The sequence below is a fragment of the Mus caroli genome, unplaced genomic scaffold (assembly GCF_978045245.1).
Source record: "Mus caroli unplaced genomic scaffold, Mus_caroli_1 scaffold_13, whole genome shotgun sequence".
Lineage (NCBI taxonomy): Eukaryota > Metazoa > Chordata > Mammalia > Rodentia > Muridae > Mus > Mus caroli.
The window spans coordinates 26812367-26873314 of NW_028227268.1; the positions used below are offsets into that span (position 1 = coordinate 26812367).

The window sequence follows — 60948 nt, forward strand, 5'->3', positions numbered from 1 at the left end:
AATGGGTCTGGAGATACAGTAAGACTGGAAAAGAACTGCAGCTCAAGGGTTAGGATGGAGATTGAAGATAAACTAGCCTTACTTGGTGGGTGTTACTAAAGGATCCCCTTCTAGCATCTCTTGTCCCCTTCCAAAGAATGATAGGGACAGCTGGAGCTCACCAGGGGAAGGAGAAAGGGGATCCCAGTTCAGAGCCTGCAGTCTGAACAGCGATGCTGTCCCAGAGCCTCCTCCTCTCTGTTCCCAGCCCCTCACCCCAGCTGCAGCAGGCTGGGGCTGCTGGGAACCTGGCATGGAGCCATCTAAGGCAGCCCTGGGGGTGGGGGGACAGGGCCAGAAGATAGGATCATGCTGCAGACTGTTCCTGCTCTGGGCACCCTGCCTGGACCACTCTGTCCATCTTCAGCTGCCTTACCACCTGCCTATCCACAGTGGGTCCCAAGGATCTGAGATTGCTCAGAGAAGTTGATATTTATCCCTGTCTCTTAGGTTCAGTTTTGTTTTTTATGGGTATGAATGTTTTGCTTGCATGTGCACCGTGTGCTTGCCTCGTGCCCTCAGAGGCCACAAAGGGGTGCCAGAGCCTCCTGAAACGGGAGTTACAAATGGTGTGAGCCACCATGTGGGTGTTAGGCACTGAACCCAGCCAGGTCCCCTGTCAGGCTAGCACAAGTGCCCTTAGCCACAGAGCCATGTCTCCAACTCTGTTTTGTTTTTGTTTTATGGTAGAGTCTCACTTTGTAGCCCAGGCTGGCCTAGAACTCACTATGTAGCCCAGGCTAGCCACTAACTCCTAATGATCCTTCTCCCCCAACTCCCAAATTCTGGGATTATAGGCATGACCCATCTTGCCTGGCTAGAAATCCTGCCTTTTAAATACCCATCCCCCCACCCCTTAGTCTCTGCTGGATCCTATCAGGTAGCTCCACAATGTTCCGATTAGATGTCTCCAGGCTTGTCTTCTGGAACATTCCCGGGACTGTTTCTCCTGGTTATTTCCATTCCATCCCATGGGTTATAAGAGGAAAATGAGCTTTAGAGCCACACACTCCTGGACTCAAAGCCAGGCCTTATCACTTACTAGTTCTGGGGTCTTGGGGAAACTGGTCCCCAATCCTATCTGAGCTCTTATTCCCTAAGCTGTAAAATGGGGATAATTAGTTACTAACTGGGCAATTTGCTGTGCTACTTAATGTTAATACTGCATGCATGAAGCTGAATCTAGCACAAGCCTGTTAAATTATATTTATGAATATAATTATATCAAATTATCCTTGAGTCACTGTCTCTCCCATCCTGGTATTAGAGGTCACCCCTCCCCCCTTCCCCCCATCTGGAACCTCACCCTGCCCTTCCAGCTTATCTTCCATCCTGCCCTCCTCATGCCTGTCAGGAAGCACTGACTGGGAGAGTTGTACCCCTCCCACTCCCTCAGCCTACCCACCTCCAGCACCGCCTGCAATGCCCTGCATGGGACCTTAGCTGCAACCTGCTGCCCATGGGGGCTGCTCTCCATTACCTGACACCAGCTGCATCCCTCTCTCCATCTACCCAGGTCTCAATGTCGCATTGCCCCAGAACACCACAGTCCTTTGCATTCAATTTTGGGACCTTGATTTATATATTTGAAAGCATGATAAGGTTGAGGCTGGAGAGATGGCTCAGCAGTTAAGAGCTGGTACTGCTCAGCTAGGGGACCTGAGTTTGAGTCCCAGGACCCATGTCAGGTAGCTTACAACTGCCTATAACTCTAGTTCCAGGCCAGAGCTTCGATGGGCACTGAACATTCATGTGCATGTATTTACACACAATTTAAAATAATAAAAACTACAAACAAACAAAAGCCAGCTGTTAGTGGCCCACACCTTCAGTCCCAGCACTCAGGAAGCAGAGATAGGTGGATCTCTGTGTGTCTGAGGCCAGCCTGGTCTATAGAGTGAGTTCCAAGACAGCCAGGGCTACATAGTGAGACACTGTCTCAAAGTACATAAATTAATTAATTAATCTTTAAAAAATTATAAACCAACTCATCTCTGAGACCCTTTCCACAGTTCACCCTTAGCCCCAGTTCTCTGGGTAAGTGCTCAGAACCCTGGGATTGCTGTGAGCTTCTCTTCCACCAGGAGGGAGCCCAGCCTGTTCCCACCCACCTACGGTCAACTTTTCTACTTACAGCCTGGCAGCCAAAAGGACCACATTGCCTTTCAAGAAGGACCCAGACCCCCAACTGTGCACAGAGACAGATAAAGTAGGAGAGCAGAGAGAAACACTGTATCCCGGCCAGCCTCTTGACTTAATCCAGCCTGACACGGTTTGGCAAAAGCTACTCCTGATTGTCCCTCAGGCTCCAGCAAGGCCAGCATTTTGCTCCTTCCCCCATTCTTGGCTGACAAGGAGAAGGAGAAGCCACCCACAGACATCACTTTCTTAAGCAGATTCAGCCTGGGCCTCTGAGGCAGGAGCTGGCAAGAAGGGTGTGAGGCAGGGGAGGAGAGAGAGAGAGAGAGAAAGAGAGAGAGAGAGCCCCTACTGAGGCTGACCTGGCTGAAGGATAGAAGGCAAACCCACCTGTTTGTCTTTTGGGTGGCTCTCCCCACATGAAACAGCCCTCGACCCCTCCACATCTCACCTGGGCCACAGGCTCCTTGAGAATAGGTGGGCTCTTACTAATTGGCCTGTGCTGATGAACAACAGCCTGTACAGTCACCCCAAATGTACCCAAGGAAACTGAAGCTCAAAGAAGCTTTCCCCAAGATCACTCAATGGCTGCACAAAAGAGGTGGGGCCACCTATGAGACCTTGGGTCTCCCAGTACAGTCAGCTTTGCATATCTGTGGTTTCTGCAGGCACACATTCAACAAACAATGGATTAGAAGCTCACAGCAAAAAGTGCAAGCCAGCAGACGACCTCAGTGAGTGAAAGTTGTGTGGGAACTTAGGTCCAATCCCTGGAACCTCTGTGAACAGACCAGGAACCTGGATTCTGCATGGTTGGAATCTATAACCCTAGCACTCTTACAGCGAGCGTGAGGCAGGGGAATCCTCTGGAAACTCACGTGAGGGCAGTGTAGCAGATTCGGCCTCAAAAACAAAAGGGGAAGAACCAACTTCTGAAGGTGGCCCTGTGACCGCCACACTCCCAAAGTGTGATGGGTGTACACAGAGAGAGAGAGAGAGAGAGAGAGAGAGAGAGAGAGAGAGAGAGAGATACACAGAGACACACAGACAGACAGACAGACACACAGACAGACAGACACAGAGAGAGAGAGATACATACACAGAGACAGACAGACAGACACACAGAGAGACAGACAGACACACACACATACACACAGAGACAGACACACAGACACACAGACACACAGACACACACACACACACTAACTCTTTAAAAATTGCATCTGTAGGGGCTGGAGAGATGGCTCAGTGGGTAAGAGCACCCGACTGCTCTTCCAAAGATCCAGAGTTCAAATCCCAGCAACCACATGGTGGCTCACAACCATCTGTAACAAGATCTGGCTCCCTCTTCTGGAGTGTCTGAAGACAGCTACAGTGTACTTACATATAATAAATAAATAAATCTTAAAAAAAAAATTGCATCTGTATTTAAGGACAGAATTTCTTGTCATTTCCCCCAAGCAATACAGTATAGCAACAATGCACACAATGGTTCTTTGGTGTTTTTAAGTCATCTGGAGGGGGTTTAGAGTATGCAGGGAGGGTATAGGCAAATACTTTATCTTTCCATTGAAAGACCAAGAACACCTGCGGGGGGCCGGGTCGGGGAGTCGTTTCCAAAGGAATCCCAGAATCAATCCCCCTCTGGACACCAAAGGGCCACCACAGTCCTCTGGATTCTTCTCATAATCCCCATAATGGGGTCAGAGGGTCCCAGAGGCAAGACACTGTGAACTCGATTTCCAAAGCTAGGAATGCTCTCAGAAGGAAGCAGGGTCCTCTCTCCCAATTCCTGCACTCTTGTTTGGCAGTCACTCAGTCACCCAGCCTTCCTCTTTTTTGTTTTTTGTTTTTTGTTTTGTTTTGTTTTTGTTTTTGTTTTGTTTTTCGAGACAGGGTTTCTCTGTGCAGTCCTGGCTGTCCTGGAACTCACTCTGTAGACCAGGCTGGCCTCGAACTCAGAAATCTGCCTGCCTCTGCCTCCCAAGTGCTGGGATTAAAGGTGTGCGCCACCACGCCTGAAGCCTTCCTTGTTTTAATGCAGCAGCCTGCTTCTCTCCCTGGTCCTGCAGAAATAAATGCCCAGGCCAGGAGGTGCAAGTGACAGATACACAGCCTGGAAGAGTCCACAACTCCCATGCCAGGTTCTACCTCTTCCTACACTGAGAGACGCCTGCATAGATGTAAAGTCCTGCAGGTTCTTTGTGCCGGCTTTGGGAGCCTCCTATTTACAGCAGATAAAGTTTGCTTGGGGCTACTTTAAAGTCTACCTCCTCGCCAAGTTGATGGAAAAGACATACATTTTGTCTCTGATCAACTTCCAGCCTGGTGGTGGAGAAAGATCACGGCAACGAGAGAAGATTCACAAAAGGTTGTGGGCTTACGTCAGCGCAGGAAAAGGCTGAAGGACAGATGGAAGGAGATGTATTTGGGCCACAGGGTGGAAGGGAGAGGGCCTGGACTGAGGGGTGGGGTGGGGGTTGGGGGGGGTTGTGGAGTTGGGGAAGAGGGTGGAGAGGCCTGAGGGAGAAGGGAGATTTGCGTGGGTGGGGGGATGGAGGCTGTGTGCCAGGCGTAGAGAGAGCCAGGGTCTGGGGTGGGAGTGTAGACCCTGGCGCTGAAACCCCAGATTCTGGACCCAGCTACAGTAAAGAAACCTTAGCCAGTGGGCCCTCCCCACTCCCAATCCCCTGGTGCTAAAAAGCCCACGACATTTACGACTTCAGGAGGGTAAAGAGCCTGAGAAAAGAATCGCAGACCATATGGATTTGTTTCCTAGGTTTTTTTTTTTTTTTAAGTCTAATTAGGCCGGGAAAAGCCATCGGCCTCTGCCTGTCTCAAGGTCCCTGGATTCAATTACAGAGCAGCCTCCCTCAATGGCGCTGCGTTGTGGACCTCCCTGCCCCTTCCACGCTTTGAGGTCAGAGGGCCCAGAGAATGGTGACCTCAAGGAAAAGTTGGGGAATGGGACTCAGGATAGGTAACTAGTGGGAGCCCAGGTCTCTTTATTCGGTTCTGATGAACACGTGGTTAAAACCCTTCAGGTCCCTGGCTTCTGGCTCCAGGCAAGCTGAGGTCTTGGGACCGGGATCTCCTTGCATTCCTCGCCACTCTCTGCCAAGAAAAACTTTTCAGAATGAAACCGAACTGTTTGACCAAGTCAAAAGGTGGAAGTAAGGTGTTTTCAGACCCCTTCCCCATTCTTTCCCAGTCCAGGTCATGTTCTATAATAAATCAAAGCAGCCCTTGGAAAAGTCCTCGCCTCTTCCCTATGAGGACTCCCCCTCCCCCCAGTCTATAAACGCCTTTCTACTTCCCTCACCCTATAAACACCTCTGAGCCTGCCCCTCACAAACTTATGTCCCCTCACCCTTCTGCCTTGACAAACCTCAGATTCAAAAAAAAAGGAGGTGTCCCTCCTTTGCCCCTAGAGCCCAAAACCCATGGTGCCCCATGACCTTCCTCTTTGTACAGCCCAGTTGTGGCTCCTAAGCCCCGACTTCTCAGTCTCCCTGTGACCCCAGTGGGCAAGACGCTGGGGGTGAGGGTGCATCTTGAGCCAGCAGGGCATGAATTCACCCCTCCATCTGCTCCTTTGCCCATACCTAGAAGTCAGGAGCTTGGGGAAAAAAACCTTCATCTCCCTTCCCCAGTAATTATGCCATTTTCTAAGCAACCCTTATGGCCACACCAGTCGGCCAGCTCCCAACCTACTCTCTTTCAGACCTGCTTTCCTTTTGGCCTGTAGACGCTGCCTTATGTGCGCATGCCCAGCTTACCCGGAGAAGCCATGCTCTAAATGAATCGCCCTTCTCAAAAACAAACCAATGAGTTCCTCCTTCTGAGCTCTGTGGTTGGCTTTTGTTTTTAATAATATTTGGGATTTGGCGGGGGTGGGGGGGGTGGGGGGGTGGGGGGCTGGAGAGATGGCTCTGAGGTTAAGAGCACTGGCTGTTCTTCCAGGGGTTCTAAATTCAGTTCCCAGAAACCATATGGTGGCTCACAACCATCTGTAATGGGACCTGATGCCCTCTTCTGGTGTGTCTGAAGAGAGCAACAGTGTACTCACATGCATAACATAAATAAATCTTAAAAGAAATAATAATCTTTGTTTTCATTTTGGAGAAGTTTTAGGGTCTCAGGAAACCTGGACAGGAAGTACAAAGAGTTTCCATGTACTGTCTCTTGAAGATGACTTCCATCATGGTCAGCATTTTTTACATCTTTACCACAGTCCACAGACTTAGAGGATTATGTCCAGAACACTCCGTTGCTTGCCAGATGAGGTACGCCAGAGAAACAATCCCACCATATCTAGCCATACCAATGGGCTTGATGTACATTCTTGCAGGACCATGGGAGACTCTATCACCCAAAACTCACCTGGCTTCATCCCTGGAGTTTCCTGCTCAACTTCCCAGCAGCTCCAAGTTTCTGATCTCTCCGCCATTGCTTCCAACTTATCTAACCCCAGGGAGCAAGGCCTCCTGAGTCCTAACTTTCTGAGCATCCTGAGTCTTATGAGTGAGTTCCCCTTCAGAAGGAAGTGTTTCGATTCCAAGGAAATAGCGACACAACACAGCTAACGTCCACACCGTTCACAGGAGCTCTCTCTGGGCGGTTGTGCGATCTGTGGGTTTTGACAAATGCATAATGGATTGTAGCCACCATAGTAGTAGATAAAAAAGCTCTGTGTTCCATTCACCATCCCTCCCTTCCTTCCTTCCCTTCCCTCCCGAGCAACCTCTGATATGGGTTTTTTCCCCCCACATCCATAGTTTTGTCTTTTTCAGACAAAATCCCACAGTTCCTAGCCTTGCTTGCCACACTAACGTCTGTCTCTTAGTAATAAAGAGTTTTCGTGATCTGACAGGTCATTTCCTTTTTTTTTTTTGCAATGAATATTATGTGCCATTGTCTGGATATGTCATAATTTATCAGCTGAAGGACATCTTGTCCCCGTGAAAGTTGGAAAGACAGAAGGGAAGAGAAAGGAGGGGAGTAGAGAGCTGGAGTGATGGCCCAGTGGTTAAGAGCACTGACTGCTCTTCCAGAGGTCCTGAGTTCAATTTTCAGCACCCACATGGTGGCTCACAACCATCTGTAATAGGATCTAATGGCCTCTTCTGGTGTGTCTGAAGACAGCTACAGTGTACTCATATACATAAAACTAATGAATGATTCTTTTAAAAGAAAGAAGGGAAGGTAGAGGAGGGGAGGAAGGATGGAAAAGCAGAGATGAGATAGGATATTCTTGCTTATTTAATTCTAGTATGAAAATGTCCCAATCTGTTTTGCTTTGCTGCTGTTTTATTTTGTTTTGTCAATGTGGCACAAGTCAGTTATCTGAGAAGAGGAACCTCAACTGAAAAAAAATGTTTCCATAAATTTTTTTTCAAGAATGTGGGACATTTTCTTGATTAATGATTGATGGGGGAGGGCAGGTGGTCCTAAGTTGTAAGAAAACCTTCAGGGCAAGCCAATGAGGAGCACCCCACCATGGGCTCTGATTCAGTTCCTGCCTCCAGGTTCCTGCCCTGCTTGAGTTCCTGGCCTGCCTTCCCAAGTGATGGACGGACTGTACCTGGAAGTGTAAGGTGACACAGACCCTTTCCTCCCCCAGTTGCTTTCGGTTGTGGTGTTTTATCACAGCAAGAAACTTAAGACAGAGGGCTTTGACTTTCTCACTTGTAAGTGTGATATTAGCTGTAGGGTTTTGTAGATATTCCTTATAAAGTTTTTGGAGAGAAATTTTTAAAAATTATGAATTAGTTGTGTGTGTGCGCATGTGTGTGCACCTGTGTGTGGTATATGTATGTGTGTGTGTGTATGTATGTGTGTGTGCATGTGTGTGGGGTGTGTGTGTGTGTATTGAACACAAGCACTTGGGCACGGTACATAAGTATTCTACCATAGAGCTGCATATTCAATTCAAATATTATATTTTGTCAAGTGATTTTTCCACATTTATGGATATAATCATATGATTGATTTTGTTTTTCATTTAGCCTGTTGGAATGATGGGTTACATCAGTTGATTTTCAAATCAGGAACTTTGTGTCCCTGGAATTAATCCACTAGAATGTGGTGTATAGTTCTTCTCATATATTGTTGGATTCAACTTTTTAAATGTATTATTGAGGGGGTTTCGCATATCATTAAAGGTGTTGGTCAGTAATCTTCTTATAATATTTTGGTATGAGGGTAATGCTGGCCTCATGGAACAGGAAAAAAAATCCCCTCTTCTAGCCCAGTGTGGCAGTGCACACCTTTAATCCCAGCACTTGGGATGCAGAGGCAAATGGATCTCTATGAGTGCAAGGCTAAACTGCTCTATAAAATAAGTTCTAAGACAGCCTGAGCTACATAGTGAGTCCCTGTATTATAACAACAACAATAGTAATAATAGGAAGAATCAGAAGATAAAGAAAGAAGGAAGAGGAGAAGAGGAAAGGAGGAAGAAGAGAGGAGGAGAAGAAGAAGGAGAAGGAGAAGGAGAAGGAGAAGGAGAAGGAGAAGGAGAAGGAGAAGGAGAAGGAGAAGGAGAAGGAGAAGAAGAAGAAGAAGAAGAAGAAGAAGAAGAAGAAGAAGAAGAAGAAGAAGAAGAAGAAGAAGAAGAAGAAGAAGAAGAAGAAGAAGAAGAAGAAAAACTCACCTTTCCCTATATCTGGATACATTGTAGAGATCTGATATAATTTCTTCTTTAAATATTTGATAGAACTTCACCAGTAAAACCATTTGGGCCTGGTGCTTTATGCTTTGGAAAGTTATTCTTTATTAATCCAGCTGCTTTAATAGATACAAGCCTGTATATATTTTCTATCAACATTCTCTTCCCAATTGCTAACACGGTCGCTCACTCAGGCTTAAGATTTTGCTTATCATTGACCCACCTCTTTCCAACTGCCAATCAAATGACAACTATCTTAGTTCCAGTATCCCCCCCACCCCCCGCCTCCAAAGTAACCAGGCTTTGGGGAACTGAAAAGGCTTTTGCATCCTTCCCACTCACAAGCTGTGTGTTCTTCAACAGAACTCTGAAGCTTTCTGATCTCAGTTTTCCCCTCCCTGAAATGACAAGGATTTACGTCACAGTTACATTGTAACTAACAGCACACTGCTCAGCTTTGTAGCAAACAATATTCACATGATCAAATGCTGCCATGTATTTATTATTAAAAGTTGTATCTGTTTATTTATGTGTGTACCTAAGTATATGTGGGCGCACATTGGTGCAGTGCCCACAGGGAAAAGAGCTTTGGATTCCTAGAACTGGAGCTGTGAGCTTTCCAGCTTGGGTGCTAGGAACCAAATCTGGATTTCCTGCAAGAACAGTAAGTGTTCTTAATCAGTGAGCCATCTCTCCAGCCTCTCCCCCCACCCCGACTGGATCAACTTTGGAACAAATCACAGAAAGTAAATGTTAGTGACTTGTCAAAAATACAGCTCCCGGTGGCCAGGAGGTCAGAGAGTAGGGAGGTCAGAACAGTGACATTACCTCTGCAGTGAAGGGTTAGGAGCCACCATCAAAACTAAGCCTGGTGACACAGGTCTGTAATTCCACGTTGTGAGGAGGCTGAAGCTGGAGGTTCACAAGAAGTGCAGAATCTGTCTGGGGTACCTAGAAAATTTCAAGGGCAGCCTGGGCAACTTTGTGAGATCTTGTCTCAAAATGAAAAATAAAGAGAGAGATCAGTTTTAGAGTGCTGGCCTAGCCTGCATAAAACAAACCCACAAAACGAGAGCATCCAAGATGGCTAGACAGGAAGTGGAAGCTCTTGTGTGAGACTTGAAATTACAGGTAGAGCTGTGAGCTCTACCTGTAATTCATGTTCAGTCTCTGTGTGGACACGCATGTTTTCTTTTCTTTTGGACAAGCACATAGGAGTGGAATGGTTGAGTCATAGGTTAGCTGTATGTTTAGCTTGTAGGAAACTATCCTTCAGAATATTTACACCATTTTATGACCCTCCCCTCATAATGCAGGAGAGCCCCGGCTTCTCAGACCCTGGCTAATACCTAGAGTCTCTGCTTTAGCCCTTGGTACTGGCGCACATACTGTGGTATCTCAGCCCAGTTTAACGTACCTTTCCCTGTGACTAATGCTGGTAACCATCTTTACCTGTTCCCATTTGCCATCTGCATATCTTCTCTAGCAAATCATTGACTCAGACCCGTTGGCTCATTTATGTTTTCAGCACAAAGGATTAAACCAAGCGTGTTAGGCAACTATTCCAAGCCTGGGCTACATCTCCAGCAGATTTTTGCCTGCTTTTTATTTAGTTGTTTGTTTTCGTCTTTAAAAAATATTGTTTTCTTTTCTGAGCCAGGCATAGTGGTATGTGTCTGTCTGTAATGTCAGCACTTGAAGTTGACACAGGACTTCAAGGTTGTTCCTAGCAGTGTAAGGAATGTCAAGCCAGCCAGGGCTATGTGAGGCCTTATCTCAAAAGAAAAGGAAAAAAAGAAAAAAGAAAAGAGGAAAGGAAAGAGAGAAGCCTTATTTTTGTGTCTGAATTTTTACTTCCCCCTTTATCTTTGTTAGAATATGATTGACAAAATTGTATGCGCTTACAAAGTATAACAATAATATGTAAAAAAAAATTATAGCTGGGTGGTAGCAATACACATCTTTAATTCCAGTACTTGGGAGTCAGAGGCAGGTAGATTTCTGTGAGTTCAAGGCCAACTTAGTCTATAGAGCAAGTTCTAGGACAGCCAGGGCTGTTAACAGAGAAACACTGTCTAGAAAAACAAGCAAGCAAGCAAACAAACAATTATAAAATACTAAATTGAGTAACCAACACATAGAATCTTTCTTATTAGTGGTTGAACCTTCAGTTTTTTATATATTTATGGATATAAGTCCTACATGTGTGCAGTATTGCTGTCTATAGCTTCTTTGTTGTTTTTAATTTCATTTTAAAAAATTCTTAATTTCTTTGTTTTTGAAAAAGTCTCTTTAAAGTGTTTTTTAATTTTTCAAATTTTTTTTATTTAAATGTATTGGTGCTTTTCCTGCATATATGTCTGTGTGAAGGTGTCAGATCCCCTGGAACTGGAGTTACAGATAGTTGTGAGCTGCCATGTGGGTGCTGGGAATTGAACCTGGGTCCTTTAGATGAACAGCCAGTACTCTTAACCGCTGAGCCATCTCTTCAGCCCCCTATTTGTTTTATTTTATGTGTCTTTTTTTAGTGTTTTGCCTGGATGTCTGTTTTCGGTTTTTTGGGGTTGTCTTTTTTTTTTTTTTTTTTTTTTTTTTTTTGGTTTTCTTCGAGACAGGGTTTCTCTGTGTAGCCCTGGCTGTCCTGGAACTCACTCTGTAGACCAGGCTGGCCTCCAACTTAGAAATCCACTTGCCTCTGCCTCCCAAGTGCTGGGATTAAAGGTGTGCACCACCACTGCCCAGCTGAATGTCTGTTTTCACATGCCCTCAGAGGCAAGAAGAAAAGAGAGTGTCAGGTCTCCTAGGACTGGGCTTACAGACATCTAGGAGGGAGCCACCAGGTAGGTGCTGGGAAGTGAACCTGGGCCCTCAGAGTTCTTAACTATCAAGTTACCTCCTAAACCCTAGACATGCTTTCCCCACCCCCAGATGTGGTTAGTGGACTCTCCAGATGTGGACTCCTAGGCACAAACAGCCGACTATACAGACTGCGTTTGGAAGTTTACACTACATATGTCTTCTCTCCATTTATTTTTTGTTTCATTTTATTTGAGTGTTCTTAAGACTCTCTAGGTGAGACAGGCTGACGTGAAGCTCCCGATGTAAGCTAGGCTAGCCATAACATTGTAATCCTCTGGCATCTACCTCCGGAATGCTGGGATCACAGTTGAGCACGGCCACGCCTGGTCGATCTTTTGTTTATATCACTGTGGATTCATAGATGTTTGATTTTACACTATGGGATATAAGTTCTCATAATACTGCTTAAATTTTTTGAGATGGCCTCATGCACCTCAGGCCATCCTTTGACCATGCTATGTAACCAAGGATGACCTTGAACTCCTGGTCCTCCTACCTCCATCTCCAGAGTTCTGGCAGTGCCTTCATGTGCGAGTTATACAGTGCTGGGGAGCTCGGAGGGCCCATACAGGCGAGCATCTATCAGATGAGCAGCACCCTGCCCACACATTACTTAATTTTGTCGCTCAGACTTTCCATGATTGGACCAGGGTGTGGTGGTGGTGCATGCCTGTAATCCCAAACCCTGAGAGCAAGAGGTTGGAAGATCACAGCTGTGAAGCTGGCCTGGGCTACAGAGTGAGATCCTGCCTCAAACAATTGAGAGGAACAAAAGCGAGCATCCGTGTTTATGCATGAGAGGCATCTTGAGAAGCCACTTCAGTTAGCTCCTGTGCCCTCTCAGCTTCACTGTGGGGCTCGGGTTTGTTGATTCAAGCATGTGCTTACCTCTGGCACTTACAGAAACGCCAGGAGCATCTTGAGTTACCTGCTGAAGTCCTAAGTCAGCCGTTTCTCCAAGAGCTCCGGGTTCCTTCGGCTGAATTTATTATTAGAAACCAGGACATAGGCATGAAGTATGCTCACCTCCAACAGGACGTGAGGGCTCCTGGGCCTTAGCTGACAGAGCAAGAAAGTGTGAGAGTATGCTAGTGCATGCACAATGTAGAGAGGTATGTGATAAATCTGCATCTAATCTGTCAATCATCCCATCCCTCCTCCCTCCCACTACACAGGAAGAAACCTGGCTCCTACCGCCTGCCAATCCCTTGCTTAACTATTTAGCTCCAGTATGTGTCTGGGGCGTATCAGAATATTAGCCAACCGCCAACGACTTCATCAGCTAAAGCGCAGCACTTATGAACCAGCTCCTGCCTTTATCTCAGAGACACACTCATTTCCCAAGGCACACGGGAAATGTCTTTCCTCTCGCCCTCTCCAGGGAGGGCAGCCCATATTTGTGATAGTGTGACTACATCGTCACATTCCGCTTCTCCCTCATGGTCTCCAGACTTCTTTTTTTTTTTTTTTTTTTTTTAAAGATTTATTTATTTATTATATGTAAGTACACTGTAGCTGTCTTCAGACATTCCAGAAGAGGGCGCCAGATCTTGTTGCGGATGGTTGTGAGCCACCATGTGGTTGCTGGGATTTGAACTCTGGACCTTCGGAAGAGCAGTTGGGTGCTCTTACCCACTGAGCCATCTCACCAGCCCATCCAGACTTCTTTCACTTAGAAATTCCCATTCTGATTTCCCCTGTGTCTTTTTATCGCTGAATAAGATTTACTGGATGGATGTACCTGGTTTGTTTATTCATTCGCCAACAGAAACATCTCGGTTGCTTCCAGTTCTTGACAGCTTGCTCTAAAGTTGCTAAAAACACGTGCATTGAGGACATACGTTTGCAAATCAGATGAGTACATATTTAGTATGGTTTTAAGGTCCTTATGTTAACTTTTCCTGGAGACACATCTACCCATCCCATGCTGGGCACCAACAACAAACCGTAGAAACCGTTCCACCCAAGGCTAGGTTGGTGAACCAGCGAGTTTATTGGCCTTACTTTCTGTGGTGGGTTGAAGAGTTGTGGTGCCCGTAGACTCCTGTGTTTGCATGCTTGGCCCACGGGGCTTTATTAGGAGGCGTGGCCTTATTGGAGGAGGTGTGATCTTTGTTGAAAGTGTGTCACTGTGAAGGCGGGGCTTTCAGATCTCATACATGCTCATGCTACACCTAATACAGCAGTCTATGTCTGCGGCCTTCGGATCAAGATGTAGAACTCTGACTCCCTTCTCCAACACTATGTCTCCAACATGCCATGTTTCCTGCCATGGTAATAATGAACTAAACCTCTGACACTGTAAGCCAGCTCCAATCGAGTGTTTTCCTTTATAAGAATTGACATGTCATGGTGTCTCTTCACAGCAAAGCAAAACAAAACAAAACAAAACAAAACAACAACAAACCAAAAACAAAACAAATCAAAAAACCCTCAAAAAACAAAACAAACAAACAAAAAAAACCCAAACAAATCCTAAGACACTTTCAGAAGCACAATTATGGGAGCTTATGGAAGCATGAGTGATCAAAACACCCAAGTCACCAGATGTTCCACATCTGCAGAGATGGAGTCCCTCCTCAGTCTTACACTTTAGCATCTTCCAAGACCACGTGAAGGCAGAGTTACACACAGCTGGCAGGGGTGGGGGTGGGAGGAGAGGTAGGGGGCGGTGGGGCTGCCCTGGGCTGAAAGGGAGTGGGACCTCTGGTGAGGGTCTAATGACCCTCAATAGCCCCCTCTGTGAGGGAGCATCCACAGGCCTGACCTTGCTCAGGTGTTCCTCAGTAATCACAACTGCCTGAATTAACATAGTAATTGTGATGGTCTGGAGAAATGGCTCAGCGGTTAAGAGCACAGGCTGCTCTTCCAGAGGACCCAGGTTCAATTCCCAGTAACACCATGACAGCTCACAGCTGTAACTCCAGATCCAGAGGATCTGGCACCCTCACACAGACATTCATGCAGGTAAAACACCAACGCACAGAAAAATAAACCTTTAAAAACAAATCATGGCTGTTGAGCTCAGAAGGCAACGCCTCCAACAGTCCCATGTGTGTTACATTTGTGTATCTGTATCACTACTTTAACCACTCTACATTCCTGCGAATGAGTGTTCTCTTGCTCTGTGTGCTGAATGACACTTGATTTGGTCACTGCTCTCAGGGTTAGCCATTCGGATAGGTACGAGGTGAGTGGTACCTTGTTTGTTTAAATGTCCAGATCTCTGGCACACACCATGTAGTGCTTCTTGTGGTTATTTACCGTCTCTGCCTCTTCTTTTGGGTGTCCTACTCAGGTATTTTACTTTTTTTTTCCTGCCTTTGTACATGTGTATATACACGTGTGCTTGTGTATGCAAGTGGCTGGGTATACCACCCTGGGATGAAGCTACAAACCTAAGATGGCCCACTTCCCTCCTGTTTTAGATCTCATAGTTGATTGACACCTTTGTCGAACCTCTTGGCTCACCAGGAGTCTTCCTTTGGACTCCAGAGAAAGGAAGGCAGCAGAAGGCACTCTGAAGAGGGAAGGGCCTGCACAAGCTGTAGAGATGGAACTGGGGAAGGGAGAGGGTGAGTGGAAAATGAAAGAGAAGTTACCTCAAGGGAGGGACCATGACCAGAAGAGGAGGAAAGGAGCTGATAGCTCAGCCGAGAGCTGAGGAGTGGAAACCGAGGAGGCCCAAGAGTTAGCCCAGAACACAAGCTGGGTTGTGGTAAACTGGGGCTGAGCTGGGATTCCAACTGGGAACTGCTGGCAAATCTGCCTGGTCTGCAAGCCTCGAACAAAAAATAAAGGAGACTGAGCTACGCATGGTTACAGCCCAAGCCTATAACCCAAGCTTGGGAGGCTGAGGCAGGAGGTTTAAGAATTTCAGGCCAGCCTGAGCTACAAGGCAAGTCCCTATCTCAAAACTAACAGCAGCAAAACTCTAACAAGCAAAGAAACAAGCATGAAGGAAGTGAAGCAAAGGGGATTTCGGAGTGGGGGTGAGGGGTTGGGGGGTGGGGAAGGGTCAGGGCAGGGGGAAGGGGCCTGCACTGTACTTGGTCCAAGGGACCATCAGACCCTACCCTCACCCTAACAGGATCAGAAAGGGAATGGGTTTCTCTTGGGCACACCTCTCAGTAGACTAGGGAGCAGCTACAAGGTAGGATCCTTGCCAATGGGTCTGTCAGACACCCAGAGCCCCACCTGGTCCCTGCAGGGTGCCATTTCCTGGTGGGTATATGGTTGTGCTCTTTAAGATTCTGGGTGGAGGGTATGTGGGTGTGGTAGCACATTCCTTTAATACCAGTGCTCAGGAGCTCAGGAGGCAGATGCAGGAGGATCTCGGAGTTTGAAGCTAATTTGGTTTACAGACGGAGCTCCGAGATAGCCAGAGCTACATAGAGAAACCCAAAAGAAACTAAACTAAACTAAACAAACAAACAAACAAAAAACAAGACAAAAGATTCTGGGAATAAGGAAAATGCTGATGTGGAACCCATTGGCAGCTTGCTGAGTTGAGGGGTCAGAAGCCTGGCATCTTCTGAGCCACCAGGTTACTATGTTGCAATGTGGTCCAGGCCTACTCAGCACGCACCTTTCCCATCTGGCAACTGGGAAAGTGGAGAGCAGATCCACAGAGCCCCAGATCTGAGAACTTTCCAGTGACAATCTGGGAGGAACGCCAGGGATGGTGGAGGAGGGGAGAGCTCAGGTAGGCAGTCAGGAGTGAGCTTGGTGAAGTGTGTGTGTGTCGGCACTTTAAAGTCACTCTCATCTGAGGCTCCTTCCCATCCCAGATTTTATCTCTGGGTGCCTGTCCCTGGATGGAGCCTCGCCCTTGTAGCACCCAGTACCCTGGGGAAAGAAGAAGGGCAGATCAAAGAGCAGGTGCCCCTGACCAGGAAACCTGAGATGCTCTCTTTGTGTGTATCCAGGAGAGCCCCTGGCCTAGACAGGATGGACGGAGCCCCTGAGTCAGGGGCTGGGAGGGGAGGGGAGGGGTCCACATAGAAACCAAAGCTGGTACATTCACTGTGGACAAAGAACAGTGCTGGAGAGGGGTCAGTCTCTTCTTGTCAGCTGCTCTAGCTGGAGGCTTCCGGCCAGGTAGTGGGCCAGCTGGATCAGGAAACACCCAGAGGAAGGGATGGTTAGCGCCTCTATTCATTGAAAACCTAGGGCCACTCATTAAAGCCTACCTTTTAGCTGATTCTCAATTACTGATGCTCAGGAGGAGCTGAGGGATAAGAATGGAGAACGAAGCACAAGCACACACCATTCCGTTCCCAGACACTGTGGCCATCCCTGTCTTCTTGGAGAAGCTGGCAGGCCATTTGAGTGTAACACTATCCTGTCTTCTGGGCTCTCCCACATCTGGGCTCCCCCCAGCTGCTGAGCTACCACGGTGGCTGTGAACTCTTCCTCCTCAGCCAGCCTAGGGGGTGAGAAGCAGGGAAGAGCTGAAGGGGGCAGCTGCTGTCTGCCTGGGCTGTCTGAGCCTCAGGTGGCGCCAGCCCTGTGGGAGGGGGAGTGGTGAGGACGGGGAGAGGGCCGGGGTGTCATTTGGGGCCTTGCAGTTGGTCCTGGGTTTGGTGTGTGTGTGCCTGGGACAGGTTTAGCATTGTCCTCATGTTGCCCCAGAGTCTGGGAATCCCAAACCTTGTGCTCCCCAAATAACCACTTAGGCCAGCTGCATTCTCTATGGGTTAATTGAGTTAGAACCTCAGGCACCAGGCTGGGCCTAGGAGTGGAGATACTGGGGAAGGGGTGTGTAAAACTGGGAGGAATGGACATAGGCATACCCCTGCTCATCCTCCTGTTCTCTGCGACCCTGAAGTCCCCATGGTTGGTTCTCTGGGACTGCTGTTATTTTTAGGTTGCCTGGTGCTAAGTAACAAACCTACAATCCCACAGCTCAGAATGACACCCGTGTGACATGACAGTCCCTTGGGTTATCAGCCTGAGGTCTCTCTGTTCAGGGGACAGTTATGGAGTTTAGGGTCGCCTTCCAAGGTCATGTGGTCATTGGTACACTTGGTTCTTGTGGTTTGCTCGGTGAGCACCAGTCTGGAGCCGCCTTTAGCTCCTGGAGGCCAAGGCCATCATTGTTCCTGGCCCTGAGGTATCTCAGGCCCAGAAGAAGCATCTCTGACCTCAGGAATGGCCTCTTCTGTACCTGATGAAGTCAGGCCCACCCAGAGTCACCTCTCTCTGCTGACTGTAAGTCCACTGACCTTGAACCCCACCTTACCATCACAACCATCACCTGGGACATATTTCCTTCACATCAAAGGGGAGAGGGTTACATGAACATGTGACCTAGTGGAAGGTCACCTTTTATGCCACGCCACTCCACCAACGCCACTGTCACCTCCCTCCACAGACTTCTGCCCTGTCAGTCTGTGAGACTGGCAGATGGCACCAGCCTCCTGGAGGAGTCCTGGGCTGCATTTGACTCAGTAAATAGTACTAAAGCGTGCCAGGTAATGTGGGGTTGCACAAGCAGCTGAGGTCTGACCCCTTCTCAAGCCAGCTCCATGCACCTAAGTTACTTTTTGCTCCAGGTGTATGTAGTTCAATTGGAGATTGCTTGCCTGATGTGTAGAGGCCATGGGTTCAACACACATAGACATACAGACATAGAGCTCTTTGAGTTTGGGGGGGTGGGGGAGAGACCCATTCTAGCACAAAGAAATCTTAGACATCATCTGTGTTTCAGTTAGGGTTTCTATTGCTACGATAAAACGCCATGACCAAAAAGCAAGTTGAGAAGGAAAGGGTTTATTCAGCTTGCATTTCCACATCACCTTTCATCACCAAAGGAAGTCAGGACAGGAATTCAAGCAGGGCAGGAATCTGGAAGCAGGAGCTGATGCAGACACCATGGAGGGGTGCTACTTACTGGCTTGCTTCCCCTGACTTGCTCAGCTTGCTTTCTTACAGAACTCAGGACCATCAGCCCACGGATGGCACCACCCACTATGGGCTGGGCCCTCTCTTATTGATCACTAATTGAGAAAATGCCCTACAGCTGGATCTCATGGAGGCATTTCCTCAACTGAGGCTCCTTCCTCTCTGGTGACTCCAGCTGTGTCAAGTAGACACAAACCCAGCCAGTACAATCTGGGACACAGTGTCTATATTCAGACTGGGAAGAAAGTAGGGATATTGGGGAGGTGTGAACACTTGTGACCAGGAATGACGTGATGACAGCATCTCATCTTGGACATTTGTCAAGAATCCTACCTCCATGTTTCTCCTTCTACCACTGCCTAGACACCTCAGGGATCTTAGAGACCAGCCAGTGGTGGAGATTATCAGAGACAGACAGGCTGCACACTAGAAGGGAAGATGGGTCTTGTAAACATGAAGAACTGGGGGGGGGGGGTTAAACTCAGGCTAGCATGTGCCAGAAGCCTGCAGAGAGGAGGCAGCCTGGAGGAGGCCCTGTGGGTGGCACCCAAGGAGATCTTTCCCAGCTCTGCCACACATGGGGTCATCCTGGAAGCCACTTCTTTGTCCTTTGTTCTTATTTTCTTTCTCTGGCTCAGGACCCCAGCATCTTCCCACAATCCATCCTTAAGTAAAATAAGCAAGAGCTGGCCCTCCTGCCCATGCAGTTAGCAAGACAACCAACCACGTGTCTCCAGACTGTGGGAGTTCCTGGGTCGTTTACCTCGCAGTGTGCAACTCAGAAACCCAGGGGCCCTGTCTCACTGCCTCAATACCCAGATGTCCTCACACCCCTCAGCCCCAGACAGCCCCAGACAGCCTCACAGCTGGGCTGGCTAGAGGAAGAAGGGCAAAGAGGGGACATCTCAGACAAACAAGCAGACTGGCTGGGGGTGGCTTAACTCTCTCTCTCTCCCAGCATGGACCCAAGGAGTCCTCTGTAATATCTCTACCCTTCCCCTGCCTCCGCCCGCGAACAACCCCAGCAAACTGTCTATACAGACTGCCCTCTTGGCTCCGTTCGTTCATTCTTACAGAATTGTTAAGATACACACCTCATTCCCAGAGATCCGGCATTCGGAAGTTGTCTGGTCAGTGGTGTCCCCCTCTGATTTCCAATTCCCCTCAACTCTCAAACAGACAAACCGGAAATGGGTGTGGCTGGAAGTAGAACAGGATAAATAGCTACAGCAGGGTGTGGAGGACGCTCCAGAGGGAGCCCAGTTCGGTCACAGCTTCCAGCTCCCACTCGTGTCCCTGGTCAAGGTTCGAGGTGTCTGCTTTTTTGTAAAATGACAATGAGCACACAGCACGGGGTCCTGGGAACACAAGGGGAGGTGACACCTGCAGACTCCCGGAGACTACCCTTGAGCGCAGCCAGCTGTGGTTATGACAACGGGGCTCGCCCTAGGTTGTAAGCAGCCTGGCCATCTGGAGCTCATGTTGAACACACAAGCAAATCACAAACAAGTCTGTCCTCATGTGTCTAGTGATAGAGGGGTAGCCAACGGGAGAGGGCTGAGGAGGAGGCAGGGCAGGGAGGGCTGGGGTATGGGGTCTGTCCCAGTGCAGAGCTTAAGGCTCAGAACCACGGGATCCCGACAAATGCTGAGAGATACACAGGGTAACAGGACCCGCAGAGCAGGGGCCTTGCATGGCCCAGCCAGGCCAGGGAGAAGAGGCATGCATGGGATTACTAAAGAGGGCTGAGTCTGGGGGTGAGGTACGAATGTGCATGGGACCGGTAGAGAAATAGCTAGGAATGCCAAGCACAAAGCTGGGGTGTCCTCAAGAGCAGTAGGGAGCCATGGAAGGGGTGAGGTCAAGAAGGAACTGTTGGGATATGAGTTCGGAGAGGTGGGGGGCCCTGGTAAGGCAAATGTGTGTTCAAGAGATACACGGGGTGATCCTTATGACCTCCGGGTGAAGACAAGGGAACTGGATTCTCTCTGGAGCTGGACTGTGGTTTTCAAAGCGCACCATTCAAACCCAGTGTTTTGTGAACATCTGCCACGGGTCAGGCTTCACACAGGCTAAGAACAGGAGGCAGCCTAGACCTCAGCAGGTGAGAGAGGCTCAGGGATCCCAGCCCACAGGAGACAGACCAACAATGACCAGCTGCAAGGGAAGGAATGGCTTATGGATTGCGGAAGAGAGGGCAGGGCTGGCCACCTTGGGCTCCCTGAGAACAGGGGCCATAGCTTCCTTTCACAGTGGTGTTGTGTGAGGCCAAAGCTGGGCACACTCAATGAAGCTGAGCTCTTGAGAACGAGATAGTTTCCCACTGGGGCTGCTAAGGATGAGGTTGAGGCCTTCAACAGGCCCTGCTTCTCACCAGATCCCAAAACGGCCAGGACAGAAGCAAGCAGCCCCGTGATCCACACACACTAGCCTGTGCTGTGTCCTTCGGGAGCCTGTTGCTCTAGGGAGTTGCCAGGGGCTTCATTCATGTCAGAAGTCTCTCTGGGAGTGGCCTACCCAACGGAGGGTCCCTGAGGTTTTTACAAGCCTGCCCCAATTCCAGCTGTAACTGGCTATTCCCCCCACCCCACCCCCCGCCGCCCCTAAGCTCACCCAGTGACTGCAGAGTGGGACTTGCAAGGGTAGTGAGCTGAGGCCAGAGGTTCACCCTCATCTTGGGGAGGGGACCTGTGAACAGGAACAGGCTGGAGACGAAACACCTAGAAGCAGGCCTAAGCTGGGAGATGGGGGCTCGGCCTCTGCTCTTAGTTCCCGTGGGCCACTGGCAAGCTGTGTCCATTCTGCCAGCCTCGGTTTCCCTATGCTGTTATGGGAATGGGACATCATTACATCCCCTTCTGGCCTCGTGTTTTCTCATGAATGCCAACAGGGCCTTGAGTTAGGCTCGAGGCAAATCCGGATGTCTGTCTACCATCCCAGACCAAGGGACAGTACTGAACCCTGCCTTTAAGAGGCTGCTAGGTGACTGTGGGACAGTCACTACTCTCAAGTTCTCTAGTCTAATGAAGTACACAAATCCCGCTTCCAGGGACCTCAAGTAAAGAAAAGAGTTGCAGCCCCCGCCTTGGGGAAGAGAAATGTCACAAGAAGAAACGGATCCCCAACTTTAGAGGCAGCTGGACCCCCAGCTGCGTGTGAATCGGAAACTGAATCTACAGAGTGGGGAGCCAAGTGTGTGGGGCCTGGAAACCACGTACCCCCCTGCTGGGCCCTGCTGTAGACACCAGCGTGGGAATGTGAGAGGAGGACCCTGCTGAGACTGGAGTGCATTTGTGGGCAGCTGCCGCACCGGGTCTAGAGGCTGGGTACCAAGGCCAGGGACCCAGAGCTGGTGAAGCGGCTCCACACATGGTGTAGACAGCGAGTGAAGGCTGGCGTGTGCACTGCCCGTGCAGCCCGCGTGCTGGAGTCAGGCAGCATCCTTCTTGGCACATGGACAAACACGCCAGGGGGACAGTCTTGGCCCGATGGTGCTGTGCTGAGCCAAATCAGGTCCTCTGTAGACATGGAGGCGGGGTGTGGGGTAGGGACTCCTCCACCATAACGATCTGTGCTCTGAAAGCCAACGAAAGCTCGGAAGAGCCCTGCAAGCCTATCTCGGAGGCCCTGTCTACCCTTGATCCCTCACCCTGGCGCCCCAACAACTGGGCCTAACCGGTGAATGCATACTAGGCCAGCTGTCACTGTGACATCCATTTTCCCCGGTAGAGCCTGGGAGCTCCTTTCCCCTCTCTCTACCCTCCCCCACCGCCACCTCACAGCTGGGAACCAGGCTTAGTAGCAGCTGGAAACATCCCAAGGGATCTCATGGAAGACTCTGGGTCTTGTGAGGTTTTGAACCAGAGCCCACACTTTCCGCTGCTCTTTGCCCTCAAGGCTCCAGGAAGAGTCATAGGGCCTCAGCCCTGGCCAGGAAGGAGAAGCCTGCTTATTTACATATCATTTCCATCTTATTTGAATGTGTTTCCTAGTTGGCTATTTCTAAGCAGCCCTAGAATTGTAATTTCACAGGATGCTGAACCTCTTCTTAGGGGTTGTTTCTCTACATCCTGCCTTGACTAGAACTCATCCTAAGTACTGGCCCCATCACACACAGAGTCTAGCCTCTCCATTAGAGTATACACACACACACACACACACACACACACACACACATGTGCAGAGTACAGAGTGTGCCCAGGATTGTGCACGTGTGAAAACAGAGTCCTAAGCACCCAACTATGTACCCATTATGCCCCATGGAAACTCACTCATGCCAACACCTGTGGTTGTATGTCTTCACGTACACTTGTGTACACAGGTGCTTACATGATGGCGAGGGCCCATGCTGTGTGTGTGTATGTACACGTGTGTGTACATGTGCATGCATGATGGGGAGGGCAAATGCTCTGTGTGTGTGTGTGTGTACATGTGTGTGTGTGTACATGTGCATGTGTGATGGGGAGGGCAAATGCTCTGTGTGTGTGTGTGTGTGTGTACATGTGCTTGCATGATGGGGAGGGCACATGCCACATCATGCACTGGGGGGTCGGAGGACAATTTATGGAGTTGGTCCTCTCCTTCCACCTTTAAGTAAGTTCTAGGAGTTGAACTCAGATCGCCAGGCTTGTGTAACAAGAACCTTTGCCCACTGAGCCACCTCGTTGACCCTAGACTTGGAATTCTTATTTTATTTAATAATTTATTTTTATTTTACTTATATGAATGTATGTGGCTTACCTAAAGACATTGCTCCGGACTCCGCTACTCAAGGATTCCGCAGCCTCTCCCTTCACTATGTGGAGAACAGGATGTCAGACTGGGGTCCAGCGACATCCAAACCGTAGCATGTGGTCCTGCCTTCTGCCAGGAGCTCCTCCCTTCATCCACCACAGACGCTCTCACCTCTATACCTCATGCTCTTCCCTCTTCCTAGATGTGTTTCCTTTTGTGCCTACCTGGAAAACTCCTACGCATCCTTCAAAACCCATTTCAGCGGGTCCACTCTCTCCCAGTCTTACCAACAGAACCCACTGTTGGTCACTCCTGCATCAGAGGCAGAAGAGGTTGGCTCCTGCCCTCTCCCAGGTCTTACAGGCCACAGTCCTCCGCTTATAAAGCAAAGTCATACTGTCCTGAAATCTGTGCTTATATGACACGTACTTGGGTTTGTGTGTTTATTTCCTGAGAAGAGCATGGTCACCTGAACCAGACAATGCTGCCTTCAGCCCCTCTATGCTGTGTGCCTCTGGGTAAGTGCCACAGCCTCTCTGGGCCTTGGTTCCCTGCCCATGGGCTCACTGGGTGGATTATGAGGATTCAGTGAGTTTGAATATGTGTAACCTGAATTCAAGTGTCGATGAGTAATGAAGACAGATCTGGTTCTGGGGACGCTTGCTCTGTGCTCTGCCTCTGCAGCTCAGTGGAGTAGTTCCATCTACAGAATGGGATCAGAGACAGAGCAGACTCCAAGCTTGTTGCAGGGGGCATGACTCAGTCCTAGGAGCATCCCTGGTAGCCGCACAGACTTAGCTTCCAGAGCTACTGTTAAACTCTATCATTTAACACCATAGCTGTTGGAGATACTGTTGGCCCATTCTATAGGTAGGGAAAGTGAGGCTCAGAAGATACAGGGGTTTCCTTGCCACAGTCACACAGTAAAGTGAGTTTTTGTCAGGGTCATAACCACTCTGCCATCCTGCCCTCCAGGGCCCTGCTGAGGATTGGGCTGCCCTGGGCATGATCAGACGCCTAACCCGGGCCTTCCCGGTCGGGCGGGTCTGTCTGCACAGGTCCAGGGCGCTCCCTACATCTTAACGTTTCAGCAGCTCGTGACATGGGCGTCCTGAGGAGTCGCCCACTGACCTGATCCCCACAGCTGACCGAGGACAGAATGGAGATCAGAGGCAAGCGTGGGTCTCGTGGGTGCGTCTCTGCACTGGCCTAGGGCTGGTTGCTTTATCATGTGTGAGTTCTGCTTCCGAGTCCCTGGAATTGGAGTCACAGACAGTGGTGAGTTCTGGGAATTGAACTCAGGTCCTCTGGAAGAGCCGTACCTGCTCTTAACCACTGAGCCATCCCTCCTGCTCCACCCCACCCCCACCTCCCACCCCCACTTGGCTAAAGTCACTTTTTCTACTCCACATGCCACACAGCTGGGTACTCTCCCTCGAAAGCTGGTCTGGCCTCACTCCTGTGGATCCCCCGACACTCAGACTCTAGGCCTTAGTCTAATGGGGCCTGCAACCCTAGGCACTGAGAGACAGGATGCAGCCGAAGACTAGGCAGTAAGGGTTAAGTGGGTTCCTTTGATCGCTGAGCATCTGACAGGGGTCTCTCCTCCAAGTCACAGTTGGAGGCTGAGAGACTGGTCACCAGGGTGTGGAGTCCCAGGATGCTCTGTTGTTATCTTGGTCCCACCAGTGAACTCCAGAGCAGGTAGCCCAGAAAGTGAGAAGCTACAAACTAGTCAAATGAGAGGTGACAGAACTTCCTTTGACTTTGGGACCAAATAGACACCCAGTGGGCAGGGATGTATCACAGTTGGCAGAGCGCTTGTCTTGCCTGCAGGAATCTGCAGCATGGCATACAATCGGGATACTGCAATGCAGGTCTGTGGTCCCAGCCCCAGCCGTTGCAAAGAATCACAGAGAGGATCAGAAGTTGAAAGCCATTCTCAGTCACACAATGACTCCAAGGACCTGAGACCTTGTCTGAGATGGGGGCGAGGCAGACAGAGAGTCTGCCAGGCCTGGGGTAGCAGAAGCAATGAGGTGTATGCAGAGAAGGTCAGACAAGATACTGAAGTGAGAGGCCAGAGGTCCCAAATGATCCAGAACATGACCTCTTCCAGACCTCACCACTGGGGGCATCAGAGGTTGTGGGGATTAGGGAATCTGGCGGGGTGGGGGTGGGGCCCTGGAAAATATCTGAAGGGACTGCTATCACACAGAGATAGGCTAGCCCAGGGTTCAACTGCCTAAAACAGTCAGTCTAGGGCATCTACCAGGCAGGGGCTACTCTAGCCCTGTCATTTACCCACTGTGGAGGAGAGACATCACTCCAGCTGTCCTGCCACAGGAGAGGAGATCACAAGAGGGGCTGGGGACTAGAAGGCCGTGATAGAATAGGCGTAGGTGGTGGTGGAGACTCTAGCACAGGAGGGACTGTGGCTGACCCATCTCTGGGAGGCTTCTACATTTCAGAAAACAGCTCACAAGGCTTTTCAGCTTCTGCGAGAAAGAATTGGATAAACACCTAGAAACAGCTTTATAGGCAAAGACTGCAGAGCAGGAAGAGCCAGAGAGACCTGGCTGTGAAACTCCAAGAGAGGAGCCTGGGGCATGGAAGGAATGATTTTTGACAGGTTCCTGACCCAGCCTCATCTCTTCGACCCAAAGAAGCAGACACCGGAGTGCCGCTGGATACTGTGGCTCGACCGGAGTGGTCAGAGGCAAAGATCCCTTCAGGCAAGAGGCAGTGGACAACTGGCGTGCAAGTCCAGCGTCCATACCGAGCAACGAGCAATGCCGCGGCATCGCAGCGCCCCCTGCTGGGCAGAGGCAGAGCCTCCTACTGGGGAGCCTCTGTCTCAAGAGTGGGGATGCTCCTCCAACAGCTCTCTAACCCAACCTCACTTCCCACGGATCTCAGGACTCAGCGTCCTTTGAGGCAGACATCCACGCTGGAAGACCCTTGGCATATTGTGCCAACCTCTATTTTATCGCTGGAGAAATGAGACACGATTAACGCCAAAAGGCTCTGAGGACACAGACATGTATATATGTGTACCATAGGCTGTCCACGTTCCCGTGGTGGTGTCCCGGGGTGGCCAGCCTTTGCCACCTCCACAAGCCACATTCCCTGTCAGTCATCCCACAGTGAACCCGCATGAAACCGACTGTACATCTCAGCTTCGATGGCTCCCAGCCTCTACTTTCGCCTCCCAGCCCTCCGGACACACAGCCCCACAGTCTCAATTCCAGCCCCTCCTGTCTCTCTCACTCCTCCACTCTCCCACGCCCTCCAGCACTCTCCACTCCGCCAATTCTCCAGCCTCAGGAGAAAACCTGTGCTCCCTTCTGCTGCATTCTTGTTTAGTCCCCAGGAAATGAAAACTTTAATTTCTTTTTTTTTATTAACTTTATTGGATTTTCTTTTTAATTATAAGTCAACGCACTACATGTTCTCTGTAATCACTTAAACAAACCAAAGCAGTGTAAAGATGGAGTTACCAGCTCCCCTCTCTCCAGCTCACAGCAGAACACAGGGTGCCTCTGGGGGCTGGGCCACCTGATGGTCTGATCATTTGATCAAAGCACTGGCTACACAGCGGGCCACCAACACAGGTATCCACCGCCTTCTGGACCCAAAGACTCGTGCGAGGGGGCGGGGGGTGGGGAGATGGACAATACCTCAAATTCTCTATGGGCAGATGGACAGGAGCCAAAGGGCCTTGGACAGGCACTGTTGCCTTAAGTGGGGCTCTCTGAAGAACATTTGACTGGAGCCCCCAAGGGAAGGCACAGTGGCTCACCACACTGAGTCTGAACGTTCTATCTGCACAGGATCGTGTGGGGGACCTCTGTACATGTTTCCTAAGGATGCCAGGGTAGTGTTTCTCAACCTGTGGGTCCCGACCCCCCCCTTGGGTCCCATATCAAGTATTTACATTACAATTCATAATACTATCAAGATTACAGTTATGAAGTTGCAACGATATAATCCTATGGTTGGGGATCACCACAACGTGAGGAACCGTATTAAAGAGGCTCCGCATCAGGAAGGCTGAGAACCATTGGATTAGGGAATCCACTGGGTGGAGACTAGCTAAGGGGCGGAGCAGTCTGGCTGCCGGGTGACAAATGAGAGAGATGGTAGTTGATACCCTCTTTGTAAAAAGCCATTTACATTGCTGGTTTTTAGTTCTTTGACTTTTCAGAACTTCCACGCTCCAATCTTTGGCTCCACCCCTCTGGAAGGATTAGTGTTGTCACGTAGTGACAGGACCTAAAGCCACCTAGGAGCAGAGCCTCAGGGCATGCCTGGGGGTCGGAGGTAGCCATCTTGGTTTGGTTAAATGAAGCGAGAAGGCTGGCCCACTGTGGGTGTGACCCTTTCATGGGATTCTAGACTGCACAAAGGAAACCTAGCCCAGTATCCCTGTGCACTCAGGCCTCTTCGTGACTGGACACCATGTGACCAGGTATCTCAAACTTCTGCTGCCTTGATTTCCGCCACTGTAGCTTGAGCTGTGAGCAAAAAAAAAAAAACAAAAAAAACCAAAAAAAACAAAAAAACCCTTTCTCTAGTAAGCTTCTATTGTCAGGGTGTTTTTTAAGAATTCAGATTTGCCGGGCCTTTAATCCCAGCACTCCGGAGGCAGAGGCAGGCAGATTTCTGAGTTCGAGGCCAGCCTGGTCTACAAAGTGAGTTCCTGGACAGCCAGAGCTATACAGAGAAACCCTGTCTCAAAAAAAAATTTTTTTTTCAGATTTATTTGTTTTATGCATATGAGCATTGTGTCGTATGCATATGCTTGCATAGCCTGCCTGAGATCAGAAGAGAAAAATTGATTCCCTGAAACTGGAGGGACAGAGCAAGCTCTCCAGGCCCTGTCAGGCAGCCATGGCATCAGGAAGATGCTGGAGTGACAGCTCTTCACTCTCTCAGCCACCCCCAACCCTCCCCACTCACCCTCCCCACCCCGCCCCCACCCTCACTTACCAATTGATTAACAACACATTACAGTGAGCACCAAAATTAAATTGGATCAGAACCCAAAGTAGCTGTAAATGTCCACATGGTTCATATTGATACCGGAAGTGCCTGGCTACATCAATAAATGGGACAGAGTTCTAAACAAATTATACAGATGTCTTTTTGAAATTACTTTTTCATGTGCATTGGCGTTTTGCCCTAATGTATGTCTGTGTGAAGGTGTCAGATCCCCTGGAACTGGGGCTACAGACAATTGTGAGTTACCATAAGAATTGAACACAGGTCCTCTAAAAGAGCAGGAAGTGCTCTTAATCACTGAGCCATTACTCCAGCTCCTATACAGACATCATTTTAAAAAATATTATTTATTTAATGTATACGAGTACAGTGTAGCTGTCTTCAGATGCACCAGAAGAGGGCATTGGATCCCATTAAAGGTGGTTGTGAGCCACCATGTGGTTGCTAGGAATTGAACTCAGAACCTCTGGAAGAGCGATCAGTGAGCCATCTCTCCAGCCCTATACAGACATCTTAAGGGGCAGGGAGGTGCCGTGACCTCCCCTTAGCTGTAAACTACAGGTCTACCTTGCTGGTAATGTTTCCAGGGAAGAGCACCTTCTCAGTGACCAGGGTCCCATCTGGGGTCTGAGCTGTGAGGAGAAGAGAGTGTGGCACCTGTGATGGAGATGCTCAGGCCTGCTGCTGCAGACCTGTGGTCCCAGCTTCTTAGGAGCTGAGGCAAAAGGACTGCAAGTTCAAGGTAGACCTGGGGAAAAGTGAGTTCAAGGCCAGCCTGGGCAACTTAGTAGAAACCTGTGCCAAAGTAGCAAACATAGAGATCAGAGATACAGTGGCAAGAATACTTGTTAGATCAGGAAGGAGAGAGGGGTGTACTAGCTGGTTTTGTGTGTCAACTTGATACAAGCTGGAGTTATCACAGAAAAAGGACCCTCCCTTGAGGAAATGCCTCCATGAGATCCAGCTGTAAGGCATTTTCTCAATTTAGTGATCAAGGGTAGGAGGGCTCATTGTGGGTGGTGCCATTCCTGGGCTGGTAGTCTTGGGTTCTAAAAGAAAGCAGCTGAGCAAGGCAGGGGAAGGAATCCAGTAAGTAACATCCCTCCATGGCCTCTGCATCAGCTCCTGCTTCCTGACCTGCTTGAGTTCCAGTCCTGACTTCCTTTGGTGATGAACAGCAACATGGAAGTGTAAGCTGAATAAACCCTTTCCTCCCCAGCTTTCTTCTTGGTCATGATGTTTTGTGCAGGAGTAGAAACCCTGACTAAGATAGGGAGGAAGAGAGGAATGGGTGATATCGTCAGATTCTGACAGAGCCACCCCTAGCCTGAGCAACACTGTGAGGTCATCAGAACCAAGGACTATCTGAAAAACAGGCCTAGGCCAAGAGGAATTCCAGGAAATGGGTACCACATGTCCTGATGGGTGCTGGAACAGAAAATGGGCACCAGATACAAACGAAGGACACTTGAATAAACTGCGGACTTTAATCGTAACATATCAACACTGGCTCATTGCTCGTAGCAAATGAACCGTATTTATGTAAATGGTTTGACTGGGGCAGGGGAGGCCCACAGCTGGGAACAAGCTACGCTAGTTAATCAGAGTGTTTGGTATTGGTTTTGGTTTGGTTTGGTTTTTCTTCTTCTGTAAATGAAGAGCTTTTTATTTTGTTGACCAGACTGGCCTCAAACTCAGAAATCCGACTCCCTCCCCCCCCCCCCCCTCAGTGCTGGGACTAAAGATGTGCGCCACCACTGTCCAGTGTGAAGAGTTTTTTTGTCATCCATTATTTTTATTTATTTATTTTTTTTAATTTTTTTTGTCTTCCAAGAAAGGGACTTACTATGTAGCTCAGGCTGTCCTGGAACTTGTACGGACCCTCCTATGTCTGCCTCCAGAGTTCTGGATTAGGGCATGTGCTGCCACCCCTGGCTGCCTACTCTTTTCTAAGGTACCTACACCCCTTTTGTTTAAATTGCAGCTCTGACCCCTGAGGGGCCATGTCTCTTCCCATATCCACTTGTGCCTCTGCCTGATTTTTATTTTTGCCTCCTATTGGCACATAGTTTATTTTATAGAGATGATATTAGTTCTTTGCTATGTATATTTCAATCTATTGTTTGTTTCTCATCCATTGGATTTTATCCATGAAACCTTACGTCAAATAAGTCTTCATAAACAACTTCTCTCTTTTCTCTCTCCCGCTCCCTTTCTTCCCCCCCCCCCCATCTGTCTTGGCTTCTCAATCACCTGTCTTACTTAAGAAGACTGGAGAGATGGCTCAGCCATTAAGACACAGGCTGTTCTTCGAGAGGACCCAGGTTCGATTCCCAGCACCTACATGGTGGCTCACAACTGAAGAGGAAACTGAGAGTCAGTTCTTTGGAGAGTCAGTTGTGTCAGATGGTGTTTTGCTGGAGGCAAACACGGGAAGGAGGACTGTTTTTCTGGAGTGGACACAGATAAAAGGATGTTCTGCTAAGGTAGCCTCATGAAGGAACGTTTGTCTGAAGCAGACACAGGAGAAAGGATGCTCTTCTAAGCAAGTACATGAAAGGACACGTGATGAAGGACTCTTTACTAGCGACATGCATGTATTGGTCCCCTTACATTGAGCAGTTGAGCTCCATTTGTTGGGATTCCATAGCACAAAAAAAACCAAAAAACAAACAAACAAAACCAAAAACCTTCTGATGGTGTGCTATGGCTTCCGATTGACAGAGTGATGTCAGCTGAGACATCGCATGCTGCTGAGGCCAGGCCCATGGGAGATACATGGTGTTTAAAAGGGATGCAACAGACTGTGAGAGGGGCTTGCTATAGAGCTAGCTTTATAATGCTTTTTGGTCTCTCGTCTTTGCTGATCTTTACTTCAGCAAAGGGGCACAGCAGAGAACTTCTCCTGGTGTCCCTGGTGATCCTGGCCTCTCTTGCTGACTCCTGCTGAGGCCGAGGCCTGGCTGTCTCTGCTAGGTCACACCATCGCTGCTGATTTGTGTTGGCTCTCTCGACTCTACAGAACTGGACTGTTGGTGTATTTGTAAAGTATTTGCGAGTGGCTCGAGCTGCCGTTGCTGACCTGTGAACTAAGCTGTTGATTTCCTAACCACATAGATGGGATTTGCTCTAAAGAACAACTTTTAAACAGGTCCAGTTTCCCTGCATCCTTTCTTTTCCACTACCTCTGGTGGGCGATGGGCTAAAAGAAAGGTCTTTTTAAAAAAGGAAACAACACACAACCATCTGCAACTCCAGTGCCAGGAGATGTGGTGCCCTCTCTGGCCTCCACAAGCACCAGCAAGACACACATGGAGGCAAAACACCCATACACATAAAACCCCAAGAACATCTGGAGCCACACATGGTGGAGCTCGCCTGTAACCCTGCACCGAAGGAGGGAGAAGCAGAGAATCATTAGTTCAAATATAAAATGAATTCTGGACTAGCCTGGGCTACATGAAATCCTGTCCCCAGAAACAAAGCTAAAAGAAAGGCTCTGAGGAGATGGTAAAGTGCTTGCCTCCAAAGCGTGATGCCCCCAAGTGAGAAGCTGGGTGTGCTGGCCAGAGCTGGAAAGGAAAGACCATGGGGCCCGCTGGCCAGCCAGTCTGGTGCAAGGCGCAGGCCCTGAGTCCCGGTGAGAGACCTGGCCTTAAACAACAAGGTTCCTGTGGAATGACAAGGTTGACCGCTAGCCTCTGCACACACACATTCCTTAGCCCATACCCCGACACACACACACACACACACTCTCACATCCCACTCCTAAGCCCACAGTCCAGCACACACACTATTATTTTTAAAGAGTTGTCTCACTCCCCAACTTCAAGAATTAGTGTTCTAGGGGGTGGCTCAAGGGTTAGAGCATGGGCTGCTCTTTCAGAGGACCCAGGTTTGGGTCCCAGCTCTCCCATGGAAGCTTTTAACTCCAGTTAGAGGGGATCTGGCGCCTACTTCTGACTTCTCGTACACAGGGAAAAACACACACATAAATTAAGAATAAATACTTTTGCCAGGCGTGGTGGTGCACGCCTTTAATCCCAGCACTCGGGAGGCAGAGGCAGGTGGATTTCTGAGTTCGAGGCCAGCCTGGTCTACAGAGTGAGTTCCAGGACAGCCAGGGCTATACAGAGAAACCCTGTCTCGAAAAACCAAAAACAAAACAAAACAAAGCAAAAAAGAATAAATACTTTTTTTCTTAATCACTTCTAGATTTTCTTCTAATGTTTTTAGTTTCTTCTGAAACATTTAGCTTTTCTGCTTAGATCGTTAAGTCCCCCGGGATTCGTTCCGTAGGTGCTGTCAGATGGTAGGAGGAGCCATTTGGCTTCCTTTCCTGCCAGATGGATCACAATATGGCAGCCTTGTTTACTAGATAAATTGATTTCCCCTAAAGCAACAGCATTTCCCTTTGACAGCTGATACTCCGGGGGAAACCGCCTTCCTCAGGCTCCCATGCTGCCATGAACACACACTCAGCTCGGAAGTCCACACTCACCTCCTCTGGAAAGACTCTGCCCACTGCCACACACTGGACAAACCTGGAGCCCACCTTTCTGGCTGTGGCCTCCCACAGAACTCACTACTCATGGCTTGGAGTGCCTTCGGGGGGTCTCGGGAGCCGGACCACAGAGTCCAAACCTCCAGCAGGAGAAGCTGTGCTTGAGAGCAGGGGACTTGGGTCCATCGGTGGGAGGCTGGCCTTTCTGCTTCAGAAAAGCTGTGGACGGGCTGGTGAGATGGCTCAGTGGGTAAGAGCACCCGACTGCTCTTCCGAAGGTCCAGAGTTCAAATCCCAGCAACCACATGGTGGCTCACAACCATCCGTAATGAGATCTGACGCCCCTTTCTGGTCTGTCTGAAGACAGCTACAGTGTACTTACATATAATAATAAATAAATAAATCTTTAAAAAAAAAAAAAGAAAAGAAAAGTTGTGGACTGGGATTGGTGAGATGGCTAGCTCTGTGGGTAAAGATACTTGCTGCCAAGTCTGCCAAGTCTGTCTCAGTTCCTGAGACAAGCTAAGCTGTCTTCTGACCTTGGCACAGCTGTTCCACGCAAGCAAACAAATATGTGACTAAATAAATATATTTTCTAACTTTGCCGATGAAGAGTCAGACAAAAATGGAAGCCGGAGCTGCTCTCTTTCTCTCTTGTTTACTTTTTAAACATTTAAAAAATTTATTTTGTGTGTTTGTTGGGGGGGTGCATATGTGTTGTATCATGTCTGCAGACGTCAGAGGACAACTTGAGGGGCTAAGTTCTCTCCTTCTGCCATGCAGGCTCTGAGACTACACCTTCGGGTTGCCAGGCTTGGTGGCGAAGGTCTTTACACAGCAAGCCATCTGACTGGCCCAAGCATCAGTTGTCCTTTGTCTTCCTGCTGACTGCTGTGTTTTTTTATTAAGGTGAGGTAGATCCCTGTGTAGTTTTGCGACATCTCTCAGACGGCCAGTGATGCAGAGCATGTTTTCATCCGTGTATCAGTCGTTGTACCTCGCCGGGCAAGAACTGTCTGCTTGTTTCTCTAGTTCATTTGCTGAGTTGGGTTGTTGGCTCTTTTTGGCGTTTGGGTTTCTGAGGCTTCTGTCTATTCTAGGCTCTAATCTTCTACCAACTGTCTCATTAGCGAAGATCTCCCCCTAATGGGCTACCTCTTCACTGTTATGGCTGTTTCCTTTCGCTGTGTGGACATCTTTCGTTTTACCGATTCCCGTTGTCAACCACTAATGCTCTTTCTTTCCATCCTTCCATCCTGTTCAGAAAGCCCTTGCCCATGCTGACATACTGAAGTGGTTCCCCTGTTGCTCCCTGCAACAGTCTCAGAGTTTGTGGTCTTACGTGAAGGTCGTTGATCCATCTGGAGCTGATTTTCATACAGACTGAAGCACGGGCCTCAGTAGGCATTTGGATATCCCGGTTGGCTGCCACCATTTGCTGAAGAGCTTGTCACTTCTCCACTGTACATTCTTGGTGTCTTTGTTGGGAGTCGGGTGGCTCTGGCCGTGTGGGTTTGTATCTGGGTCCTCTCTCTTACTCCACGGATCTGCGCATCTGTTTTTATGGCAGTACGGGCACTGATTTCTTTCTTATGGCTCTGTAGCACAATCTTAAGTTGTGTCAATCGGCCTGGCACTATGGAAATCAGTAGGGAGCCCCTCCCAAAGAAAATTAAAAATAGATCTACCAGCTATGCCACACCTGCACATTTACCCAAGGACTTCAAGTCGGCAGATCACAGGGCACAGATATCAGTGACCATTGCAGCGCTACACAATAGCTAAGCGACAGAACCGGGTGTCCATCGATAGAGGAGTGGACAAAGAAAATGTGGTTTATATACACATTAGAATTTTTCACATGCATTAAAAAGAGTGGGGTTGCATTGTTTACATGAGAAAATGAATACGGCTGGAGAGAGTCATAGTAAATGAATCATCAGTCTCAGACAAATGCCACATCTCTTATCAATTACAGCCTAGTCTCTGCAGGTACATAGTCATATATGCATAGTTAATATGAAGGTAGGAAGGAGACTGTCCAAGTGGAGAGAAAGTTGGGGGGCAACGAGAGAGAGAAGAGCACTGGAGGTAAGTAAGGAGCTACTCAGAGTCTGTTATGTAATTAGCTAATTATATACCTGCATGGAAATAGATTTATGTAACCCTATAAGGAACAGAGAAGCCTTGGCAAGAATCAAGATCTCAGCTAGGTTTTGCCTCCCAGGGTGAGCAGGTGTGTGTCCACCAGCTAAGCAGGGGGAGAGGTCAGGTCCAGGGCGCAGCATGCTGAAGTCAGGGAGGGCCTGGCAGGGGCTGCCAGTGGCTCAGAGGCCAGATCAAGGCATCGAGGGGAGGGAGGGGCGCTTGAGGTGCTGTCTAGGTGAGCAGGGCTGAGATCAAGCCGCACTTTTGGGTGTGTCAGGGAGAGCGAATCCGGAGAGGTTTAACCGAAGACAGAAGACCCACCCTGGATGCAACAGCCCTGTATCCTGGGGGCTGGGGTCCCAGACTGAATAAAAAAGTAAAAGGGACTCTGAGCACAGGAGTCACCCTCCCTGCTTCCTGACTGTGGCGGCAATGTGTCCAGAGGCCACCCACGCTTGCTAGCACAGCTCAGGCCCTTCTTGTTGTCACACCTTCACCCCCCCCAGTGATGACCCCGGCTCTCAAACACGAGCCAAAACAAGCCCTGAAGTTTCTTTTTTTTTTTTTTTTTTTTTTCCGAGACAGGGTTTCTCTGTATAGCCCTGGCTGTCCTGGAACTCACTTTGTAGACCAGGCTGGCCTCGAACTCAGAAATCCACCTGCTTCTGCCTCCCGAGTGCTGGGATTAAAGGCGTGCGCCACCACGCCCGGCTTTTTTTAAAAGATTTATTTATTCGTTATATGTAAGTACATTGTAGCTGTCTTCAGACACTCCAGAAGAGGGCGCCAGATCTCGTTACGGATGGTTGTGAGCCACCATGTGGTTGCTGGGATTTGAACTCTGGACCTTCGGAAGAGCAGTCGGGTGCTCTTACCCACTGAGCCATCTCACCAGCCCCGAAGTTTCTTTTTGTTAGGGAATTTGACAAAACAACACAAAAAGTACTTAACACAGGAGCTAAAGACCTCCTGTCTCCTGAGAAGCCTGGAGTACCCAGACATGCCCACATCCTGTCTGCACATGTGAGTGTGAGTGTGTGAGAGTTGTGTGAGTGACTGTGAGTGTATGTGTGAGTGAGTATATGTGTGTAAGTGTGAGCGTGTATGAGTGAGTGTGGGTGTGTGTGAGTCTGTGTGTGAGTGACTGTGAGTGTATGTGTGAGTGAGTATATGTGTGTAAGTGTGAGCGTGTATGAGTGAGTGTGGGTGTGTGTGAGTCTGTGTGTGAGTGACTGTGAGGGTGTGTGTGAGAGGGAGGGTAAGTATGTGTGAGTGTGTGTGTGTTCCCATGCTGCCAGGACCCTAGCACTCCTCTTAATTAAGCAAGCAGTTCTCTCTCGCCCTATGGGTCCTGACCTTCTCAGGGGATTGTATATCAGATCCCCTGCAGGTCTAGGCTCCGGGAAAATGACAGTTACAATGTAGCAATGAAATAACTTCATGGGGGTGGGGGTGTCCCACAACATGCGGAACCTTTTTAAAGGCTCACAGCATTAGGAAGGTTGGAACCACTGGGTTGAGCACCAAACAACTTTATTTTGTGGATTTTGCTTGATTGTTATTTGTCAAGACAGGACCTCCCTAAGCCCAAGCTAGCCTCAAACTCCAGTTCTCTTGCCTCGGATTTCCACAAGCTGGAAGTATAGTTTTCATCATTATGCCCAGCTGCAAACAAATTTCTTTGAATATGCATAAAGACAAAACACCCATACAGATTAAATAATGAATAAACTTTAACGAACAAAGAAAGGGCTACTTTGTGTCGTAAGTGGAGAAAGGCAACACCCCCTCAACATAAACAAAATAACTGGAAAACCTTAAGACATCTGGTTTGTGGCTGCGAGAGAACTGGGAGCTCAGAGCAGGAGCAGAACTCAGAGGACCAGTTCAGTTCCCAGCACCCAGCTGACATCACATCTGGAACTCCAGTTGCAGCGGATCTGATGGCTCTGGCCTCCTCAGGCACCTGCACTCACATGCACACACACATACCTACACCAAGTTTAAAAATAACAAAAAATAAAGTTTCACGTCTGAAGAGTACTATTTTGATCCTTTGGTCTTACCTTTCCAGGCCTCTGTCTGTCTGTCTGTCTGTCTGTCTGTCTCTCTTTCCTTTTTGGTTTTTCTCCCCCCCTCCTTTTTTTTTTTTTTTTTTTTTTTTCGAGACAGGGTTTCTCTGTGTAGCCCTGGCTGTCCTGGAACTCACTCTGTAGACCAGGCTGGCCTCAAACCCAGAAATCTGCCTGCCTCTGCCTCCCAAGTGCTGGGATTAAAGGAATGCAACACCATACCCGGCTCTTTTGGTTTTTCAAGACAGGGTTTCTCAGTATATCCCTGGCTGTCCTGGAACTCACTCTGTAGACCAGGCTGGCCTTGAACTCAGAAATCCACTTGTCTCTGCCTCCCGAGTGCTGGGATTAAAGGCGTGCGCTACCACTGCCCAGCCTCAGTCCTCTCAATATGTAAAATGTGGCAGTAGTGGGACCTGCCTTCTTGGCTTGGTCAGACAGACCGTAAACTGCAGACAGTGTTTCCTAATCTGACTTGGCAAGTCCCACACAGTAGAAAGACAACTCCACGGGCCTACCCCACAGGTTGCACTCCCAAACTCTGACTTCCTCTTGCTTGGGGGTGAGGATGGTAAAAAGGTTGATGGGAGGACAGACCCGGCATCATACCCCAACCCCAACCCTGGGAACAGCAGTGGAGTCCCACAGCCTGCCCTGCAGTGTATTGGATGGAGAGGAGGGGCAGAGGGCAGGGACAAAGTTGGCATGGCGATCATCATGAGGGGAAATATGAGTCTTTCATGACGCAGAACACAGGAGGCCCCACTCATCAACTGTGACATGCATGATTTTGCATCTCAGTCTTGGGAAGTCAGTACTCGCTGGGGTCTAGCTTAGCAGGGGTGAGGAGACTCTAAGCTTCCCACCAGCTACAGGGCTCTGGCAGGCAGGGGCTAAGTTTGCATGAAGTGGGTGTTGGCAGCCACACTCCCATGGTGACCCAGGGCTATCAGAGGCAGAAGAGCCAGGTCCAAGTGACAGTGTCCTTCCTGCTGCTTCTCCCCTGGTCCTCGGCTTACAGCAGCCTCCTGGACTGGAGTCCCTTTTAGGCTGTGACCATTCCTAAGCTTATCTACCTTTGTCCTATGTAGTACTGTCATCAAATCTCTCGGGGCTGTGTGCTGGAATGTGTGTGTGTGTTCAATTTGACATAGACTTGGGGTCATCTGAGAAGAGGAAAGAAGTTGAGAAAACATTTCTATCAGACTACTGGCCTGGAAGCAAGTCTGGGGGCAGGGGGAGTATTTTCTTGATAATGATTGATATAAGAGGGCCCTCCACTCACTCTGGGTGGAGCCACCCCTGGGCAGGGGGTCCTGAGAGGTACAAAAGGGTAGCTGAGTGTGAGTCTGGGGAACAAGTCACTGTAAGCAGCATCCCTCCGTGGCCTCTGCTTGAGCTCCTGCATCGGTCTCTTGGTGATGGACGGAGACCCAGAGGGTTCAATAAAATAGATCTTTCCTCCCCAGGTTGCTTTTGATCATGGTGTGTATCACATCAAGCTAGGACAGGCTGGAATTGCCAGAAACAGAACAATGGCGACCCCAAACAATTTATATGGGAAAACAAACAAACAAACAAACAAACAAAAAAACCCTGTAAATCCTTCCCTTTGAGGCCCTAGTATCTTTGACTACCACCCACCGCCCTGCTTCTTCCTGGGGCCCCTAAACTCCCTCTGCCAGGTCTTGGAAGGGATTTGGAATCTGATGATCCTAGATGTCGTCTGAGCAATAGAAGCCCCAGTCAAGGCTACTCTGGGGAGCCCTCGTGATCCCAGGATCCCATAGGAAGTGTCTGCTGCTTCCCTTGGCCATCATTCAAGAGTGCCCAGCAGGACCCCACCCAGAAGGGCTTCTCGGCTTGCTGGCCTAAGCGCGCCAATATGCAGGCGCAGTTATTCTTCCTTTGCTCGCCAGGAGTCGCTACAGGCCTAGAAATGGAAGGTGCAGCCAGGCGTTCTGCACTCCTGGGGAGTGGCCCCCGGAATTGTTGAAGCTCCTGAACAGGCCTGGCAGGTAACAAGAATGGGATCTGTGCAAGGAGCTGACACTTGGCGTTTTGACAATCGTGTTCAGCGGGGGTCCAAAGAATCTTAAGCCCCTGAATTCGGGCCGGTGTAGCTGCTACCCATGAGGCAAATTCGACGATCCTGGAGACTGGAGAGCTTGCGGAACCTGGGCGCCCTGCATCGCCTCCGTGCACAGAGGAAGCAATAATCCTCGCTGCGGGTGACCCATTTCACCATGATGACCTTGAGGCAGTTTTGCGAGATGTACGACCTGCCTCCGTCCATCCACCGTCTTTCCCTGTGGCCAACTACTGACAACACTGCCTCCCTGTGAGCTTTTAGCACAACAGGACAATTGGATATCTGTGCTTGGATAGCAAGTCTGAATATTCCAATAGCTAGTAATCGTTGAGTACGTCTGCCCGACATAGTTATTACACCACGAAGAGCACAAAGGTGAAATAACCTACCCAAGATGGTGAACAAATTCAAGCTAGGGACTAGGTGATCTGTCTCCGGAGCTCAAAAGCACTACACTCCCACTCATACCATTTTTGGGAACATGTAGGGCACAGGAGTTCAGGGAGCATAAGCTGACCTCGAACTAGGTATGCACCTGAGCATGATCTTGAACTTTTGATTCTCCTGCTTTCACCTCCTAAGATGATTGCCATTCATTTTTTTCAGTGTATGAGAGGCACTAGGCAGGCACTGAGCTGTCTCGGGCGGCAAGAGGGCGTTGCCTTCCCCGGACCGCCCACCAGGTGGCGCGCCGACGCCACTCGTATCCTCGCACCACACCCGCGCTCCGTCTCACCATCGCCCCCTGTAAGATTCTCGTTAACCATGGTGACTTGGGTCCAGCCGACAGGTGGCTGAGGGGTTTGCCACTGAAGGTAGTGCCAGGTGTTGGCGCCTGGCCAGATGCCTATTTTCTTCCTTTCACTCTTCATCTCCCAAGACGCTGAAATGTAACCGGAAGGAGCCCCAGCGCTCCTTTTGTTCAGTTTACAAAGCACTTTCAACCAGCTACATCCAGACACAGACAAAGACAGGGAGAGAGAAGCTGAAGCTCTCCACATCCTCCAGATGCCGTGATCCAGGAAGAGGAAAGACCAACTACTAAGATGGCGAGGGGTGGGCCTCAGAGCCAGGAACCTAACAAGAGCAAATAGACTATGATTTTTCCAGTAAAAGGTCCCTTCGAGTGGTGAAGGCTTAGAAGCACTTGAAGTAACACGTAACACACGCACGCACGCGCACGCACACACACACATTCACATGCACACACACACACACACACACACACACACACCCTGGGACCTAAGACATGAACTTGGTACCTTAGCAGTCTCCCTCAGAGCATTCTAAGTCAAAGGTCCACCACTGAGTAATGAAAGGTCTCTTGCTTTCATTACTTCCTACAAAACAGGTTCTGTGGCCCTACTGTGCACCAGCCCTGTCACTGTGCACTTTGTCAGCAATCCCCACTCTTGCTCAGATAAGCCTCCAGGCTCACACACCTACTGGTCTGCCCTCTGCAGTCTGCTCTCCAGTGTCATCTGTTTTCACAATGCCTGGGCCCCAAGTACCCACAGGCTCGTTCCACACTTGTGTTCCCTAAGCCAGAGAGCTGGGGGTCAATTTGAACTTAGACACCTTTCTCTTAGACCCCTTTCAGAGCCACTCTCTCCTGTCCCCATTGCCCCTTCCGCACAGCCCCATGTCTCTGACTTACCACCACTGCCTGGTTCCCCCAATTCACTCAACTCTCAGCTCCACCTCTCACAAAGACCGGGGTGCTCTTCTTGGTGCTGACTCCATAGTCACCCACAGCAACCCTCACACCCCTCTACTCCCCACCCCCCACCCCCATCTCCCCTTCCCTTGAGCCCTTCTCCCTGTCTTTGCCACACTCGTGTCTTCTCCAGCTCCTCTCTTACTAAGGCTTCCTAGGCTCAGGAGAATAATACTCCATCCGTTTGCCTAGAAGACCAACCTCAACCCTCAGGCAGCCCCAGGCCCTCTCATCCATTGGGCTCCAGGTAAATTAGGACCCATCTCCCTCCCTGTCTTGGAACTTGTACTGTGTGCTAGCATCGCAGAGTCTGGGCCTTCCCCTCTGCTGCCTTCCACATCCTCCCCCCACCCCCCACCCCACATTTTCCATGCAAATGAGGAACGCAGTTGCCGGTCCAGAAACGCACTGCACACCGGCCAGGACCGGACATAAAAGTAGATACTTGATAACTATTCATGGAACAAATGACTCTTTCATCCAGGCCCCTCAGAACCCCACTCCTGGGCTCTCTTTTATCTGTGGCTTTTCCTCGAATGGCTTCATCTGCCTAGAAGGCTCTTTCCTTCCCCCACAGCTCCACACTTTTCCACTCATCTCCCAGGGACCCATATTCACTCCCCTATTTAAGTTTGGTTTTCCCCCTGGGCCTCCCTAATGCCCAATACATAAATCTCTATCCGACTCTTTAAAATTGCAAATTGCCGGCTAACCCGGAGAGATTGCTAACAATTATGAGCCAGCCTCGCCTCTCTCTCAGACCACTCCAGACAGTGAGTTTAAGGGCAGCCACTGTCTGCCTGCTTTTCAAAAAACAGCCAGAAACTCTTAGCTCCCGCCCATTGGCTGAGAGCAAATCAGGGGCCCCACTGTGCTGTTTGGCTGCTCTGGGGAGGCAAAGAGGGAAACACATATACAGGATCCTTCCAGAAGCAGGCAAAAACGTGAGGAGGTGTCAGGCAAATGCTGGGCAAGGGACATTTGGGTGCAGAGGGGGCAGGAGGTTCCAGGCCTTGGGCACTAAGCATCTTATCTTTTCGCAGAGTATCTATTGTGTGCAAGGGATGCTATGAGAAGGACTCGAGGCATATGGAGATGTGGCCCTGAGTGACAGACACACCTTGGGATCACACCACTGCAGTGGTGCTTGGTACCCAGGTGCACTGTGTCTATGGCCTGCCTTCCCTCTCTCTGCTGAAGGGCTTTCCACACACCCAGGTATCTTTTCTCCATCCCTTGTTGGCATACCTTCATCCTTTTGTGCTAGGGATCATTCCCTCCCTCTCAACACTCCCTACCTCAGAGCTTCTCCTTCCTTCCTTCCTCCCTTCCTTCCTCCTTTCTCTGTTTCTTTCTAGACAGGATTTTTACTATGTAGACCAGGCTGGCCTCGAACTCCTAAAGCTCTGCCTGCTTTACCCTCCCAAGTGCTGGGATCAAAGACATACACCATCATTCCCAGTCTTCCTTCCTGTAGTCTCAGGTAACCCAGGGTGGCTTCATAATCACTATGTAGGGGCTGAAGAGATGGCTCAATGATTAAGAGTCAGGCAGGGTGACATCTGTCAAGGCGGCTGAATCTCTGAGAGTTTGAGGCTAGTCTCATCTACATAGGGAGTCAGGAGTCTGGGGTCAGTCGTGGCTACATGGTGAAACATTGTCTCAAAAAAAATCAGCGAGGGTGGGAGGTGAGGGTGGGGGGGTGGGGGGGTGTGCTGGAGAAATGGCTCAGTGGTTAAGAGTACTGATTGCTGCTCTCCCAGAGGACCTGAGTTCAATTCCCAGCAACCACATGGTGGCTCACAACCATCCCTAATGGGATCTGACATTCTCTTCTGGTGTGTCTGAAGAGAGCAATGGTGTATTCATATACATAAAATAAATAAATAAATAAAAATGTTTAAATCAGCAAAAAGAAGAGTGCTGCCATTCCAGAGGACCCGAGTTTGATTCCCAGCACCCACACAGCAGCTTACAGCTGTATTATCTCCAGTTACAGGGGATCCAATGCCCTCTTCTGGCCTCTGTAGGCACAAGGCAGGTAGGTGGTTCGCAGACATTTATGCAGGTGAACATGAACAAAAATAAGAAAGAAAGAGAGAGAGAGAGAGAGAGAGAGAGAGAGAGAGAGAGAGAGAGAGAGAGAGAGAGAGAGAGAGAGGAAGAAAGAAAGAAAGAAAGAAAGAAAGAAAGAAAGAAAGAAAGAAAGAAAGAAAGAAAGAAAGAAATTAAAAATCCTTCAAAATCACTATGTAGCTGAGGGTAGCCATGAACATCTGACCCCCCTGTCTCCAACCTCCCCAGTGCTGAAATTACAGGTGTGTCTACCATATCTTGTTTATAGGGGGCTAAAGGTGGGATGCCAGGCTTTGTGCATATTGAGCAAGCACTCTACCAGCAGAGTTAATTCTATTCAGATTTTTAGAGAGCTGGAGGCCACTTTACTCTGTGTCTCCTGGGGAGGGGCAAGGGCTTGTAAAACTATACAGTACTGGGTTCCTGTTCCCCCAGCCAGGAAACCTGGGCCTACATATGGTGGCTGTCACTCTGCCTGGCACACTCAAGTGAGAGCGTTTCTGATCCTTCTGCTTCCAGAGTGAGCCCCGTGGCCCGCTTTGCTCCTGGTTGCCTGTGAGCTCCTGGGAGTTTTCTTCCTTTGCCTACTTTTTAAATGTCAGGTTGCCCAGAGCTCCTCCTCCGGTGCCTACAACTTCTCCAACATGCCCCACATCCCAGGACAGACTTCCAGGTGCCCTTGGATGGCCAACAGCAGCATAGCATAAAGAGATGTCATAGCTAAAGCTGAATTGCCCCAAGGCATCCTCCTCCATTGACCAGGGCACACGCCGCCGCCCCGCCCTCCCCCCAGTCTATCATGCATGCAGCCTGTCACATGCAGGACACTGCCTGGTACCTTTACCCCCCTCCTCCCCTCTTGCATCCTGTACCTCAGCAACAGCCAAAGCCTGGCTGGTTTTCATTTTCTGGTTTTGCTTGCTGCTGCTGTCTTCAGGCCCCCAACCTTAGTCTTCTAATTGCTTCCCCTCCCCCTCCTCTTCCTAGTGAATTCTCCAAAAGCTCTCCAAAACACAAGCAGGACTGTAACCAGTCCCTTAAAAATCCTTTCAAGGTTCCCCATAAACCAGACCCCTTCAGCTGACACATAAGCTGATCCCTGCCTTCTTTCTTCCCCTGGAGGAGGCACCCCAGAACCGCAAACTGTTTTCCTGCCAGAAGTAGCCCTACTCCTCTTGACCTCCGGGATGCCCTGATCTTCCTGCCCCTCCCCCACCTCTCCGGGTACGTCCTCCAGGCCTTATGGGGACTGTGTCTTTGCACTCACCCCAGTGAGTTATAATGATTGATTTTCACATACAGGGCGAGGAGATCCTTGAGGGCAGGGATGGTGTCCCATTCATCTCTGTAACTCATGCTCTGGATGGGAGCCTGGTATGGAGGATAGGCTCTACCACTGGCTGATGGATGAAGGCAGAGAAGAAACTTGAAGTGGGAGCCAGGAGTGTCCAAGAGGGGAGTGGGGGCAAGCGTGGCAGGCAGAGCAGCCAGAGCAAATGTGTGGGAAGTGCAAAAGCGAGCCCTTCCGTTTACTGCACTCCCACGGTGCCCGCCAACCATGGCGCCCACACTGGGTACACACACTGTGTTCTTCCCGCCTCCAAAGGAAAGATCTGAAACCTGGCATCCCAGCATGGCAGTAACCTGCCCAAGGTCACACAATGGGCTGGGGCCTGGTGTGGAATCTAAGACTGTCTGGCTTGAAAACAGTACCCCTTCTGCTGGGCCACACTGCTTTCCTGGGGGCAGGACTTGGAATGGGTAAGGAGTGAGCCCAGCTTCGTCTCTGTCCAGCTGAGAGCGGGAACTAGCTGCCCACGCTCAGACCAACAGCATCTTCCTCCCAGCTGGGCCAGAAGCTCCAAGGCCACACAAAATTTTACCTGTTCCTTCCTCCTCCCCTGCCTTTGGCAGTCCTTGAGTACACACATACACACATACACACACACACACACACACACACACACACACACACACACACACCCCGCAAAGAGCCCTGGAAAGGCCCAGGGCACCCAGGAGACAGGGGGCTCATCCAAGCTACCTCCTTCTGCAGTCTCTCCCTCTTTGCACTTGGCCCAGGCTGATATTAAGATTCATCTGCATTCCTCGCACAACGCCTGGCAGATGGTGGGGGAGGAGGCTGGGTGTGAGCTGGGGGCTGCAGCCAGGGACCACACTGGATCTCAGAGGGCCACAGAAGAGAGTGTGGAGAGCTTCCACACTCCAGGCAGGTCCTAGGACCTTTTGTTTTTCTAAAGACCAAAGGAGTTCTAAAGAGCTCAGAAGGATGTCTAGCCATTGAGGGCAGGAGGGTGGTCCTGACCCTTTGGGATCTCTTGTCTAGGTCTTAATCTTTCTTGCCTTGGTGATTTGAAGAGACCAGAGCAACCTAGGACCCCACTGGGGTGGGGCCCTTTTCCGCCTGGTGACACCTGTGCCGTGGGAAATGGGTAGGGAAGAACATGCTCTGAGAGGCCTTCTTCACGCCATTTATGCCTCTATTTCTCAGGAGGCAAACCCTTACCCCAACCTCAGAACCCAGCCTGGTCCCTAGTGGTCTCTTCAGCCCAGCGCCTCAACCAAATGCTTCTTACTGATTGCTCTTAGGTCGTCTAAGAAGAAAAGGAACGAATGTGCTAGGGAAAAGGGTGCAAGCTAGACACTTAGAAGAACTTCCCTCAGCACCCTCATCAAGTCTTGCAGGAACCATCAGCTGTGATCCGCTGTAAATATCCTTGAGCCCTTAAAAATGGATTTAGGTAGAGTCGTCTTTCCAAATTCCAGGACTCCTAGGGTGGAGGTAGGTGGAGCGACAGATTCCCGTGTGCCCGCTACAGAAAAGAAGGCGCGCTGCCAGAAGGGCGGAAAAGCTGATGTCCCCATCCGCGGTCTTCCAGCCTCTCGCCTCCTCTCCCAGAGCTCCTCCGCCCTCCTCCTGTCCCCTACGCTGGAAATTGGGCGTCCCAGGTCCCCAGGCTGCTGGCCGGCAGGGGAGGAGTTAAATCCGGAGGTACCGACTGGGCTCACCGTACCTGCCGCCGCCGCCGCCGCCGCCAGTGGGAGGGACGAGGAAGCGGGAGGCGCCTGGGCGCCAGGAGCGCTCCAGTCTGGCGGGGCGCAGCGCAGGGAGCGGGCGGCCGCGGCTCGGCGTGGCCCGGGGCGTCCGCCAGGGGGCGCGCCGCGACGGGGCGGGAGGGGCCGTCTGGTCTGGGGAATTAGCACCGGGGACGGGCGCGCGCGCAGGTCCCCAGCACATCTGGGTGAGAGCCGAGCCTCTGGAAACAAGCGGGGCGCCGAGCGCCTGTCTGGAGCGGCAGAGTCACCGCTCAGCCGGAGCCCCTTCGAGACGCTCCGGGCGCACATCTGGGACCGGGAGAAGGGACCGCGCGGCGAGCAGCTGGACTCGGGGAGGGGGCGGCGGCTGCACAGCTGGACCGAAGGGGGCGGGGTCGGTCCCAGCAACTGGCTGAGGGGAGGGCCGCGAGCCACCGGGAACCGGAGCATGGGACAGCGCGCCTGAAGGAGCAGTCCGGGACGGAGGGGGCCTGGGACCCCGAAAGGAAAAGAGAGACGAGTGAGAGCAAAGGAGGAAGATGCAACTGACCCGCTGCTGCTTCGTGTTCCTAGTGCAGGGCAGCCTCTATCTGGTGAGTGGTCCGCGGGGAGCGGCGCAGGGCGGGGGCCAGGGAATGGGGAGAGCGCGGGAAGCTGCGGAGCCCTGAAACTTTCTCCCTCCCCCCACCCCGGCATCCTGGGGATGCGGTGAACGCTGGAGGCTAGGGGAGAGGGCGGGTCCGAGGCCAGAGGCTGGACTGGAAGGGTTAATAGGGGCGGGGAGGAGGGTGCTTGGATGGCCCACCCACTCCGCGGCTGATCGCGGGAGGTGAGAGTGACACTAGGGAAAAGGCCCCCCAAGCTGAGTAGCCAAGGATTACCCGACCTCTCGTAGCAGCATCCCAGGACGCGCGAAACGGGGGTGGGGCAGGTGACCTGCCCGGCCAGGGGACGCGGTATTCTTCTTTGACCTCTGGGGCCCAGAGAATCCCGAACTGTGGGCCCTGGCGCGCCAAACCCGGGCGGACCGGGGGCTGCCCCCGCGTCCCTGCCTCCCGCCGTCCCTCTCGCTCCCTCCCTCCTCGCCTGTTGTTTTCCTCGCCTCTCCCGGCAGCGCGCAGCCCGAGCCCCACAGGACCTGGGCAGGCGGCTCCCGCCCCAGGCGCTCAGAGCAGCTGAGCTGAGCGCCCAGACCCCGCTCCCCCGCGGCCCAGGATGCCTTGGAACCCCACCCCGGACCCTACCCTGTAGCTTAACTCCCTCGCGACCCGTGCCCACCGCCCCACATCTGCCCCGACCCTAATCCTGTCCTGGAGAAGCCTCCGCCTCGGCGCCACTGGAACGGTCCCCTTCCTCAAAACAATTCCCATTGACAGCAACCCTTCCATTCCTAGTCCACTCTCGGGGAGGATGTCTTCCCTGCTTGGCCCTTTCCTGTGGCCCTCTTTACTACTGAGCTATAAACCCTAGAGCCAAGTACGCACAGGTGGGCAGCCTTAAACCCAAACCCAGGAGCCTTCCTTCTTGACTTCTGACCCTGGGGCACTGGGGACTTGGGAGGCAGGAGCAGTCTTAACTCCGGGACTGGCTTGGTCACCAAGGCCAGAGCAAGAGGCATAAGAACTAAACCCTTTGGAGCCTCCCATCCCAGCTCCTCAGGATTCCCTCCGCCCCACCCATGTCATCATCAGTCCAGATGTTGTGGCTGAGCTCCTGTCCCCTCACTGGTGACATAGACACACTGGGAAGAACTCGGTTTCGGAAACTGAGCAAACACACATTCAGGCCATGGAGCCTAGGGAACCAGGTAACCTCCCTGTTGCCCTGCTGAGCCCCACTGGCTCTTTCCACTCTCCTCCAGGAAGCCTCCCCAAGGTGTGGCCTGTCACCATAGCTGAGCCTGTGTAGGCAAGACAAGCCCTGGCGGAGTTTGACAGGGCATTCCAGGTGGAAACAGGGCTTTGGTAAAAGTCTTTTGCAAAAGGTCGTGAGGTGGGACTGTGTCTGGTGATGGGAAGGCTGACACTTGTGGCCCATGTCTTGTGATGTAACCTGCAAGGCCCGATGTCCTCACCTGTGAAATGGGACTCACAAGAGCTGGTCCCTTATCATGCAAGTGCCATCTTGGCATGTCATCACGTGTTCCCCAGAGAAGGATTTTGCTCCCACAAGCTTGGCCATCCTGGGTGTGGCATCTGCTCCTGGTCTCCTAGCCTTAGCAAAACCTGAACCAAACTGGTAACTGCCCAGGACTCTGGCTGGGTTCTGGATTCTTATTTTGTGGTGCATAGCATAGGCTGTCTTTGCCTCTAAAGTCAGCAGTTATACTAGGCTAGGAACGGTGTCCCAGCCAGAAGACTAAAACGTCTTAAAAGATATAAGGGGTGTGTGTGTGTGTGTGTGTTGACAGAAGGGAGCTCCCAAGGTAGGGGTGGGGGTCCCCAAATAAATTGCAACCCCCAACTCTAGGTGAAGGACTCCTGGAAGATAGAAAGAAGTGAAGCTTCCGTGGCACCTGGATGTTTCAAGGGTAGAAATTCTCCCCCTAACTGGGCAGTCTTGGCTGGCCTCAGTGGAAGAGGCTGTACCTAGACCTGCAGTGACTTGAGGTGTCAGGGTGGGTTGGTATCCAGGAGGAACCTCACCCTTCTCAGAGATGAAGGAGAGGGAGAGATGGGGGAGGGGCAGTGGGAGGAGGGACTGGGAGGAGAAGAAGGCTGTGATCAAGAAGTGAATAAATAAATTGGAGGGAAAGGGGTAGACAGTCTGCATTCCCTTCAGACTGGGGGGTCTTCTGCAAGATCAGAAGCCAAGCCCTCCCATCTGACTGGGGCCTATCTGGAGAGTAGAGTTGTGTGTCTCTGGTACCCTAGTCCATGGAGAGGAGAGACGTCCAGCCAACCCCCTCCAGATTTTGGATAGCAGGCTGAGGCAGGGCAGTAAAGATGAGATATGGAGATGACTGAAGCATCAGAACACGAGGGTGGATTATGAAAGAGCCAGGGTGCACACCTGACCCCCAAGGGAACAAGTGTGTATTTCTCCACCCCCACCCCCTTAGCCTGAGTGAACAGGGACAGAGACCAGGTAGATACTGATGGGATGCTCTGCCAGATCTCAAATCTAGGTCCTCTGAGGACAAGGTTCTAATTCTCTTTCCAAATCCCTCCATAGGTCATCTGCGGCCAAGACGATGGCCCGCCTGGCTCAGAGGACCCTGAACACGATGACCATGAAGGCCAGCCTCGGCCTAGGGTGCCTCGCAAGCGAGGTCACATCTCACCTAAGTCCCGCCCCTTGGCTAACTCCACCCTCCTAGGGCTGTTAGCCCCACCCGGGGAGGTTTGGGGTGTCCTTGGGCAGCCCCCCAACCGCCCCAAACAAAGTCCCTTACCCTCGACCAAGGTGAAAAAAATATTTGGATGGGGTGATTTCTACTCCAACATCAAGACAGTGGCCCTGAACCTGCTGGTCACAGGCAAGATTGTGGACCACGGAAACGGGACCTTCAGCGTCCACTTCCGCCACAATGCCACGGGCCAGGGTAACATCTCCATCAGCCTTGTACCCCCCAGCAAAGCTGTGGAGTTTCACCAAGAGCAGCAGATCTTCATCGAAGCCAAGGCATCCAAGATTTTCAACTGCCGGATGGAGTGGGAGAAGGTAGAACGGGGCCGCCGGACCTCGCTCTGTACCCACGACCCAGCCAAGATCTGTTCCCGTGACCACGCTCAGAGCTCGGCCACCTGGAGCTGCTCCCAGCCCTTCAAAGTTGTCTGCGTCTATATTGCCTTCTATAGCACGGACTATCGACTGGTGCAGAAGGTGTGCCCAGATTACAACTACCACAGTGATACCCCCTACTACCCATCTGGGTGATCTAGATGGGCAGCAGAGGCCCGTGCAGGAGGCTGGCTGGCTGGACACTGGGCAGAGAAAGGGATGAACCTCAGGTAGGGAGGGGGTGGAGAGTAAGAGAGGCCCGGTGGGTCAGGGTCAAGCTTCAGGTGTTGGGGAAGGGTCCTCAGTGCTGTGCCCAACCTGAGGTTAGAAGGTACTTGTTATGGAAGAGAAATAGGCCCTGGGCAGCCTTACAGGGCTTTCCCTCCTATCCAAAGCAGATGCTGGACCCCGAGGCCCCTGGGCAGGGAAGCCAGGCAACCCCAGATCAAGCCACAGAGAAGACCTCAACCTTTGGCTCTCTCCTTGCTATTCAGAAGGAGAACAGTGGTCAGCAAAGGGGAGTCCAACTGTGTAGACAACTTAGGATGGAGAGCTCAATGGTGTCTCCCATGGGAGCCGGCAGTGGGCAGCCCCCCCCCCCCCCCCCGCACTGAGGCTGAGGTGGCAACCTCATCCCCACCCTTGGGTGTTTGCTGTCATGACTCTCAGTCACCAGCCAGGCCATTCCTTCTCAGAAGTCCCCTCTCCCTCCAGCACTTTTGCACCGCTGACACCTCTTGCTGATGGCACGCCACCCTTGTCCTTCAGCTGAGACAGGATGATTATATGACTATTAGGTCCTGTTAGCATGAGGGGCACAAAGCAGAAGTCCGCCCATGTGCTGTGTGCCCATCCTCTGCCCTAACCACCTGCTGAGAGTTCTCCCTCCCTCGACAGCCAGCTCTTCCTGTAAGACTGGGGCATTCTGGGATAGGGATAGGGCCTCCTTTGCTGGACGGTGGGGCTATCTGCAGAGGGAGGCTCAGGAGGCTGTGTGGCCATGCTGGAACTGTGCCCTAGTGTTGTCTGTGGGGTGTGGGGGGGAGGGGGGGAAGTCTTGTGAGATGCCCTGTCACTTCTCTGTGCAGAGTCTTGTCCTTGGAGCAGGAAATAAAACATTCCCAGGACACTGTATATTCTATTCTAAGTTATCTAGGGGAGAGGGACCATGGGCCCCCTGGCTGGCTAGCGTGGTCCAAATGGGAACCAAAGCTGCAGATCTCTTGGAGCTAGGGGCTCACTGAGGGCTTTTGGGCTGGCTTCTTTGACACCCTTTGCTGGCACACTATCTAGTGCCAGAGGCCCAAAGTAACACTTATGGGGCTGGTCATGGCACCCAAAGGGGCAGCTTGAGGGGAAGAGGCAGCAGGGGAGGTAAGGCTGACATCTTCCTCCCCAGATCCTCCCTGAAGTACCATCTCGAGCCCTGCAGGGGGCAGTGGTAGATGCCCAGAGGTGCCCCAGCTCTGCCATTGTTTTTCTGCATGGCCTGATCAAGCCCACTGTCCTTGCTGGCCTCTTTCTGTTTCTTTCTCTGTATCACGCAGCCCTCACACCCATGAGAATCACCCAGAGGGCTTATGCTCCTGCAGCCTTCAGGGTCCCACCTAACTCAGCAGGAGTGTCTCTGGGCCGGCCTGGGGACATGCTGACATCCTGTGAAAACTGCCTGGTGACCTCTAAGCAAACTTGGCTCCAGCTCCAGAGGATGAAGAGGTTCGTCTCTGCTCTCTCCAGCTGTGACTCCCATCTGCCTCTTGGGGTAGAAGGAACAGACTGAGGTAGCATGGGGACAAGTGAGACTAGCCACTTCCTCCTCCAGCTGGAGACTGCATCAGCATGGGGTAAAGGCCCAGGCAAGGCTCCTTGACACTGGGGGCTTGGTGAAGGGAAGGCTGGAGCTCCAATCATGCTAGGTCATCCTAGGTTTACTCTCCTAGAAGATCTGCATTTAGGTCCCCAGGGTCCCTTTCAGAAGTGTAGCCATAATGGGGAGAGTCCCAGAGTGAGAACCAATGTCCTGATCATTTCCGGTCTTCGCTCTCTGCCCACTATCTCTGAGCCCAGATGGTCCACAGGTACACATGGCAGCACACAGACACCTGGTTGTAGCCCCTCTGTATGTGAAATGACCTAGAAACCAAGATGGATGGGAGGGGAGGGGAGGGGGGAACGGCACACTCCCTTCTCATCTATGCCCTGAATCACCCTAGAGCCATTTCTCCTGAGGAGACTCAAGACTGCGCATGCCTCTACACACTTTCTCTCTCCTCCCCCTCCGTACCACTGACCAGAGTTAGAACTTGGACTTGGCCCCGCCCAATGCCCCACCCCCGCCAAGAAAAATCTTGGCTACTGGAATCTGGAGGGTTCTCCCACCTGTGCCTCTCACCAGACACTGTCCCAAGGCACCTGTAGGGTCTGGTGGAAGAGGAAAAAACATGTGAGGCGCCCCCATCCCCACCTCTGTGTACAAACTGAACTCTAGCAAAGCTCGGGCACTCTGACCCGCCCCTCCTACTCCTCTTCTCCTGCGGAGAGCCAGCTGCTGCGGACAGCTGGAGGGCCCGGCCTTTCTGGCACACGGTGCTGCCTGCACAGGGGGTGGGTTCATTTTAATAACTTCATTTCACCCTCACGCACACTCTGCCTCCTCTTCCCTGCCTATCTGCCTTCCCCAGCAACCAGGCTGTTTTCAATTCAGATTTGGCTAACAAATATCTTCCCAAGTCCTAATTCATTAGAGGAGACCTCCGGTCTCTCTCAGTCTTTTCAGAGAGTTCATGAGCCCCTTCGATCCTCCCAAGGGTAGCAGATCTATTTCCCTGGCTGAGAGATTACCCATTTCTGCCCTTCTGAGCAACAGCTAGGAATCCCGTGTAGAGACCGGACCTTGGATCCCACAAAGCACCCAGACCTCTCCCTCTGGCCTTTGGGAGCATCCACAAAGAACTGGTTCTTCTTGACGAGCCTTCTAAAAGTTCAAGGTTTCTTTGACCTTGAGACCAGCCTGCAACCTTTTCAAGCTGTTTGGGGGACCTACTTCTGGTCTGTCCGCACCCTCCCACCCCACCCCACCCCCGCAACTAAGTAGGTAGGGCCTTATCTCTCCAATGGGTTTATCCCCTGGAGCAAGCCTGCCACATCCTCTTCAAGGATGTGGCTTGTGTCTCTCCATCAGAGCTGGGAGGGCATCTGAGGCATCCTGATGTCATCTCTTCCCCACTGTGATGAACTGTGTCTCTTTCAAACAGTAAGCCTCTTTGAAGAGGAACTGGGTGGTGCTTTAGACCGAGGTGAAGGCTGTACCTCCTCTTATCAGAGTAGCATCTTCCTGAGGCCAAGAACTGTTCTGTGGATGAAGGAAAACCACTCTGTCCTGAACACCAGGATACTTGGAGTTGCTGTGCTCTTTAGCTGTGAATGCACACAGGCGCCACCTGGCTTCAGCAGTCTCCATACTGCAGTGACTTTCTCTGTAACCTGTGAGCCAGTGGAGACTTCCCTGTCAGCAAAGCCCGGTTAGTTCTCCTCCTGGTGAAGCTTAAGGCAAAACTGAATGGGTTTCTGTCCCTCCTCCCTCTCCTTCGTTCTCTTTCCCTAGATGAGCAAGCGGGAACTGAGTCACCCCCTTCCCCATCCTTGGCAGGAGAGCTGATGACCTTGCATGTGGCAGGTTCCCGTGGCGAGGCCTATTGCTCAGAGATGCACAAGGTGGGTGGGTGGAGAGGGAAGTTGGAGGAAGGGGTTTACGGGGGTGGAGGCAGCTAAAGGTCATCCGGTGATCAGGGACTTGGATCATCGAGTGGGCTTTCGCAATAGGTTGCAGGAAACTCAATGAACCAGTTACTGAGTTGGGAAGCGATCCAATGTCTTGGCTGGGAGTGGGAGAGAGGAATGTTACTCCTGAAGAAGAATCTTAGTCCTGTGGTGCTGCCTGGAGAACCGGGGGCTGGGGTGACAGGTGACAAGAGACGCCATCAGTCCCACCAGGCTCAGGCAAGGTGGGGTTGGGGCGGCACCTGCCGATTATGCAAAAGTCCTGGAGTAGCACAAATGCCACAAAAGAGACCTGGGTCTTGCTGGTAAGGGGACAGGTCCTGGTTTCACTAGGAACCTTGTTTCTTGTTGACCTGCTAAGCTGTGAGAGCTGACCCAGTAAGTGGAGTCAAGGTTGCTGAGCTCAAGGCTTCTCGGCTCATTATCTCAGAGCCACCTGGCTTCATGTCTCCAGGAACGTGTTAATTCCTCCTGAACCGCAGAGGCTTCTAAGGAAATGGCAACAAGGCATGCAGGGAGCTTGAGCTGGTCCCCAGAGTGGAATGGATTATCTGAATGATCTTGGACAAAGGACCCTCTCCCAATGCCTCTTTTGAGAGTGTTTTGTTTTGTTTTGAGACTGTTTCTTTTCTTTTCTTTTCTTTTTTTTTTGTTTCATTGTATAACCTTGGCTGTCTTGAAACTAGCTGGCCTCGAACTCTGAGATCCGCCTGCCTCTGCCTCCGGAGTGCTAGGATGAAAGGTATGTGCCACTTCTGCCTGGCTTGAATATTTTGAGACAGGGTCTCACTATGTAACTTGGCTGGTCTGGAACTTGTTAAATAGACCAGATTGGTCTCAAACTCAGAGATCCACTTGCTTCTGCCTCCTGAGTGCTGGGAACAAAGGTATGTGCCACATCACTCAATGAGCTTCCTCATTTGAAGAAGTGAGAGTTCTCCCTACCTTGGTGCAATGTTGGGGAAATTATTGGGCCAAGGCTGGGCCACGGTGGGACCATGGCGGGACCATGGCGGGATCACGACGGGACATGGATTCCTATTCTAGTTCTGCTACATAATACCTACAGCAGAAATGGCTAATTGTCTCATAATATATGTGATGGTTCATCTGTATTGCCAGCTAGACTGGATGTAGAATGGAGTTGAGGCCATACCTCTACCGTTGTATCTTGTCTGCAAGGGTGTTTCCAGAGAGGTTTAACTGAAGTTGGAAGATTGGCCCCTGGGTGTGGGAAGTATTATCATGTGGCTGGCACCCTAGACCGAATAGGAAGAAAGAAAAAGCTGAGCACCAGTATCTATCCCTTTGCTTCCAATGGGTGCAATGTGACCAGCTGTCCCACTCTCATGGTGTGATCCCTTCCCTGCTGTGATTCGAGCCTACACAAACAAACAAAGCCTTCATTTTTTTTTTTTTTGAGGGGGGTGCTTTTCTGAGACAGGGTTTCTCTGTATAGTCCTGGCTGTCCTGGAACTTACTCTGTAGACCAGGCTGGCCTCGAACCCAGAAATCCACCTGCCTCTGCCTCCCAAGTGCCACCACGCCTGGCAAAGCCTTCATTTTTATCCATTGTTGTCGTTTGTTGTTATTGTTATTATAGGAAAAAGAGAATTAATACACCATCAGTCTTTCCTGCCTCCTTCATAATGGGATCCCCAGCTGCTAGTTGGGCACACAGCTGCCTGACATAATCCTATATTTCCCTGCCCCCATTCCGCACCCTTGTCTTTTACATGTGACCCTGTGGCTGAGATCTGGCCAGTGACCTTTAGGCCAAGTGCTTATAGAGTAAGTTTCAAGCATCTTAAGGTAGAGGTGTTCACCCTTGGCTCCTTCTCTGTCCCTCATCTACCCTGCTATCTGGCAAATGTGGACACTAGCCGCTAGATGCTAGCATAAGTGCCACGGAGACGTGGGGGAGTGGCAAGCTGGATGGGGATATGGTCTTTGAGAACCCTAAGCTGCCTGCAGACTTCTGTATGTGAGAAAAATGGAATTCCCATCATCTTCAACCCTCTGTTTTAGGGTTCCTCTTTTTCCCCCTTCCTGAGACAAGACCTCATATAGCCCAGGCTGGCCCAGCCCAGCTATATATACCAGAAACTGCCCTTGGGCTCTTCCCAGTCCTCCTACCTCTATCTCTGAGGGCGAGGGCGAAGGCGAAGGCTAGAGGCAGGGGCCCTCATGCCCTCAAGATCTCCTTTTCTCGCCGGGCGTGGTGGCGCACGCCTTTAATCCCAGCACTCGGGAGGCAGAGGCAGGCGGATTTCTGAGTTCGAGGCCAGCCTGGTCTACAGAGTGAGTGCCAGGACAGCCAGGGCTACACAGAGAAACCCTGTCTTGAAAAAACCAAAAAAAAAAAAAACCAAAAAAAAAAAACCAAAGATCTCCTTTTCTCGAAGCTGTTGTTGAATTTCGTGTTGAAGCACTTGAGTTCCTGCAGACTTTGGTCTCCTTATCGGTAGAACTGAAATAACACCCACACATCCCAACACATCTCAGAAATGTTAGAGACTCCTGGGCAAGAAGGAAACTGCTGCTCTCCCCTTCCATGGCCCCATTTATGGAGGTGGTACAAGTCGCTTTATTCAGGGAGCCCCAGGGAGTTCAGGATTCTCTGCACCCCCCCCCCATCTGAAGGACCTCCAGGCCCCAAATTCAGTCCTCACGTGTCTAAGTCCCCATACACATTCTGATGTTGGTGACACACAATCCTCGTTAAGGGCCTAACTGATCCCAGCCAGATGGGATCCTAATTTAATTAAAACCCTTTAATTACCTGCAACAACACTGCTTTGGAAGTCCAGAGGCAGAAGGGGGTTAGTGATGGGAGGGGGGCACTGTTGACAGGGCAGAGGAGTGGCTGGCCTTTCAGCCCTGAGGGAGCTGGCATGGCCTCCCATGTTTCCCATTGTGGTGGCCACAGAGAGCCTGGAATAGCCAGCACAGCCAGAATTCTGGCTTGGTCTATAGGGCACAGCTGGGACATGTCGGGGAGTGGTTTTGCAGAACAGATCCTTGGGAAACAGAGTACCAAGCTCTAAAGCCTGATGCTGCCCGTGTGGGCTCTGAGCCGAGAGCAGGACCTGCACGGTCTGCTTACAGGACCCCGACCCTTCCCCAGGCCAATCTGGGTAGAAGAAAGCATGATTCAGATTCCTTTCCGTGGCTCTGGTTAAAGAAACAGGGGTACCTCTGTACCCACCAAAGGAAAGCGGTGCCTATAACAGTCTCTCTTCAGTCTCATTGTCTTGGGTGTGGAAGGGGAAAGGGGTCACTTTGGTAGGCTGCAGAGGGGTCTCGTAGCTTAAAGACCCCTTCCTGTAATGGCAGAATGAGTCCAGCCTGGCCAGAGTCTGCCAAGCCCTGGCAAGGACAGCCCGAAACCCAGACTCGTGAGCTGGGCTATTTATAGGCCCTGTGGACATCATCCGTTAATACCCCTTCTGTTCTTCCTTGGTACTTATTCACTCAACAAATATTGTTTAATAAAGCCTCTCTAACTTCCAGCTGGTCTCCGCTGGGCCAGGAGACCCAGACAAGAGGCATGGGTTCACACTGGAGCCATCGACGCAGAGGAAGTGTTCTATTGGGGTCAATGAGCTGCCAGGGGCTGGGACAGAAACAGGAGTCTCAAGAGGAAGTGGCTCCAGGGTATGGGAGCCACAGGCCCCGCCCCCTCCCCACAGTCCGGCCTCTGGAACGACAACCCCAGCCCGGGAGCAGCTTGGCTTAGCTTTATGGATAGGGTCTTGTTTTGGTTTGGTTTGGTTTGGTTTGGGTTTTTTTGGTTTTTCGAGACAGGGTTTCTCTGTGTAGCCTTGGCTGTCCTGGAACTCACTTTGTAGACCAGGCTGGTCTCAAACTCAGAAATCTGCCTGCTTCTGCCTCCTGAGTGCTGGGATTAAAGGCGTGCGCCACCACGCCCGGCTTGGATAGGGTCTTTTAATACGTAGGGTCTTTGTATGACATCCTTACTGTCCTCCTATACTGGATACCCCCAAACCTGGTTCCTCTGCCATCCTCTCTCCCCAGCCTCTGCAGAGCCGGATCCTAACTTGAACTGTATGTGCAGTACTGTGTACCTACTCACTTTGGGAGTCTTAGAGAATGTGGGCTTCCCCGATGGACTCGGGAGGAAAGAGAGGGTGCGCACAGGGCACACTGTTGTCAGCCTGGAGGCTCCCTGAGGCAGGCGGTGTGAGGCCACCTCTGAATGGTCTGGGTGGTACTTCCCCAGGACTGTAGTGTGACACTACCCGAACCCAAGTACCCTGGCCCCTTGAGCTGTGTGTGCGACATCACACCCCTTGTGCCTGATGGTACTCTTTGTGAATACCTTCCTTCTCAGGAGGACAGAAAGTGGCTGCTGCACCCCTGCATCCCTACGAAGAGCGAGGGCAACAGAGGAAACACAGGGTTGGCACACGTCCTTCCGGTCCTCAGTGGACCGTTGTCTACTCTAAAATGTTCTTCACGGTTCACTCTTGGGAAATGGTGATGAGGGGCTAGGATCATCAATTGTAAAATAAATAAATCTTCTAGCCATCTTCTTTATTCCAGGAGGCCTAACCCAGGACTCCTTTTGTGGTTTGGGAAAAGAGAAGTCTCCAGGGTGCCAGGGAACCTGAGCTTCCTTCTCCCAGGAGTTAGGGTTAGGCTATGTAGAGTCAGCATATGTCTGAAGGGAGCTGGGCTTGAGTCTTCCCTGCTAGGTGATTTTGGTGTGGTCCCCTGGCCTCTCTGAGAGGAGGTAGTAAACTCCCCGGGGCATCTATGCTCACATGGCGACTGGAAGGATGTGCCCTGTCAGTAGTGGCACGTGTGGCAGGTTCTGGGTTGTTATCACTCAGCTACCCTCCAACTACCTCCTCCAACTCCTAAGCATCTCACAGGAGGAAGAAGGGTTTCTCTTTTTCAGGGCACACTGTGTAGCTCTGCAGCTGAGGATGGATTCTGGAGCCAGGCTGCCTGGATTCAAACTCTTCTTCTGATACTTCCTTACTGCAAAGTTGGAGAACAACTTTGTATCTGGATTTCTTTTAGGGGGCGGGGATTGTTGAGGCAGTGCTTCTTTGTGTAGTCCTAGCTGTCCTGGAACTTGTCGCCTCTGACTTGTCACCTGTTCCAACTCAGCAGACCAGGTTGGCCTCTAACTCAAGAGATCTGCCTGGCTCTGCCTCCTGAGCGCTGGGATTAGGGGTGTGTGCCACTGCCTCGGGCTTGTATCTGAATTTCTTTATTCATGAAGAGGGAGATAAGATGTTCTTTCTCTCTCAGGTTGCTTTTTAGAATGAGTGAAGCATCAAGAAATGTGTGTAGCACGGCTGTAGACTCCAGCCACACATTCAGCCATCTCTGATTCTGGGTGGGAGGCTTAGAGAATGGTGGTCATGGAATCCCTCCACACATCTCTGGAGAATGTGGTGGCTAGAGGGGCTTTATTCAGTGAGATAACAGCCAGAGTGCAGCCTCCACACACACACACTCTGCCAGGGTGCTCTCCCATCCCACTGCACCAGGGTTTCAACCCCAATCTGGGGTCCTCAGCTGTGCCCAGGCCAAACTCAGCCCCTTCCCTTTCTCTTTGGCCACCTACATCATCTTCACCCACTTGAGAAAGAATGGTCTCCAAGGTGACCAGGATTCTCTTTCTCTGGTTCAGCCAGCATGTTTGAAGCCAGTTACCTGTGAGCCTTAGACCTCTCCCCATTCCCCTGTGCATGGCTAGTTCATCGGCACAGATGGCCCCATGGTCCCTTGGTGGTACCCCCCCTTTTGCACCAAGCACGGCTCTGCCTTGGATGGGGCCCTTGAAGGTGAGAACTGTCCACTGGGCCTCCTGTTGAGTTCTCTGATGGGCCCTGTGTGAACCGTTTCTTTTACATCCTAGAAGGACTGAGGGCATGGGGACACAAAGCTTAGCTAGAAAGTCTCAATCACAGCTAAGTCCTGAACTTAGTAGCTATGTGGAAGCTTTCTACAGGGACAAATAAACAGCTAGAGAGGAGCTGCACTCCTCCAGGCTGCTTTTTAAGGATATGACAGTGTTTCTGGTTTTGGGGGAGCACCAAGTTGAAATACACAAGTGTAGAAAGGCACATAACTAGCCCATTTACTAGTCCTGGCAGTTCCCTGGCCTGGGATGGGGGCTACTGCCGCTCAGTCAGGCTCTGCCATCTGCCACATCTCCGTGGAGATCAGAACTGAAGGGCTCATTGGAGGCAGGATTTTTCTTTTCTTTTTTTTTTTTTTTTTTAATGCAGCAGGATCAGGCTCAAGATGTCACTCTGGTGAGCAGAACTGGAGACGGGAGGGAAATGTCTAGGAAAACAGGGGAGAAATAAATGGAAGCTTCCATGCTCCAGAAGGAGGGAGGAACAGGGAACAGTAAAGACAGGAAAAGGAGAAGCAAGAGGAGGAGGATCGTGCAGAGAGGGGCTTGATTTAGCATCCATCTTTCCTGGGCCACCCAAGGCAGCAGCAGCCACCCAGGAAGCAGGGCTCTGGGCGTCAAGTGACTTCCTCCTGCCAACCTTTATTTTTGTATAACTGCAGGCTGAAGTGCCTCCATCCTGCCTTTTACCTCCTTCCAGAATGTGTGCTCTCCTGACCTTTGGAGCTATCACAATGGTGACAGTGAGAATCATAAATGGAGAACCCAAGAGTGACTTCCATGTGACCAAGATTCAGGACAGGCTGTTCCCTGGGACTTCAGCGGTCTCTTCCTCCTCTACAGTCAACAGTGAGCCACCTTGAACCCACAGGATACTGGCTAGCCAGGCACAAGACTTTTTTTTTTTCCCAGAGTGAATCCTGCTGTCAAAGATCCCTGTTCACCCAGAGGTATTCATATTTGTCAGTTTCTCACTATAGATTTATGCTCAAAGAAATCTTGAAAGGAGATGGACTCTAAAAGCCACCTGTGGCACAGGCTAGAAGTGGAAACCACCATACACAAACACACATAACATTGTCAGCTGTATATCTTTCTGGAGGCTCTATTCAATGCTAAATTCTGGGTTAGGGACATGACTTAATTTGCTCCCCAACTTCTTAGACATCTATCTGATATGTCCATTATATAGGTAAGAAAGTAAAAACTTTACCCTGGTCTGCACTCAGACCAGTGTCGCTTAAGGCTCAGATCCCGCGTGACAGCACTCAGCGATGCCTAGGTGCACCACCTCCAAGTCCTCTCCCATGGCTAGCTCAGACCTCCCTTTAGACACCACTCTTTCCCAGTTGTGGCCATCTCCTCATTTCGACTTAACTATAAAAAGCACAGGTCAGGTGTGGTTGCATACACTTTTAGTCTCAGCATTCAAGGGGCAGAGGCAGGAGGATCTCTCTGAGGCCAGGTCATCCTGGTCTACGTAGCATGTTCCAGAACAGTCTTAGCTACATAAGGAGACCTTGTCCCTA

General features: G+C 50.8%; 2 protein-coding genes across 3 annotated transcripts; one reads left to right on the plus strand and one right to left on the minus strand.

Annotated features, from left to right (window-relative positions):
- Window positions 1–35553: 35553 nt before the first annotated feature.
- LOC147001408 (uncharacterized) lies at window positions 35554–47109 on the minus strand. 2 transcript variants are annotated; one of them, XR_015044972.1, is made up of 2 exons: window positions 46904–47109; window positions 35554–40244 (listed from the first exon to the last, which is right to left on the minus strand). XR_015044972.1 is itself a non-coding variant. In XM_085829627.1 (2 exons), exon 1 carries the CDS (start codon window positions 46465–46467, stop codon window positions 45673–45675), a length of 795 nt encoding a protein of 264 aa, XP_085685753.1. In that variant the 3' UTR covers window positions 35554–40244; window positions 45005–45672. The 2 variants fall into 2 exon arrangements, 1 of the variants encoding a protein (XP_085685753.1); XM_085829627.1 differs by lacking the exon at window positions 46904–47109 and adding an exon at window positions 45005–46467.
- On the plus strand, window positions 46353–50774 carry Nxph3 (neurexophilin 3). Its single transcript, XM_021178043.3, has 2 exons — window positions 46353–46610; window positions 49192–50774. The coding sequence occupies exons 1-2, from the start codon at window positions 46557–46559 to the stop codon at window positions 49894–49896; spliced, it is 759 nt and encodes a 252-aa protein (XP_021033702.1). The 5' UTR covers window positions 46353–46556; the 3' UTR covers window positions 49897–50774.
- Window positions 50775–60948: the final 10174 nt, after the last annotated feature.

Excerpts from the sequence above, each read along its gene's own strand:
- LOC147001408 (XM_085829627.1), bottom strand. The coding sequence starts at position 46,467 with ATGCTCCGGTTCCCGGTGGCTCGCGGCCCTCCCCTCAGCCAGTTGCTG.
- Nxph3 (XM_021178043.3), top strand. The coding sequence starts at position 46,557 with ATGCAACTGACCCGCTGCTGCTTCGTGTTCCTAGTGCAGGGCAGCCTC. Across the intron at positions 46,611-49,191 it reads TGCAGGGCAGCCTCTATCTG|GTCATCTGCGGCCAAGACGA; the intron begins GTGAGTGGTCCG and ends ATCCCTCCATAG.